This window comes from Schistocerca serialis, chromosome 9, assembly GCF_023864345.2.
Source record: "Schistocerca serialis cubense isolate TAMUIC-IGC-003099 chromosome 9, iqSchSeri2.2, whole genome shotgun sequence".
NCBI classification, from domain to species: Eukaryota; Metazoa; Arthropoda; class Insecta; order Orthoptera; family Acrididae; genus Schistocerca; species Schistocerca serialis.
In genome coordinates, this window is record NC_064646.1 from 299,256,440 (window position 1) to 299,317,387 (window position 60,948).

The 60,948-nt window shown below is 38.9% G+C and overlaps 2 protein-coding genes across 2 annotated transcripts; one reads left to right on the forward strand and one right to left on the reverse strand.

Annotated features, from left to right (window-relative positions):
- The first annotated feature begins 12,906 nt into the window (after positions 1–12,906).
- On the forward strand, positions 12,907–15,139 carry LOC126419867 (UTP--glucose-1-phosphate uridylyltransferase-like). Its single transcript, XM_050087123.1, has one exon. It carries the CDS (start codon positions 13,076–13,078, stop codon positions 14,615–14,617), a length of 1,542 nt encoding a protein of 513 aa, XP_049943080.1. The 5' UTR covers positions 12,907–13,075; the 3' UTR covers positions 14,618–15,139.
- Positions 15,140–33,955: 18,816 nt separating this feature from the next.
- On the reverse strand, positions 33,956–53,916 carry LOC126419868 (uncharacterized). Its single transcript, XM_050087124.1, has 2 exons — positions 53,736–53,916; positions 33,956–35,130 (listed from the first exon to the last, which is right to left on the reverse strand). Exons 1-2 carry the CDS (start codon positions 53,837–53,839, stop codon positions 34,836–34,838), a joined length of 399 nt encoding a protein of 132 aa, XP_049943081.1. The 5' UTR covers positions 53,840–53,916; the 3' UTR covers positions 33,956–34,835.
- Between the last annotated feature and the right edge of the window lie 7,032 nt (positions 53,917–60,948).

Genomic DNA, 60,948 nt, shown 5'->3' on the forward strand with positions numbered 1-60,948 from the left:
AGAAAAATGATCTAACATTGTCAATATGTATTTGTTTCCATCTTTAGACTTAGGCAACGGTCCTAAAACATCTAGTCCTACTCTTTCAAATGGTTCACTTGTCACTGGCAGTTCTTGCGATGGTTACCTACTCTTTCCTATATTCTTCTGTCTGTTACAGGAATCACATTGTGAAACAAACTCGAAAAGTCGGCCACCAAAACATTTGAGCTATTTTAATGTTTGTTGCTTTTTTACTGCAATGTCCTGATGGTAAAGAATCGTGTTGTTCTCTCATGATTTGCTCTTTCATGCTTTCTGGATCAACTAGGCGGTTTCCTTTACTAGTGATTTTGTACAATAATCCATCGATTTCGACAAAACGTTGATCATTTTTCCATAATTTGCATTGTGGATCTTCCTCTTCTTCCCGACTTATTGTAACACAAACATTGACCTTTTGACTCACTGCATCAGCATTCACATGTTTTTTTTACCAGGTCGGTGAATAACTTTAAATTGGTACTTATTCAGTCTTAATGCCCATCTTGTTAATCTGGAACTTGGATCCTTTAAGCTCAATAACCATTTAAGTGCAGCATGATCTGTAATAACTGTAAATTCTCTTCCTGTTAAGAAACATCTGTTTTGTGTTATACCAAAAACCAAAGCACAAAGCTCTTTCTCAGTAGTAGTATAATTACATTCTGCTTTGTTTAATTGTCTGGAGGCAAATGAGATTGGATGTTCATGACCATCAACTTCTTGAGACAAGATTGCACCTATGGTAAAATTGGATGCATCTGTTAAAAGAATAAAAGGTTTACTGAAATCTGGATAGTCTAACATTGGAGCTGTGGTTAGAGCAGTTTTAAATTCTTCCAGTGCCTTTATGCATTCTGTTGACCAATTAAATGTGGCTCCTTTCTTCAGTAACTGTGTCATTTGATGTGCTATATTCGCAGAACTGGCTATAAATCGTCGGTAGAAATTTGACAGTCCCAAGAATGACTGCAGTTCTTTCAAATCCTGTGGTTCAGAAAAATTCTTTACATCTGCAATTAATTTTGATCAGGTCGAACACCTTCACTGGCTATAGCATGACCAAGGTAGTTAACTTTAATTTGTGCAAAATGACATTTATCTATTGATAAAGACAGGTTGACACTTCTTATATGCTCATCTCTTAGTATGCTGCTTCACGTTTTCACCAAAAATTATTACATTATCAAGGTAAACAAGTGCTTGTGTTGGGGTGAGCCCTCGTAAAACTGAATCCATCAGGCGTTGAATTGTAGCTGGAGCATTACGAAGTCCAAACGTCATACGAAGATACTTGTATACTCCTGTTGCAGTTACAAATGAAGTTTTTGCTTGATCATCAGGATCCACTGTTAACTGGTGATAACCACTTGTTAAATCACATATTGAAAAAATTCGGCATCTATCCAAGTAATCCAAGGTTTCACTAAATTTGGTAAGAGATAATGTTCAGTGTGGTCACAGCATTAAAAGATCGGTAATCAACACAAAAACGGAGCTGTGGTTCTCCAGACATTGATTTCTTCTTTACAATTACAACAGACGAACACCATGGTGGGTCTGAAGGATCTCTTCGTTTTATAATTCCGGCTTCTAATTGTTCGCTAACCATGTCTTCTGCCATCTCTCTTTGACTGAATGGTATCCCATAACGTTTCTATGTGACTGGAGCTGCATTCTCTGTATGAATACGATGCTGAACTAAATGAATGACAGGTAAATTTGCACGTTCTCGGAATAAAGCTGCATACTCCAACAAAACAGGCGCTAAAATCTTCTGTTCATCAGCTGTCAAATGCTCTATCTTCTTTCAAATCTTGCGCTTCAGTTCATTACTAACTTTGTCTCCTCGTTGCAGTTTTGTGGTACTGTTACAAAAATCTGTGTTTATAACTGCAGCATTTGTTACCTCATCTGGAATCTGTATTACGTCACTTTTACTTACACTCGACACTTCAACAACTTTCGTTCCTTGTGACAAAACAACATCCTCATTGCTCATATTCGTTATTGTAACCAGGACTTTTGCAACGTTCTGTCTCACCATTGTAGCGACACCTACACTTCTAGCAACATAACAATGCATTGTATCCAGTAACTCACTTTTCCCAGATCGCTCAATTAATAACAAAGTTCCTCCCTTGCATTGGGGTTACTTAACTTCAACGTAGATTGTCTTGCCTGCTCCCTTGGGAATTTGCTGGGGCTGATCAATTTGAACATCGAATCGGACGGTTTGAACTGATGCATCGTTCGGGTGGTCCATTTCCGCGACATCAGTATTGCTGCTCCTTTGAGTACGATCTAAACGATTTCCTAGGTTGTAGTTGCTAGGGCCTAGTCTGATCTTTCTTTCTGCGACAAATATCTCTGCGTATTTAGTGGACAAGAAATCAAATCCGAGTACACCATCGTAACGCGTTTCGTTATTTGAAACTTATGTACCCTTGCTGTATATTTATCTTTATCTTTATTTTCACCTTTATCTTGGCCTTGGCCAAGAATTAATCCTACGTCAACTTCTCCATAGTTACGTAGTTTTCCTCCATTTAACCCTCGCACTTTTAATAGCGGCAGTTTCTATTTATCCCGTTTATCTATGCAACATCACATTAATGAGGTCTGTGCTACTGTGTCAATAATTAGTTTAATGTTTCTCCCACGATATACAGCACCTATCAGGAAGTCATTTTCGGTCTGATTTTCGCTGGAACTAACAGAAATCACTGTCTCTGGCAGGGGACGGACGAAGTGGTGGCCCGTACATCCCCATACTCGTTTAAAGATCTAGCAGATTGTCTGTTGTTCACATTACCTTTCTTCTTGTTGCGACAGTCTGTCGTAACATGACTCTGCATCCCGCAATGATAGCAGATTCTATTTTCTTTACAGTCCTTACGCTTGTTATCCAGCTTATTGCATCTGTAGTATTGTACTGTTGTGTTGAAAACTGTGTTCTTGTTTCTGCATCTCATTCGGTCGTCTTAGTACTTCAGCGAAACCAGCAGCTGATTCTACCGCTTCGTGAAACGTTTTACACCGCGCTAATCTAACGGCTTTGCTTACTTCCTCTCCACACAATCCATGAATAAATATGTCCAAGGCCCTCTGGTCGTCTTCGATCAATTGAATGCGATTTTCATTTTCATCTTCTGTTAACTCGTACATTTGAGCGTTAATGTTTCGTATTCTGTCGCCAAACTGCTCGATAGCTTCGTCTCGTCGCATTCGCAAACTGTAAAGCTGCTCTCTGTAAAATGTGATCGCGTTTTTACGTTTAAATCTCTTAAGGACAACCGTTCTAAACTCATTGTAATCTTTTGTTTTCAGGCAAGTAGGCTCTGTGCTAACGAAATCTTGTGCTGATCCATGAATTCTTACTTTGGCAACCACTAGCTTATCTGAATCTGTTCATGATCCTAACAGGGCGACAGCTTCAAGTTTAAGAAAAAAGCACTTTCACATCATCTTCGGGTTTCCCCCTAAACACTGATGCAGATGGCAATAATGAAAAATTCTTTATTGTAGTTGCATTGTACTGCATGAACTATAATTTGACAAGTCCTTTGGAATGTTACACTCGCTTCTTTCTGCTTTTAACTGCCGAATCTCTTTTTGCAGTTCATAATTAACAGTTTGTTGATCGACAAAGTTACTCTGACTGGATTGTGGCATTTCGTCTATTTAACGCCAATGAGTTACTCAAGAGTAAAACAAAAATCCATCACTGCCTTTCGTATTCTGGCCAAACTGGAGTGTACCAACCTGAATTCCAGCGTTGGATGTCCCCATGTAGTCGGAAGATGTTCATGCTGCTGCTTCTGAAAGTTCACGTTGTGCTGCACCTCTTCGGAACTGTAGGTTTTCCATAATTATTCCACTTCTGACTCCACTTCTATAAGGTGTTTGCTTGTGTTGTTGCCTCCGGATGATAATTACACGAAATATTTGTCAGGATTTGTAAGCAGTGGGTCCTTGAGGTACTGAACACCGAGAAGTAAGTTTTAACAGTTTATTAACAAAAGACTGATTATAAACACACATGCTACGCGCACCCATCATCACTCTGTCTGACATCCTAACACCAGCTAATTACGGTCGTATCGAAGTGATCCATGGTGAGCAAAGAAAAGAGACATATTCGTGACTGAGGCTGTGCTAGTTATATGGCGCTCTGTGGCGCAGTGCGGACAGACGCACGTCTTTTGACCAAGCAAATTGTCAGCATACCAAGATAGGTCGGCTGGTGAGTGCGTGTTACGGCTACGTGGAAACCTGTAGACATTCACAGTTATTAACATGGTCACTGAAATTTGTATCATTCAGAGCAATGCAATAAGTCGAACGCTGTCTCACTGAAGCATCATTTAAATCAATATTTTCACACTGAATATGGTTATATCCCTAAAGTGTACAAGGGAGAAATCACAGTTTGATTCAAAGTCAAGGACATTTGTCTTGTATCCATAAGTTACGTTATTTTTTAATAACAGAGCTTTGAGATCTGAATGAAATGGTGTTTGGATTATTATCCCACCCTCCATTAGCTCTAATACATGAAAATAATAGTTCCAGTCACTTTATATGTCAAGAAATATTGAATTCGGCCTCGCTCTCAGAAATGAAATTCTGTAGCTAACATTTTTACAGTTTTAACTGACAGAAAGAAACTCAGAGAAATAGGTTAAGTGAAGATGCCATAGAGTGGGAACACCTTCAATGGAGATGGATTTCAAAAAATGTGCCACCTTTTTAGTATAATTTTGACAGAAACTAATGTTAAATAAATCGAATGGTTGTTTAAAGCCTTAACCATAAATATTTCTACTCTTTAATGTATCAAAAAGTTTGGCTACTTTTCTAATGAACACACCAGTTGCAGCTGATACTTTAGAATCTCTGTGCTGTTGCAATTAGAGGAATTCAGTAGCATGTGCTACACTTGAACTCAGAGTATAAGCAGCGACAGAAACATTCATCTTCTTATTGTAGAATCGGATGTGCTGGTTGGTGACTGAGTTTGCAAACTTCAAGCCCTCACTCTCCTGCAAATCACTTAAATTAACTAAATAACTCCACTGTACAGCACCATCTACAGTCTGTAAAATATGTTTATCAGCCAAAGTATTTTGTGCCGAGTTAGGCATGTGGTAAGGGTCCAAAATGGCATAAACAATGCATTCAGGCGATGAGTGTTTAAAATGTGAAATAATATTCTGAGGTTCATAGTTTCAGGCCAAGTTTGTCAAAGTTACATGTTCACAAGTGGGCCATCACAAGTAACAGAGTGTACAAAACCACCAACTTCATGCAATTTCAGGAGGCATATATGAAGTAATTCAACTGAACGGTCAGATTGAATGCTATTTGTATGGTTATTTAGGAATGACCCAAGTTTTTCATGAATAAAAAAAACACACTGGTTAGAAGTCTACAGAAAAAGGCTTAACAACGATAATAACTTTCTGTTGCGGCAAACAATGCAAAACAATCCATGACTGTAAAATGTCTGTGTAGTTATTAAATAAAACTGTTCACAATGCGAAACTAACATTCTACCTTATTTATTTATTGTTTCACACACACTTATTTTTGCACAGCTGTCTTAGTCGGGCAGCAAATAATGGTTTTGTTAATAAATCTGCAAGTTGATTTTCTACATCTACTCTTGAAATGGTTAGTTCACCAGCTGTGACTAATTTTCAAACAAAGAAGTGTCTGAGACGAATATGCTTTGTCCACTGGTGAAATTCAGGATTCTGTGCAAGTCCAACAGCAGCTTCATTATCCACTTGTAGGCAAGGTCTCGAATACTTAAGCTGGAAAAGTTCAGTTAAAAGTCTCTTCATCCAGACCACTTCTCAGATTGCAACTGAAGTTTGCGGATGACTCATTCGACTGACAGGTGTACCAAAATACAGGCAGAGGACACCTGTGAGACAGATCATCCAATCCCTGCATCACCTCCATGATCAGCATCACTATAACATTCAAGAATGCGTTTGTCTTTACCGCTTTTGTAAGTAAGTCCATAGTTATATGTGACTCTGAAAGAGCGAAAAATTCTTTTTGCTCTTATTACATCAGACTTTGTTGGATTTTCAAGACATCTAGATACTACTCCAACAGTATATGCTATGTCTGGTCCTCTCCCACACATCAGCACATCAAGAATCCAACTGCTTGTCTATAAGGATATTCAGTGTGGATAGAGTTCTCTTCCATACCATTGTCCTTGATAATTGGAGTTGTTACAGCTCTACAACCACTCATGCCAAAGCGCTCCAAAATCTTCTACGTGTAGTGAGTCTGACTGACTTGAATGGACCCATCTTCTTTTCTATCAGTTCCCAAGACTAAGAAATATAATGATCGCTTTGATTTTATTTTGAATTCTCTTTCAATGTCTTCAATACGTTCTTTAAGTTCCCTGTCATTATTAGCTACAATCAAGCCATCACCAACATCGAGTATGAAGAAAATATTGTAAGAACCTTTCGGTCTCACAAAGAAGCAGGGATCAGGTTCACTTCTCTTAAATCTGAATTCCATCACATAATCTGTGAATCCCTCATTTCAGCAGTGGAGTGCCTGTTTCAGGTCGTATAAGCTTTTCATTAAGCGACATACTTTTCCAGAACCAGCGTTATAACCTTCAGGTTGTGTTATAAAAATCGTTTCCTTCAGGTCACCATTAAGAAACACAGCAGTCAATTCTATTTATGCAATGTTCATCTTCTCTTTGGATGCAACGCTGAGTAATGTTCGAATAGTCGACATCTTTGCCACAGGGCTGAAAGTTCGTTTATAATCGGTCCCTTTCTTATGAGAAAATCCCTTGATAACCAATTTTGCTCTGAATCTGTCTACCGATCTATCAGCATTCGTCTCCAGTTTGTAGATCCACTAACATGGAATTGCTCTCTTTCCAGGAGGCAAATCTTCCAAAGTCTAAGTTCCATTTTATTGGTGTGCCGCCATATCTTGATCCATTGCTGCTTTCCTGTTGTCTCATTGACTCGAATTTATGGCGTCACAATAAGATTCCGTTTTCTCAAACGCCATTAAATGTGAAACATGTTTCTAATTATTTTAAATGATGTACAGAAATATGCGTCTGACATTCCATCTCTGACCATGACAAAATTCTGACTGAGAACAAAAATAAACAGAAATTTGAACATAAAATTAATTACTCCTCCCACAAATAATAAGGAAATCAGTTATCAACCAGATGACTGTGAGTTTTAAAAACATACTCTAATGTCTCATACAAACTGTTCTGTAATGCTCCTTTGTGGAACAGACAACTTACCTCATCTGATCAGCAACATGCTAAAATATGTCAAAAAGCAATACTGCGATCCATGCAGAGTGCAATGCATCGAATAATTGCAACAATTACTGCCATACTTTTATACATAGAAATTGAATGATCAGAAGGGGTTTGGTTTGCTAATCTTAAACGATGTAAAGAAAAATGTTGTAAACCAATAAAAACTTTTAATTTACTATATTCAGAAAGTTGATGATTTAAATTCTGACAAACTTTCATTATTTCACAATGTCTATAATCAATAAACACCTTTCTGGGCACAACAAAGATTTGAATATTACTCTGAGTGTATCCATACACAAATCTGACAAAATCCCTCCAGTGTGCAAGCAACCAACAACTACGTTCAGCGTAAAGAAAAATTACCAAACAAATTCTCAATTAGTGCCAAAGTCTCTTCCAGCAATACCAGCACGATCATGGCATGCTGCGATCTCTCATGTTGCATGGTACTCTCCACTGCACCCTGCGTACAACCACCTCCAACTCCCCTCGACACAGTGAAGGATACAGAAAAACAAGTTTAAGAAAATTTTATTTACCCTGATTATACACATACACAAGGCAATGCCATCTTATGATATAAAAAAATTACAATTGTGGTTCTCTTCCTTAAATGATGAATTCTATGCACCTATTCTTCCTGGCAAATTGGTTAATTACATCGTCTCACTCTTCACTAATTTTCACACTTGCACTTGCTACAAGTAGGACTTTTTATTTATTCATTCTTCAGTCTTAATATTCTTGCTTCTGAATGTAAACTTGCTTCCTATTCCACGAATAGTCGTATTTATGACGCTACATGTCGAACGTTCTTTATACTAGAAAACAGTAGAATATTCGCCACTTTTCTCGAACAAATGCCAGACAGAATAACGTATCATGATCACTCGAATGGCCATGACTTTTCACGTAGGTATGTGTTAGTTATCTATGTGCCAGACAGAAACGCGGATGCACGTGCTACATAGCAAAGTACAACTACTCGATAATTCAATTCAGTCGAGTCGACTGATGAAAGAAACAAATGAATAGCGTGCGGGCTGACTGCAGGGGGTGGCAGAGGTGGCAATGCAGACGGTCTCGTAAGAGGGGGTCGCCCTCCCCCCCCCCCCCCCCCATATGTAACCGCCACTGCCTCGACAACTGCTCGCTCGCTGCTACTCGCGATAATAATATCCCAGACTTAGAGTTTGTGTGTGCACACAGCAAAATCATAGACGTCCAACTTTCAACTGCATTACGTAGTCTTGAAGCCTTTCCAGACGTTTTAGCGTTAAACGGTCATGCAATTGTGGCTTAATCCTTCCCTCATCAGATTCTTCTACTCTCTTCAGTTTCATTCTGTAAATCATCGTAATTATCGAAATCATTTTGTTCTAATTTCTATTCTGTTTCATCCTGTAAGTCATCATAATTATCGAACTCGTTTTCTCTTGGAAAAGTAAATTTTGCTCTTAATTTCGTCTGATGACTCTTGAGACTTCCGACGAGAAAGATCAAGGTCCACAGGAACTACTGAACTTCCCTTTTGCATAATTTACTCTTCAAAAATAACATCCTGCAATCTTATTAACTGACGATTTTCTTCACACTTGATCTGATTACCGTCGTTGTGGTCATAGCCAATCAGAATCCCTTTTATTGCTTTTCGATCCATATAACATTTAGAGCCTATTATTCGTAGGTGCTTCACGCCAGACTTCTTTCGATAGCACATTTCGTATGGAGACATCCCTAAAATGCTGGAAGGTCCCAGCCAATTCAGGATGTAAACTTGAAGGATTTTTCATTTCAGTCCAAAACAACTGAGGAATGTTTGCATGAACATGCATCATAGCAAGACAACGATTTACTCTTTCACTGCATCCCTTTTTGTGGAGCGTACAGCATAGTAAAAGACTGGATTATGTCCTCCTTCTGTAAACTCTCTCTTGTCTGCCTGTTGTTGAACTCTCCTCCATCACCGCTTAAGAGGCTTTTAATTGTATACCCAGCAGTCTTTGCTTCAATTATAAACTGCCTGAGTTTATTAGGAAGTTCTGATTTTTCCTTGGCAATGTAAACAGCTCGAAATTTACTGTAATCATCTTTGAATGACACAAAGTAGCGATACCCTAAATTGGACTTTTCTAAAGGAACATATACATCCTTACAAATCAGTTCTCCCGGTTCAGAAGCTCTCTTATGGCTGCCAAATGGAAGCCGATGTGGTTTACCATGAATACAGCCTTCACAGAGCTTAGAGTCCAATCCCACATTTAAGCCTAAGATCTTGGAGATTAATATCTTGACATGTCCCTCACGTCAGTGTCCATATCTTTCATGATACAATTGTAGCAAATTTTCTCGGCTGCTTTAATTTACTTCAGCAGGAATACTTCTTATCATTAATTATAATAGTCCTCCATAACGATCTTGATAGCAAACTGGGTTTTTGAGTTCACCGATTTTAAAATAATACCTTTCTGTTGTGGCTAAAAATTTACTTTTTGGATTTTTGTCTTGTGCTGCTAAGACTGAACATAGATTCTTTTTAATTTTTGGTAAGTACCACACATCACTCAAAGTGATTTTTGCCGCTTTTCATTCACTATTGCTTCTATTTCTATTATACCCTTGCCAACAGCCTCAACACTATCACTGTCAGCATTGGCGATATGACTTGTTGCACCTTTCTCTACATACCAGCTACCAGTATCACATTCAGATAACAAACAATATTTGTTTCAGTGAGGAGAACCATGTTGGTATTTGGAGTCTTAGCAGCTTCCAACAAATCACTTTCTGAGGCTCTTGTTGTTGAGCATCTGCAGTCCATTTTTAGCAGTTCTTGATCATTGATTTGGCTTCTTACAGTAATGAGAGACAACTTTCTGTTTCCACTGTTGTCGTTAAGAAGATTATTTCAATGAATTACTTATAAGAGCCTCTTGAGATGTGGAATCTCCTCCTTCACTCAACAAAGCTATCTCATATGCACAAAGTTGAGTTATCAAGTAATCAACTGTTCTATCACTTTTTGACATAATCATCAAAATTGATTTAAATGAGAAATACTCATCTGGTAGCGTGTCCAACATTTGGAAGTTCTGGATTATTTTCTACATCTTCGGCCAGGTCTTGCTTCAAATCATTCCACATGCCCCCTCCCCCCCCCCCCCAAAATAAATGTAAACAAAGTCATAAACGATCTTCAGAGACACCGTCAAATAATTTATACAATTCTGCTCATACTTCTCGAGGTGTATTAAGATGCATTATTTTCTGCAATGTTTCCTCTGTCATATTCATGTTCAATACAATTACAGCATTGCTGTCAGCCTTACAATAATTATTTAGTGCTTTCTTATATGTCTCTTTTACTTGAGCAGTAGCACTTTTGCTGGTCCTACAAGTTAGCTCTCCAGGAATACCATGTAGACAGGTGTTTGCTTTGTATGTCCATGTATTCCAATTTTATTGCCCTTCTAGTAAACTTTTGTCGAATCCATAGTCGAACTTCACACCCAAAGTTACACCACTGTACGAAAATCGCAATACGCGAATTTCAAAATTTACATTTCATTTACATACAAAACTTAAAACTTGTCTTTCTTCTATGCCTTTAAATGATTATACAGTAGCACATCTGGACTCATAGCCTGTTCGGTTATTTAGGAATAAAACAAGTTCCTCATAAATAAAAAAGACAAACTGGTTTATTAGAAGTCTACAGAATAACGCTTAACGACGATAATAAATTTCCATTGTCGCAAAGAATGCAAAACAACCCATCTCCTGTAAGAAAGAGATATTTAACTGCCAGTGAAGTTATTAAATAACATTCTTCGCAATGTAAAATTTTAAACATTATGTACAAAAAAATGCAAGTTAGCATTTAATTTTTTTTCTGTGCTATATGAATTGAAAGACTAATGCCTTTCTTGCTAGTTCATTAGAATCTACTGGCCTAGTGGCACCAATATTGACATAGCTGCTATTCATTTTTCTACTGCTGTTCCATAACAATAGCTTTCAAATCATCACACTGTCAAAAATTAATGTGCATTATTTTAAGCAGGGTTCTTTTTTACATTTTCTTTCAAGTAACTGAACATTTCACTTATGAACCCAGACTCACAGTGACAGAAGAAATCCAAGATCTGATGTAGTTTGGATGGGGCAAACAAAATAAGGATCTGAGATGTCTGTAAGTGAGCTTCAGGTGGATAAATATTTAATGCGAGAGCAAACTCTTTTATGATATCAGAGTACCGTCTAGCTTGATTTCCGCTCACAGTTTTTCAAGTGGTTAACAATGAAATGCAATGGAAAATCACTAAAATTAAATTTCAAATGATTCTCCACATCACTATTAAGGTGTCATTTTTTTAAAGGCCATCAGCCAGCTGGGTCATCATTGAGATCTTTTTGTTTCTTCAGATCACGACCATTTGCACCCTTGTCATCTTCTTCATGTAATTTATTTCTGTTGGCAAATGGAGATTTGTCTGTGTTGCTTTGTTTTCACCATGTGCTTCAGGAGACTTTGCCAAAAGTATATCTGCCTGGTTTACATCCTACAAGAAAGAAGATCATTGTAATTTTGCATACACAATAGTTCACAATTATAATAGCCTGTAAGCGCAATAACAAACAATACTTTGCTGGTAAGTAGCTATTATTTTGATGATACAATTATAATGTAAACGTTTTTAATATATTTAACTTATATGAGTCCTAACACGTTCTTTTCGAATAAATTATTTCCTTGCAACCATATTTTTCTGTAGATGTTTGGGAAAGCCACAGACAGACGGGACGATATCGTCTTTTAGCCAATTAATAATGCCCCTGGTCTCGTTTGGAAGCAATTTTCTTTGAAGTGTTGGATACTTATTAACTGTAGGCGGTAAGGGACCAGAGCTCCCAGCAATTTACTCGTACTCATAATTTTTGAATTCCCAACCGAAAAAATGGAAAGCTACTTTAAACAAGAGGCGACTATATGGCTGAATAAGAGAAGTAACGTCTACAGTACTGCAATTCATACATCAAATACAATGCAGTAAAAACACTAGTTCTGAATAAAAATATAATTTACCTATGAAGCTGAACTCCATTTCCTTTGCAGTTCTCTACAACCATAAGCTACACAGTACTTCACTATTATACGTTTATAAAGGTAACCAGTCGTTCACAACTTATTTACAAACGACATAAAGCGCAAAACAACACGACTAATACGTTCGGAGTTGCCAACCTAGCGATAATCGGCCGTCGTGATTTTCACAGATCCAGAGCACTACGGTCGTACATCCTGTTTATATTGAGATCACCGGACGTGACGGACGGACAGGGCTGCGAATATTAACTTTGATGTGACTGCGGGATTGTCATTCGTACGCTAGGTATTTCTTTGGTTTTGCGTTGTGCTTTGGAATGCTCTGAATCTTTGACACTTGCCACTGATATATATACAGTAATGTACCGGTGTTGTTTATATGACATGTTGATGTGATGACAACGAGTTGTTATTGCGTGTGTCATGTGGTGTTAAATAGTGTCGTTGTTGATTTAGTGATCAGCTGCGTTTTATTTCCTTTCTAGCTGTAGATCATAACAGAACTGATAAGAGAGACATTGAATTTTTAAACTGAAAGTTAATTGTTAATACATAAACTTAAATAACATAGACTCGATTGTTTCCTTATTTTTTACTGGAGCACGAAGATGGAAGTTAATGTCGTGGGCACATACGGTAAAAAAGAGAAATTTAGTCATCAAAGAGTTCCATCAGGATCTCATGAATTTAAAGAAATGACTAAACGCGACGCTGTTAACCAACTGCAGCATGAACTTGACAGCCTGTTGAGTACCGCCACTGAGAATCAAATTCCAAAGCTGAGAACACAACTTGAATGTTTTAGGCAGCTTTTTGAGCGCTTTCTCAGCGAAAAGGGTCCATCAATTATCTGGGAACGTATTGAAAAGCTTCCCGAAGATGCCGTTAAGGATTACTTTTCTCTTCCGGAACCGTCAACACAACTCGTGCGCGAGATGTTAAACAAACTTGTTGTAATCAAGTTGAATGGTGGTCTGGGAACTTCAATGGGTTGCCATGGCCCTAAGTCTATGATTCATGTGCGAAACGAATTAAATTTTCTTGATCTCACTGTGCAACAAATTGAACATCTCAATAAGACGTACGATGTCAATGTACCCCTTGTTTTAATGAACTCGTTCAACACCGACGATGATACCCAAAAATTTGTACGTAGATATAAAGGTCTTCAAGTCGAGATATATACTTTCAACCAGAGCTGTTTCCCAAGAATCAGCAGGGATACTTTACTACCGATTGCAAGAACATGTGATATTGAAGGTGACATGGAAGCATGGTATCCACCTGGCCACGGTGATTTTTATGACAGCTTCAGAAACTGTGGGCTCTTAAAAGAGTTTATTCAACAAGGTCGTGAATATTGTTTTATATCTAATATTGACAACCTTGGAGCAACTGTTGATCCAAAAATTCTGAATCTTCTCTTTCGCCCCGAAGACAGATCACCAGAATTTGTGATGGAGGTAACAGACAAGACAAGAGCTGACGTGAAAGGTGGTACCTTAATACAGTATGAACAAAAGTTACGATTGCTGGAAATTGCACAAGTTCCTAAAGAACATATCGATGATTTCAAGTCAGTAAAGACTTTCAAATTCTTCAATACAAATAATTTATGGGTAAAACTCAGTGCTATAGAACGAGTGCTGCAAGAAAAAACACTGAATATGGAAATTATTGTGAACAATAAAACATTAGCTAACGGACTGAATGTTATTCAACTAGAGACTGCTGTAGGTGCAGCAATGAAGACTTTTAATGGTGGCCTCGGTATAAATGTTCCTCGGATGCGTTTCTTGCCAGTCAAGAAGACATCAGATTTACTGTTAGTGAAAAGTAACTTATACAGCCTCAACCATGGCTCTCTTGTTATGAGCCCCTTGCGCATGTTCCCCACGACACCATTGGTCAAGCTCGGTGACAATCATTTCGCAAAAGTAAAGGAATTTCTATCAAGATTTGCAGATATTCCAGATCTTCTTGAACTTGATCATTTAACTGTTTCTGGTGATGTGACATTTGGGAGGGGTGTGTCTCTGAAAGGCACTGTAATTATTGTTGCTAATCATGGTGACAGAATTGATATACCATCTGGGGCAGTGTTGGAAAATAAAATAGTGTCAGGCAATTTGAGAATTTTGGATCACTAGTACTGTGTTAAAATTCTGCAATGATGATTCTGTGTTTATGTTTGCTACAAAAAGAAATGCAAACAAATTGTTATGTTTCATCCAAATGTTAGATTTTCTTGCATTCACTAGTCCTGATTTTTATGTTTGTTAATTACTATTAGTAATCTGGATTCACAGTTGTATCCATGAAAATTTTATTCAAATTTTTTCTTACTTCTGATATGAACCTGTAGTTATTGCCACCCCTTTGCATTTGGACTTAAATATTTGTTACTCTTACCATTTCAGGTATTCAAGTGAGCTTAATGTCAGTATATGTACAGGAGAGCTTGGTTGCTTCCTAATATAGTTTAAAATTCAAAATTGTAACTAATTCATTGTTAAGGTGTTGCTTAGAATTTTATGAGTTGTTGCCTGTGGTTCATAGTGTTGTTTCAAGGTTTCGATAATGGTAAATCATCAGATATGTCGTGATGATCTCTTCTCCAGGACCTATTATAAAATTATTGCCTGAGTAAGTGATTTTACATGAGTTCTATGATTTGATTTGATTTGATTTATTTCGTGTTCCATAGGTCAACTGTGTTGAATACACAAGGACGTGGAACGAGTCAGTTTTTTACAAATACAGTCTGATAATCTTATAGCATATACAGAAATTTGAGTACATAATTATATAAAAACTTATACAGTAAATTCTTTGGGCAGCAATATAGAAAAAGAAAATACATATTTTCTTAGAATTATTAAAACACTACAGAAAACAGATACGGAGCACACACAGATACAGATCTCAGGTTAAATAAAATTCGTAGTGGCATTATGTCAACTTGTATTATATAATATTAAAATATTACAATTTATTTAGTTAAAAATTCATCTAGACTGTAAAAAGCTTTTTCTAGCAGAAATATTTTTAGTGCTTTCTTAAACTCGCTATTGTTATGAATCTTTGTCTTTATTTCGGGAGGAAGAGCATTGAAGAGTTTTGCTCCAGTGTAATGGACACCCTTTTGTGCCAAGCTCAAATTTCTGAGTTCACTGTGTATGTCATTCTTCCTCCGTGTGTTATGCTCATGATAATTACTATTTGGTTGAAATATATCTATATTTTTACAAACAAAACACATGAGAGAAAAAATATATTGGCATGTAGTTGTGTATATTTTAAGATTACGAAAACTATTTCTACAAGAGTCTCTTGGGCGCAATCTACATATAATTCTTAAAGCTCGCTTCTGTGCATTGAACACTTTCCTTGCTAATGGCTGGTTGCCCCAAAAAATAATTCCGTACTCAATGAGACAATGAAAATAGCCATAATAGGCCACTTTTGCAGTGTTAGGTTCAACACATGTAGTGACAACCCGTAAAGCATAGGTAGCAGAGCTAAGCCTCTTACAGAGATCAATAATATGTGAAGACCAGTTCATTTTCTTGTCAATGTGCACTCCAAGAAATTTTGTTGTTTCCATTCTGACTATTGGTTGATTACCACATGTCACACTTATCTCTCTCTCTTTTTCTGTTTTTGTACAGAATTGAATAAAGCTGGTCTTACTGGAATTTAATGAGAGACCATTCACCTTGAACCAATTAACCATATCTGAGAGTATGTGATTACTGAGTTCCTCAAGATTGTTGACTGTTCTACTGCTCATAAAAATTGTGGTATCATCAGCAAATAATGTAAATTTACACGGCAGGCTTGTACATGATGGTAGATCATTTATAAAAATCAGGAATAATAGTGGCCCAAGAATTGAGCCCTGGGGCACTCCACATGTAATGGAACTCCATTCAGAATCTGAGGAAGTGTCACATACTCCACCCGAGCTATTCAACACAACTTTTTGTTTTCTGTCTTGGAGGTACGACTGTAGCCAATTGCCTGCAACACCACTTATTCCTACTAATTTTGCTTTTTGCAAGAGAATCTGGTGATCAACACAGTCAAACGCTTTGGATAAATCGCAGAAGACACCAAGTGCTAGCATTTTTTCATTAAGGGTTTCTAGAACTTCATTTGCAAGTGCGTAGACTGCGTCTTCTGTTGAACGGCCCTTTTGAAAGCCAAACTGGCTTTTGCTGAGAACTCCATTCTTCATGAGATGATCAGTAATTCTTACATGTATTAGCTTTTCTAGAATTTTGGAGAAAGCTGTCAGCAAAGAGATAGGTCGATAGTTAGTTAGTTCAGCTTTATCCTCCTTTTTGTACAGGGGCTTCACAATGGCATACTTAAGTCTACTGGGAACAACACCTTTCTGAAGGGAAGCATTGAAAATATGACAGAGAATGTCCCTTATCCACACACAAGAATATTTCAATAAGTTACTAGATATATTATCAACCCCTGCAGAATTCGTACTTTTTAGAGACATGATGATTTTTTGAATTTCTTCTACAGTGACAGGATTAAGGTGCATTTCTGAAATTGTGTTAGAATATACAGCTTGACAAAGAGTTACAGCTTCATCAACATCGGGCTTGCAACCAATCTGTTGAGATACTGATAGGAAGTGTTTATTAAAAATCTCAGCCACCCTTTTGGGGTTATCTATTAGGATACCTTCATATCTGATATTATTTATATCTTCTTTACTTGTTGCATCTCTTCCAGTTTCTTTTTTTACAATGCTCCAAATTGCTTTTATTTTATTATTAGAATTATCTATTTTCTTCTCATAATAAAGGGCTTTTGATTTCTGTATTAGTTTCTTCAAAATTTTACAGTATATTCTATAGTGTTCCCATTTTTCTACATCTTTACAGAATCTTATTGCAGCATAAGTTTCCCTTTTGGTTTTACATGACTGTTTTATACCTTTTGTAATCCAAGGCTTGCTTACAGAATTGGAAGCACTGTTTCTGACCCATTTCTTGGGAAATATTTCTTCAAAAAGAGCACAGAATTCATTTATAAAACAGTTAAATTTAGTATCAACATCATCATGGCTATATACTAAAGACCAATCCATTTGCTGCAACCTGTGGTTGAAAGTTCCTTTCGCCTTTTCATTAATTACTCTTATGACTTTCCATCGAGGAAATTCGTTTTTGAACAGATTAACGTCATAAATAGTGAGAATTTGTCCATCATGATCTGAAAGCCCACTTATAACCTGCCTGACAATATAGTTCTGATGTCTATTTACATCTAAAAAAACGTTATCTATCATAGTTTGGCACTCGGATGTAATTCTTGTTGGGAAATTTATTACTGAAGTCAGATTGAGTAAGTTCATCACAATCTCAAAGTCTATTTTATTCTTATTTTCTGTCAAAAAGTTTATATTAAAATCACCTAATACTACAATATCCTTCGCTTTTGAAAGTAACCATGACAGAAGGAGTTCCATTGAATGCAGAAAAGTTTTTATGTCACCTGAAGGAGCCCTGTAGACAGCCAACACTATTATTGGATAGAATTTAGTTGTTATTTCTGTGGCACATGCCTCAAATTGTTGATCCACACAATATTTCTTAATATCTATAGCTCTGTATGCTACACTATCCTTAACATAAATTGCTACTCCACCTTTATCTTTACTTTCCCTACAGTAGTATGTTACTAAAGTATAACTTGCTATAGATGGCAAGGCACATTTATCAGTAACATGGTGCTCAGTTAAGCACAAAATCTGGGCATTATTTATACTGTCCTTTTCACTAATGTTGATAAGGAGTTGATCTATTTTGTTTAAGAGGCCCCTTATATTTTGATGAAAGAAAGAGATGCCTTCCTCTTGCTTTTTCATTCTATTAGTGCTGTTACCTGACTGACTGTTATGCAGTTTGTGAGCACTAATAAACTATAAAAAAGAACACATCTATTAATAGAAATATATATTCTTTTAATGACGATCAATTGTAAATGATGTCTGCATCTCATATATTTCCACTGCTTTCAGGAGTTTAGCATAGATAAGTTATACAGATTTCTTAGTCACAATACAACTTACTACTAATTTTATAGTATTTTTTGGTCACACTTGATTCTTTCCTGATGTAAAAATTGCTTAAATGCTTCTCTAGTGTAACAACAGCACACCATCTTTAGGTTCAGATGGTACTGTAGGGTGCTGTAATGCCAATCCAATGTACATGGCAGCTTGCAAGGAAAACATAGACAGCCAGAGGAAGGGAGGGACTAAATCACTGCAGGGGAATTTGACATGAAGAATTTCTTTTCAGAGAAAATACTATGGATCCCACACTGTGTTGAAATCCTGGCTGCAGACCAAGACCTAGGAATTGTGACAAATTGTTACTGTCTAGCTTGTGTGCCCTGGTTTCAAGCCCCTGTTAGTGTGTTTGATTCATTGTTTTAATCCCCTTCCCCTCTTCTGGGCACTTGAACTTTTGCTATGGGCATCCATGTAAACTTGTCACTACAGCTCCCTATAACAGCATAAGTTCATGAAAATGGTGAGCAGCTGTTGTATAGAAATATATGCAGGTAGTGTTACGACAGCATGCAACATTATGCTAAAGGACCGTTTATACAGTTGCTTACGTATAATTTTTTTCCAAAGCACTTACAGTGCACAATTCAGATAACCGATGATTCATTAAATAAATCGGATGCTATATTGTCTATTTCCTGATTTAATAACTCTTGTTCATGGTACTGTGCAGCATTAATACTGCTTTGCCATTGCCTGTTTCACACTTACTTCTTCTGTTAAGCTGTGTGAATAGCTGTATAATTTATTTTGCATAAGAGGAGTAAATTTATGTAGGCCTATACAATTTAGTTATGGATAGGTTAAATTCAATCGTTTGTGTTTCATATTTGGATCCTGTGTGTATCGCTTATTTGTGGAAAATGTCACACTTAATGGACATTCACCCTGAATGTTGAAAAGTTTCCTTAAAAACAATTACACACTGAACAGTAAATCAGAAAGTACTCTGTGCAGTGAAATTACTGTTAGTGTAGATTGCATGCAAAAAGTAGTAGTGTGTTAGATATAAATCCATTGTTTTGGAGTAAATTACTACTGAACGTGATAAAGTCTTGTGAAATGTTTTAAAATAAAAATGATTGTTGTATAGTTCATAGTTTTAGCACACACAGTGTGAGAGTTAAATCAGAAATGTTGTTTGTAATGGAATACTATGCAAAGTATATTTGTAGACGAGGTATAAAATATAATAGTATGTGTTATGAATTTCTGTGAGCTACTGTGGTGATATTACAAATAATTGATTGTAAAAACCACACTGTTAAAATTTGTGCATTAGAAACACTGAAAAGTTTTAGCTATTAAACTCAGTTCAGTTGTATAATACCTTATTTACAGTAAGGAAATGACAGGATTGCTTCTGTGGGTGATTAACAGTTTAGCAAATGATGAGAATATAGGAAGAGTTTATGAAAATATGACGTCTGTAACTAGCCTAACTGCAACAAGATCAGAAGATCAGATTGCATTCTCTATCCCTAAGTGCAATGGATTGTGTTTATGTAGTATGTAATGTGCACTGTGAAGGAAATTCTTGAAGTTAAAACTTTAGGAAACAATGTAAGATGGAATAGACATATATGTATTTTTAAATCATTTGCTTCATCAGTAATCTCATTTATAAAGCTGTTCTTTTTCAATTTTGGTGAGGTCCTTTTTGTATATTACTGCTATTTACGTGAAAAGTAAGTGTAGGGTACTAAATTGTGAATAAACTGAGTAGACTGTTGTTGTTCTTCTTAGTTCAACCTCAATTTAAAACAAATTGTTTTATGGTGTTTCTAAATTGGCTGTTTGGAATATTTCACCACTAGAATGAATATAATATTTTAGAAAAAAAAGCTTTATTTTCTGTCTGTTTTACTTTTCATTTTCATCCTTATGAGTGAAATACCAGTACATAGCTCCTCCCCCCCCCCCCCCCCCTCCATAAACTAAATGAAATAGAACAGCTTCTAGATTTACAGTTGATTTTTAACAGGAGATTAAAGTTGCAGCTATATGTTGAAGCTTCTATATTATAACCGTATTCTTGACCCAAGGTACGAAGAGAAATGTATACTGGAATCTATAAGTTATCTTGTACATAACAATCATATACTTGTGTAACAATTGTGTGTGTTAACATGTTTCATAGTTTAAATATATGAAACATGTACCATATCAAATATGTGGATCTACATATTTTAATACACTAGACTCTCGCTGAGCCGGTCATTCTTGCGACATATGGCTGCCGGATTATTGAGTGCCTGAAATTTATTTTGAAAACCTAGGGGATATAGTGTACCGTACTTTATTAAACCAAAGGATACAATTTTAAAACACAGGATATAGTTTATTGAGTTCAAAAATGCATTAATTTCCACAGAAAACTTAGTCCTTGGATGTATACTGTACGTAATTATACAGTCATATCACTGACTATGAAACATGTCCCTAATTTTTAACTGTTGCAATGATGATACGCAACGGTAGCATGCTTTATCATGCAACTGCTGTACAAGCATTACATTGGTACTGCACATATATGGTTGTTGCATAATATACTCCAGGAAGACCCCAGCACCAGCAGTGTGAGAAATCATCATGCTCTCTCCTCCTGTGTCCTGTTCATCATCACTTTCATCACTACTTTCTTGCACGCTTTTGATTATTTCTTCATCTGTTAAAGTTTGGTCCTTATCACAGTTTTCCTCATTCAGCCACTCAGTAACATCTTGATCATCAATTTCTTCTCCTCCTGGAAGGTTGTGGAACATGTCAGTGTACAAAGTAATTGATAATTCCAAATAGACTGGCTCATCACTGTCACCTACTACTGGATCCAACTCGTTATGAATGGGTGGCCACAATTGTCTCCAGCTCTCAATTATGGTAGTGCACTTTATCCCATGCTTTGGCTGCTTGGAAAACAGCATCATGTATGTTAATTGATTTCCACACCTTCAGCATAGCCTCCATAGAGTCGTTTTCACTTTCATATAGTAAGGAGAGAAGTAGTAAATGTCGATAACAATGTTTAATTCATTCCAAAATTCGTTGGTCCATGGGCTGAAAGGGCTGTCACATTGGGTGGGAGAAAGAGTGCTTGTACATGTACACCATCTGACTTTAGAGAAACATCTGAAGCACGACTGAGAGCATTGTCAATTGTAAGGATACCTTTCAGTGGAAGCTTTTTCATCTTTAGCTCTTTTCTCATTGCTGGTACAAGTGTTTCATGGAACCATCAAGAGAATATTTGTCTGTCCATCCACGCTTTCTTCTGAGTGCAATACTGTGCTGATTGAGTATTTATGTCAGTGTGTTGAAAACAATGTGGGTGTTTGGATTTTCGAGTTATCATAAGCGGTAGTTTATGACTCCCATTGGCATCTCAACTTGCCATTAATGTTACATGCTGTTTCTGTTGCTTGTAACCACGAGCTTCATTCTCGTTCTTGGCAGCTAATATTTTTGAAGGAAGCATCTTGTAAAAGAGTCCTGTATCATCAGCATTATACAAGGCATCAGCTGTTAAATCTTCTTCTTCTATTATCTTCTGTATCTTGCTTAAAAACTCATCAGTGTCCTTTCCCTGGTGACTGTCAGCTGCCGAATGCCATGTTGTTCTTTCCAGTTTGATAGCCAGACTTCACTTGCTGCAAACAAGTTACTACTGCCAAGTTGTTTGTTAAATGGAGCTGCTTTTTCCTTTATAATCAGACCACTGACTGGAATTCCTTTACTGCGCTTCTGTATGAACCATCTATAAACAGCTACATCCAATTCTTCATTCTCACTCTTTCGCATAACCTTCCGTTTTTCCAACTCACTATCCATTTGTGTTGAGTACTGTTGAATAATGTCATTTTTTTTTTTTTTTTTTTTTTTTTTTTTTTTTTTTTTTTTTTTTTTTTTTTTTATGTCGTAAATACTTGCTCGTCCAACATTGAACTCAGCAGCAATGGCTTACAGCGAAGAACCTCGGTTTAACTTATCTAAAATTTCGAGTTTCTGCTTGAGGTCTAGCGTAACGTGTTTCCTTTTAGAAGATATGATTCCGAAATTTAAAGAAAGCTACCATTTCATTTACAGTATATAAAGCATTGTTTAACTAAGCATTGTCGCGCACAATTATTCATTGTGCACCTGTTTTTGGGTGTGTGTCAGACTACTGTTGGCCTGATTAGCGAGAGTCTCGTGTAATGGTAGAAAAGTATTAATTTGTAAGTATTTCATTATTGTTTCATCTAATTTTTGTACTGTTCTGAGAATTTTTATTTTCATGTGCAGGTGAATCTCCATTTATTGGATGTACAGCATAATATAAGATTATGCTTGAAATACTAGTATGATAAGGTTGAGGCATTAATGTGACTGTAGTTCTCACCTCGTGAATTCATATTTTGATTAGATAAAAAATGTGTGTGTGATCTTATTCAGATTTCAGAGTGTAACAGGTATTTGTGTGCTTTTTGTTTTGTGTACTTTATGTAGAATTTGTATTATTTGTTCTTATAATTGGAAGCAGTTGAATTTTATGTTACATATAAGAACATCCCTCTGATAAAAAATGTTATATTTTGTTATGTGCCTTTGTTTTTAATCATGTGTTGTCATGAATGGAATAAAGATTTGTAATAATAGATTGTACCCTCCTCTAGGGCTATAATGGGTCATAATGCTTGATTATAATAGATCATTTGTTTTTATGTAATGGGAAGTTGCCTTACTATGACAGATCATCAAATGCATATACTGAAGTGTAATGTACCATATTCGGTTTTATGTTTTTGCATTATTGTTGTGAGGAGTGATTTGATATATATCACACTGTTGATAACAGAAATTTTATATCTGTAAACATTATTGTAACATATTGTATGCATGATTTTTATTTTGTTTTTTTATGTGAATCTCTATCTGTAAGTAATTTGGCAAGAGTGTAAGCCAGCAGTCACTAAAATTGATGTGCCACAGAAGTGTGATTTTTATTGTAGTGTAACCTGTGGTATAGCATTTATATTTCAATGATGTGTATTTTCAGCTGCAAGATCTGTTGCTTAACTTATTGGCAACATCTTCATTTTGTCATCAGCATTTGAGAGCTGTAGCAAAGCATTGAAGTAACGGGTCTGAAAACAAGTGATGTTTGCTGTTGAACTATTCAGTATTAATGAATATGCTAGCTGTTGTTTGTTAACATAGCACAGTTATCTTTTATTTTCTAGATCTGTATGGTTACAAACCAACAATTGTCAATTAATGTCATATATAAATAATACAATTATTTTTTGTAAAGTACTTGGTGTGTAGAAGTGACCAAATAAAGCTCTAACATTTGTGCATCTGAAACATCTGGATATTTTGTAGTTTGTAGCTGAGAAGGGTAACTCAGTTTTACTAGGTGTTGCAATGTGCGCTATTTCTTTGAAGAATAACGAGCAAACAGCTGTTCCCTTCAGCTGAATCGAGGCAGGGGATGAAGATTTATGCTATTCAAGCTTAAACACAGTGATATTGCCTCAAGCTGAAGTTAAATAAATATGTTTTAAAACTGATCAGGATAAAGAAAACTGATCAGGATAAAGCTTTTTCTACTTGCAACCAAATCCTGAAATTTGTATTCCACTATGTTTTAGACAAATGCTTATACTTAGACTGTTTCAAAGGACAGCTGCTGATTGCTCTTCTGCCAGTGGTTCACCACTTTTCAAAATAGAAAGCTGAGCATGTACTGCAACATTGCTTTATCACCCATTGTTAAAACTGTCAGTGGAGTTAAATATGAAGCAAGAAAAATTTTTGATCATTTACCCAATAACATAAAATGTCTGGCAAGTAACAAAGCAAGTTTTAAATGTAATTTAAAATTGTTGCTCATGGACAACTCCTAACCCTTTGATGAATTTCTACTTAAAAACTGGTGACCAGTATAAAAAAAAGGCCTGTTGTTAAGTGTAGTTACATAAGTAGGACTAAAATAATGTGTTCATGAGTGTTAACAACCTTTTATAAAGTTGCTGGAAACTGACTTTTTCCCCATAGCTGGCAGACTTGCCTGTGTGTTACTGAAACTAAGGAATGAGGGAGCCTATGGTATCATCATGAGAGAAAGTTTTGAGAATGCATGTTGATAGAGGTGGTAGAATAGTTCCACAATATGAGATTTTGTGCAGAAACTTGTTTCTGTGAGAACTGAGACTAACTTAAACATGAACTATAGACAGAGCTTGAGCTGTTTGAATAAATTCTACCATAGGTCTTTCTTTGTTGCCAAGCCACACCACAAAGAATGGTGAACAGGTCTGCAGTACAAAATTGCTTGTTGACTAACTTGAATCACAGGTTTGAGAAGACATTCCTAATTTTTTGACAAGGCTGCCCATGTTCTATATCTACATTTATACTCCGCAAGCCACCCAACGGTGTGTGGCGGAGGGCACTTTACATGCCACTGTCATTGCCTCCCTTTTCTGTTCCAGTCGCGTATGGTTCGCGGGAAGAACGACTGACTGAAAGCCTCCGTGCGCACTCGAATCTCTCTAATTTTACATTCATGATCTCATCGAGAGGTATAAGTAGGGGGAAGCAATATATTCAATACCTCATCCAGAAACGCACCCTCTCGAAACCTGGTGAGCAAGCTACACCGTGATGCAGAGCGCGTCTCTTGCAGAGTCTGGCACTTGAGTTTGCTAAACATCTCCGTAACGCTATCGCGCTTATCAAATAACCCTGTGACGAAACGTGCCGCTCTTCTTTGGATCTACTCTATTTCCTCCGTCAACCCGATCTGGTATGGGTCCCACACTGATGAGCAATACTAAAGTATAGGTCGAACGAGTGTTTTGTAAGCCACCTCCTTTGTTGATGGACTACATTTTCTAAGGACTCTCCCAATGAATCTCAGCCTGGTACCTGCCTTACCAACAATTAATTTTATGTGATCATTCCACTTCAAATTGTTCCGTACGCATACTCCCAGATATTTTACAGAAGTAACTGCTACCAGTGTTTGTTCCGCTATCATATAATCATACAATAAAGGATCCTTCTTTCTATGTATTCGCAATACATTACATTTTCTATATTAAGGGTCAGTTGCCACTCCTTGCACCAAGTGCCTATCCGCTGCAGATCTTCCTGCATTTCGCTACAATTTTCTAATGCTGCAGCTTCTCTGTATACTACAGCATCATCCGTGAAAAGCCGCATGGAAGTTCCGACACTATCTACTAGGTCATTTATATATATTGTGGAAAGCAATGGTCCCATAACACTCCCCTGTGGCACACCAGAGGTTACTTTAACGTCTATAGACGTCTCTCCATTGATAACAACATGGTGTGTTCTGTTTGCTAAAAACTCTTCAATCCAGCCACACAGCTGGTCTGATATTCTGTAGGCTCTTACTTTGTTTATCAGGCGACAGTGTAGAACTGTATCAAATGCCTTCTGGAAGTCAAGGAAAATAGCATCTACCTGGGAGTCTGTATCTAATATTTTCTGGGTCTCATGAACAAATAAAGCGAGTTGGGTCTCACACGCTGGCTGTTTCCGGAATCCATGTTGATTCCTACAGAGTAGATTCTGGGTTTCCAAAAACGACATGATACGCGAGCAAAAAACATGTTCTAAAATTCTCTCTGTAGAATCTTTCGAGTGTTATAGATGTATCACTCCAACTCTAAGGATATTTTCTGCTGTAGCTGCTTCATCTGTCATAGTGGATGGAAGGCTATTTTCTGCAGTAGCATAGAATTATTCATTAGCTTATCTGTATCTCTAGTTCACACCACCATGTAAGACAATATTAAAGTGATTAAACTTTAGTGGATATTCCTGGTTAGAACAACATGTAAAATAAGGGGAAGGCACCCATTCACCTATATTGGACTGGTATGCGGCACATTGACACTACTTTTTTCTGTTGTGTGTATGTATGCACCTCACATCAGTGTGCTATAGGTATTCTGGGACACTATTAAAAGGTAGTTGCTACACATTGGTAATGGAACATTATGTGTCCTAGAGACTTAAAATCTATGTTAAAGAGCAGAACTTGAAAGTTGCTCCTTTTATCATGATAAATATTTTAACTGCAATCAGTTTTAAGGTTATAGCACTCTCTTATCATCCAAATGACTGCAATGTTTACAGAAACTGACTGTGCTAAGAGGATGGCAAATTTTTGCAGGGAAACGTGTAGAATCATGGTTATACACAGATGCTTCAAGCTACTTGTCTAAAGGATGCTAGCAAATATTAAATATTTTGAGTGGAGAACATTCAAAGGGGAAGACTGTAGTGCAATGTCTTACTAGTAGTGTACCTTTTTTTAAATTGCAAAAATGTGCACATAAGATGTTTCTGCTAAAAGCACAAACATTTTATCTAATGTCATGTATCCACCTTCCAGGTGGGCAGTATGAATGTTCTTATATTTGACTGGCAAGACTGTGTTCATGTAAGTGTTGAAAAATCTTAATTTGCATACGCTAGAAAACTAAGTGTCATACATCCCATATGAATTACTTTGAAAATATCAAGAACTGTCTTTCGCAATAGAAAGTACCAGTATTTCGCAGCCCACTACATAGCTAACTTAGAGAAATCATAAAGATAAAATCAGGCAAATAATAGCTTGCACAGAGATACAAGCAGTCATTTAATGCCATTCAGTGTGTGGATGGAATGGGAAGAACACTTAATATATGATCAGTAGACTGTACTCTTTACATCATACGTCACAGCAATTCACAAATACAAATGTCTGTGCACGTCATTACCTGGGTTTTTTCATATCTGTTGGACTCCAACCACGAGAATTTCATTGGTCCATCTATTATCCATTTGCTCGGCTGTTTGTCCTTCCCTCCTCTAGCTTTTTTTGTCTCCTTCTGCTCTCATAATAGTGATAATTATGTTTTCACCCCAATCTGATCAACTCTCAGTGTTTGAGTATTTTTTGTGTTAAATATATATGCTTCACTCCCATTGGCTAAAACTGGCTATGTTTATTTCCTGTACTGTCCTACCGGCTGCTGTCTTCAGCTGTCCTAAATACGAATACACAAACTGTTTAAAATACAATTTGTTTATATGGTTGAGTTATTAATGTGTACAATTTTCTTTGTAGTGTGCTGATTACACGTTTTATTAGTTACACTGTAATCAGCTTTAAGGCCTATTTTGGGAGAAGGCTAGATTGCTACCCACCATAAAGATGACATGTTGAGTTGCAAACAGGCACAAATCTGTAGATATAGGTTTTGGCCAAAGTGTTCTTCAGAACAGAAAGGAATGCAGCCATCATTCGCACAAGCAGGCACACCTCACACACACGACTGTTTTCTTGGGCAGCTCGGACCAGAATTCAACTGTCATGTTGCATTGAAGCAGTCTTGGGGGAGGGGGGGGGGGGGAGAACGCTCTCTGGCACAAAGACTGTCAGGCACAGTGTTGAGTGTTGGGAGCTGTGCTGTGGGGGAAGGATGTTTTTTTTTGGGGGGGATGGGGGGGAGGGAAGCAGGGAAGGGGGGAAAGACGGGTTGGTACGTGGTAGAGGACACACACAGTGAGCATGAGGCGATGTGAATATGGAGGTGACAGGACAGAAGAGGTGATAACTGTTGGGTGGAGGGTGTGGGGGCAGCACATTACCGTAAGTTGAGACCAAGATAATAGGGTATTTGACTGTTTTCTGGAAATTCTTTTAAATGATATTATATGCTCCGAACATACTTTTTTTTCTTAAATTTCAGTATTCTTTTATAAAAATGGAACTGAAATTCAAACAATTTGAACGCTGGCTAAAATGTTCCATTTGATTTTCGTGATGCCTGTGACGTTGCTAGCTAATTCGCTTTTGCTACTGTCATAATGCTGATTCACAGTGATGTCTTGTTTTGGAGTTCATGTTTCAGAAAATGGGTTACAAATAGTGTGTAGTGCCATGCTGTACAAATACATCTACAAAGACTCCTGAAAAATAGTTTTTGAGTGTTCCAGAGAATGAGAAGTTGCATGAATGTGGTTGCACTGTATCAGCAAATTGCCATCACAATGATCCACAAGTTCACTAACTGAATTAAAACTGTGTTGCATTGTGAAGTTAACATTAACTTATCTTCAAGATATGCTCTTCTTGTGAAAATTATTGTTTTACATGACTACACCTCAATTATTCAGTAACTCAGTTTTTAGAGTGCTGAAGTGTCGAATTTTATAAGGTGATGTCCGTAGACTGCTGGCCCAAACCTAACTCAAAAGAACACTTTAACTTATTTGTAGAGTGACTTGACAGTCCTCTCATATGTACAAAAAATCATAATTACAAAACTTCATCACGCCGACCAGAAACAGGATATTATTGTGTTTTCCTTGCTGTTTACATGCCCTTACATTTGCAATTGCTGTTCGCATACATCATGTTCAAAAATATATTTTCTTGTTAATGTGACCACACACTTTTTAAAGTATTAGAAACTATGTTTTTATCTTCATACTGTCTAGCTAGGATATTTATTGTTTAAACTGTTGCAGTTTCATCATCTTACATTAAGATGAAGTAAGTCTGCTTCAGATGCTGACATTAGTTTACACTCACAAAAACTTCAGCCCTTACATTTGTGTCACCTGAATGTGGTACATACTCTATATCTCTCTGTATAACCTTATTGTCCTGTACCTTGTTGAACTGTGGGCATATGGTTATATCTTCTCTACTAGCAATGCCTTCTAAAAAAAGTGAATTGTTTGGTCGCAAAATAAATGAGTGTATCCTCTGTTGTCCATTTCTCAGATTAAGACCAATGTCAGGCTGTATATAAAACATCCCCACAACTGAAACAAGTGCTACAATCAGTTCTTGCTAATGCTATTTTCATATTTTGTGTGAAACTTTAAAAAATATATGACCCTTCCAGGATTTGAACATGTGACCTCTTACACTGCAGTCGAATGTACTACCTGTTGCATTACGGAACACCTGACAAGAGTATCTTCTTCATAGGAAATCAGCACTAAGTTTTACCAAGAATTTGTGCTTTGGATCGTAGTTCACGACTAATAATCGACAGTCTAGTTATAATACATGAACACTTTTGCAAAAGCTCTACAATTCCTTAGTTTTGAGCAAGTTTAACAATGGTGCAGGCAACTGGGAAAAGTAGCACATATCGCTGCTCTAATTGGGCGAAGCATAAACGCATCAATTTTTGCAAGGCTTCCACTATTAACGTTCACAATCCTTTCTGTTGTTACTTACAAGTTGTAATTGAATTTTCCATTGCTAAATAGCTAAACTGTTTGCAGTAAAAAGTACATAAAAACCTCGTAACTTTGGATAACATTACTTTTAACACAAGTACAGGTTTGTCTTACTCCTAGTCTGTGACATCACCAGAGCAGCAGCCAATAACAGTGTGTTTTTGATCATATGACCAGATCTTGATATTTAATGGTTTGTAAGCTTTAATTACATAAAAATAACAAATATTTTGTGAGAATGTTGGCTTTAAATGCTCATTGAATGTTGTAATCAATCAGAATAACAGTAATCCGAACCATTTTTTAACATAGGAAAATAACGTATTTTGGGAGTGGAGGATGTGTAGTAAGAAGAAGGGAAGAATTCAGGTAGCTCAGGTTGTCAAGCAGCTACTGAACTTGAGCATGTTATGTTCAGCTGCATGTTGTGCCACAGGGTGGTCTACTTTGCTTTTGATCAGTTTGTCCATGCCCTTTCATCTTGGTGGACAGGTAGTTGGTAGTCATACCCAGGTCCATATCTAGAGGGGAGGCGGACAAGCTGGGGTATCTGCCCCAGGTGGCAATTTCAGGGAGCACCAAATTCATATTCTTGAAGAAAAAAAACTTGTTTCACAAAGCACCTAGCATGCAGCGCATGTTGGTCTATTGATTGTTCATATGATTTTGAAATGCATCCCTGTTGGTTTACGAACACATTTTAAGTTGATTTCTGAATGAAGCATACATTGACTTTTGAATGTGTGCATAGTGTACATGATGTCTTTGTCAGGGAGATCCCCACCACATCTAGAAATAAAAAACTTTCCCAATGACAAAAGGGAGTGGGACTATACGAGCTGAGCCAAATTAACCCAAACAGGTGAATGCCAATAGCTGTTTGTTTATTTGGTTGACTGTGCGTGTGAACAATAAGCATTGTCATTATTATTATAAAATCTGTAGATTCAGACTACCAGAGCGGAAATAAATGACTAACAGGAATAACAGGCAAGAAAGATTACATAGTATCTTCTCGGTGTGTCCAAAAAAATGAAATTTTGACAAAAAAATTTTGCCAGATCGTTACACTACTGAGGGCCAGTTGTACATTCCCTGGTTAGCAGCTACTTCATTCTATTCTTGGAATGCACGGAAAATGTATTGTATGAACACGTAGTAATGTCTAACTGGAGAATAAATGTGGGAAAACTAAATCGGTTATTTTGACAGGGTTAGTGAAGTTAACCAGAGAATAAGTTTTGACAATGGCAGGCATAGTTCCAGAATTAGTGACAGCAAGATTATTTGTTAGAATGAGGAAGGAGAAGAAACGGGAAATCACACAAATTCTATGGAAGACAGTGATGATTCTAGATTTATATAAAAATTTTGTACTACTACTACTTTTCAATCTCATTTTTGAGAAACTGAAGCATATGAAGGAAATGTGAAACTATTTCCTAACATAAAACTTTTTGCTTGTAGTAAGCCTAATAGGCATTTGATATTGGTATTTCGTGAATGATATTCTCTCGTTTTATTGATGTAAATGTTGTAGATAAAAATGACCATTTGTGCCAAAACAGTCTTGTGTATATGGCATGTGTTACAATAGCTGCAATATTAGAAAGGTCTCTTTTGTTTTTTTTATAGCAGATAAGTACAAAACAGACATAATCAAATCGAGAAACCATGCCAGTCTTGGATACTATTTGTATTAAAAGCTTTTTCAGTATTAGACAGTGACATTTTGATTTTTCATGTAGCACAATGGTTGACGAACTTTGATGAGGCACTAGATTATTTTGCAGAAAGGAAAGCAGGCTGTGTAAAGCTGCAGCAAGATTTGAGGGAAAAAATGCTGAGACCCAAGGATTGAAGAAATGTGTACTGTCTTGCTTGACTCTTGTCTTTACTGTCTTTATGTTTCCTATATTAATTTTATGTCAAAAGAGAGAGTTATCAGTTAATAGGCAACGAAGAGCACAATTTTTCTGAAGAGTTCTTATTCTCCTGGTCACAAATAACCCCACCCAGTATTAATTGTGATAATTTCCACTGTCCTAAATATAGGTTTGATGGCTTCCACTACAAAATATACACGTTAGAATTCCACAGAGCGAAATACAGTGACGTGTGAAACAAGAATGCTGTGTGAAAAGGTGTGGCCTTGCACTATGGTACACTTAAGGCCAAATACCATGTCTTACATTTCCTTGGAGATATATGGTTTTTATATCAAACTTTTCAGAAAGTTGTACACTACAAAATGAACACATTTTTGAAAAATTGATTTTTTTTAAATTTTAGATTTTGATGTCTTATCTCAAATGTTTGAGGGGGGGGGCACTATCAAGTTTTTGCCCCTGTTCATAAATATTATAGTTCTGGGGCTGGTCATACCAATATAAATAGCTGTGCAGGTGTGCAATGATTGCAGCAGAGCAAGTATATGACATGGCTGCTTTCACAGGTGACCTGGACTCTGATGGGAGAGGATAAGCCTGTGACAGGACTGGAATAAGAAGGGCTGGGTGGATGGACTGGGCAGCTCACAGGTGTGCATGACCATTTGGCACATGGGAGATCAGATAGGTTTGCCTGAACTTGCGATGATGACAGATGCCTTGCCCAATAACTCACTGCCAAGGCTCTGTAGACGTTCTGCAAGTGCCTATAATATCTGTGCTGCTCTGGTTTTCTGCTAAAAGAAACTTGATGACAGCTATCTGCTTGGAATGCACCACTCTTTCAGATGCCATTCTGAAGACTATGTATAGCACCACCATGTATAGGAACTTCATGAAACTGAAGGGACTGAAGTGAGATTATTCCACCATGTGCCACAACAAATTCCGCATTTTTTCAACTGAAATTGGCAGAGAAAAAAGTGTATTGCATCATTTAGAATGCGGAGGTGTTGGGTGTCATAGAGGAGAGAAGGGAAATGGATTCAGGGTAGAGGTTCTGCAAAGGATCAAATGCTTTAAGCAGGCACTAGAGGTTATGTGGACTTCTGGGATGGAATCATTCTGACTGGATTTATAGATGGAGTAGTGAAATAATTGGCAAAGGCCTCCTGTCAGGTAGTCACTGCAGTTCGTAATGACAGTGGTGAAACCTTTGTGTGCAGCTAGGATGATTAGGTCAGGATTTGTTTTGAGGCTGTGTATGGCAGTCTTTTCTTCTTCTGCAATGTTGGTGTTCTTGGGAAGGGGCACGGGGAAGAATGGTGAGGCTGAGATGGAGGTAATGAATTCCTGTAAGGTGACCAGGGATGGTTAGATGGGGCAGAGAGTCACAGATGGATGGTGGGGTGAACTAAGAAAGACAAGGTTCAATGTTCGGATTAGGTTGGCTTTGGTTGGGGGGTGTATGGCATGGGTAGTCATGGAAAATGAAATGCGAAAGTATATGAGAATGAGGAAGGAGATGTGTTCAATAGGGATAATTATAATTATTGGTGGGAAGAATTAGGAGCATGATATGCTGCACCAACAACCACGTGGCCACATAGCCATCTGTTGTGTGTGGCTCAGAAGTCAGAGCATGTGCAGTTTGGGAAGTGATGAAAAAATGCTTTAGGGTACAGTGATAATGGAAAACATTACAGGGTTGTGGGTGTGGAAGAAAATCTGTTAGCAAAATAAAATCATAGAAGGTGCCATACACAGAAAATCTTGCAAGCCACTCTTCAGAAAACTGCAAATCCTCTTACTTCCATGCCTTCATATACGTATGAAACCATAGCATTCATACAGCAGTATGCGACTGAAAATCCAGCACTCTTCCTCAAAAATGAAGATGTTCACACCTACATCACAAGGCAAAAATTGGATTCCCATATGCATCATACAAAACCTAAGCTCTGCCAAAATGGAGTTCTACACCTTGGAAAAAAGATATTCAGGGAACTACTATGGAACATACAATCAATAAATAACACAGTGGGGTTCAAAGCTTCAGTAAAGGAGTATCTAATTGATCCCTACTTCTACAGTCTGAAAGAGTATTTTGATAAATAATAATGTGCCAATATGAATAATAATGTACCAGTCTTATCCACTGAAACCATAGTAACATTGTGTAACCACTGAACAAATACAAATAATGTACCAATAGTAAGTAGTGTAACCATAAGAGATTAATGATGTTAAAATGATAGAAACAATACTGTGGTAAATGATGTCCAACATCTTATGTACATTGTGTGTACCAACCATCTCTCATGGACAAATAAATAAATACCTCTTCCTGTACTTTTTTTCTCTATTCTTATCTCTTGTTCTACATATATAATAAATATGCAAGTACTAAATAACGTTCAGATCACATTCTAGTATTAACTGCATCAAGAAATTTTTTGTGAATGTTCGCTGTTCTTTTATTATGTGAAACTTAGCAAGTAACTTAACAATTTTTAGTTCCATATTTAACTGTTAACCATGTGGAGAAATCTTTATGTGTCAACTGCATTGTTTTACTATGTATGTTCTTTTACAGTGTGTACTTTAGTTATGCATGGTACTATAGTTATATTTCTTAACATGTCAACCATAGTTTATAAAAACTGTTGTACATTACTCATCATGACATCAATTGCATGCAAATGCTTAAATATGGACAAATAAATAAATAAAAATGAATAAATACAGCCATTTTGTCCTTTAAGAAATAATTTCTACAAAATCAACAAAAACCTGTATTTCTGTGTACTACTCTTCCCTACTGAGTTGCACAATGTAAGTGAATGTTACTGTCAGGTGGCTAGCGAAGAATAATAAAAGTTTTGTTTTCTATACACTTCTGCTGTTTTCCACTCTCTATAGTGAGACTTTGATTTACATACATGTCACCTGATATTTACCACCTAGACTTATGTTACACACACACACCAATCTTTTTTCTCGTATTTCCTCCAACCATATCATCTACACACAATGTTTGGAGGATTTGCCACCAACTCCCTTTTCTTTGATTAACTGTATTTTTTTTACTGTTTTATTTTCTCGTATGGAATGACATCACTTTTCATTTTTTGTGTCTCTCAGCTCCTGGTTCTGTTGCAGCATGGCATGCTTCCTCTTGCGATGTATGATGTTCCCTTTTGGATGCAGTGAATGTCCTCTTCGCTGTAGTCGTGGTGTATGCCTTCTTCGCTGTAGTCGTGGTGTATGCCTTCTTGGTTGAAGCTGATGTTGCCTGTTTGCTTTTGTTCTGCCTCCAAATGGTTGTGATGTATGCTGTTGAAGTGGCCTGTCTGCTTTGTCTTCCTGTCGTGCTCTCTTGTGGGCAGGATGTGCCCCTACTGCAGACACCCTTGGAAATGTGCAAATGGCTATTAAAAAACACCTCATTGTTTATTTTGGTCCATATAACTATGAGAACACAAAAGGGAAGATCAGAGGATATTTAAAACAGCTCTCTCTCTCTTTCTTCTAATAAATTATTAGTTCTGTACTTTCTATTAGATATGTAGCTGTGTCCCTAGCTTTGTGCAATTTTTCACCACGCAAACTCATGCTTTTCAAAGTTCCATTGCTTGAAAGTGATAGATCATTTATGCTTACATACTGGTCTCCTGAAGGCCACAAGTTTTTGTAAAAAAATGGCAACATACCAAACACACGGAGTTCAAAGAAGCTTAGAGTTTACCACTTCTACTCAGCTTGCAAACTGTCACACACATTACATTTCATCAAAGAATGTAGCACGAGCTATCCGTATGTTCTGGTGTAATTTCTGAAGGGAATTTTGACACATGTCCATTCCAGTACTGAGAACTTGTCATATCTTTTTGGTGGCTACCTGAAAGTGTGAGATCATTACACCTCACTCCTCAGGAGGTGAAATCATAGAATTACTGTATTTACAGCACAATATGTGGTGCTTCAAGCCTCTTGTGGTAACTTTCAAGTGGTATGATTCATAATCATGTGAACTCTTACTGGTGTTGCATTCCACTTATTCTTACTGGCAGCTTCTAACAATTAAGAAATATGTGAATTTATTTACTTTGCTATAGAGAAACACTGCAGACAATTTGGTAATGTTTCTGCTCTTTAACAATGGTATTCAAAGTAAAGTCAAATTTATCAGTGGTTCTCCTGATTTGAAAGTACTAATTTTTTTACTGAAACTCTGCAATATACTCCCTGACCTCAGATGTACACTAGTCTCTATGTAAACATACCATCCTTAATATTTGGAAAAATTGTTGAGAAAGTAGGCCTTTACCTATACAACAAATTTATGGAGAATTAGGAGAAACTATAGTAAAAACTTCTGCCAACATACTGATTCACAGAAAGTTGAATAAGGGAGCTATACTTAAATTTTAAGTAGTTTTGTGTAATAAGTTTTATCCTTTCACATGAAAAGTTTAGTATATTAAGTATAGAATACTGGTTTCTAGTGTCTAAAGCATTAGTTCAGCATACAGCCACAGTTGTGTGCAAGAGGAGCCTCTTGACCCCCCCCCCCCCCCCCCCCTCACAGCGCCACACACACACACCTGGAATATCAATACTGAGTTTTTATTCTTTACAGAATTCTCATACACTTCTGGAACTGATTTCTTGCAGTTCCACTAAACCTTTTATTTGTCCCATTGTAGCGTGACATGGCTGACTGCTGTGAAACAATGTTATGTCTTTAACAATTACTGCATTTATGTGGATGCCCATATGCACAGCCTTAGACAAAAAATTGATTGCTGGCTAGCCGCCACGGAGGTTAGGTCTGATTTCTTGACTTAAGGTAGCCAATAAAGTCCATCACTTCTCAGAATTTTAAGTTTGGTGATATGTACAATGTGGCAGCACTATAGAATGCAGGAGTGTCTGGAGGGAGTGTAGTCATTTCCTTAAGTGACTGCAAGGCTGTAACAGCTTGTAGTCTAGCGGTAGACATCACACAAGTTGCAAGATTGAATCCACTCCATTCCATTTTTTTTTAAATGCATTTCAGTTGTCTGCAAAAGTAGTCAACCTAATGGAGTTCAAAAATAGTTCCCTTTATTTTCCAACCCTCTTGTAATACCAGCAATCTCCACAACAATTCCATCACACAGGTTGTAGCTGTGTCAAAACCAAGTTTACTCTCAGTAGTTTCCTCACCCTACAACAGCCCCAGGCAGCCGGCTACTGGCCACACATTACTCACCAACTTTGTCAGGCATCCTACGACCAGGTGAACATGATGCTATGATTGTGTTTATCAACTGTCATTTTCTAATTTGAAGTACTTTTTTTTACAGTCGGATATTGGATTTTGCATGATTGAAACTTATGAATGTTATTCAAGAGTTGTAAAATGGTGTCACAAGTGGAGAAAAGTCTAACATTTGCAACATATTGTTTGCTCTGGATTCAACAGATGTGTGAAGGCAGAAAAGGAGCTCAGAACACTTGAACTGTTCTGAGTGACTGCTTGCAAAACATGTCAGCAACAGATTTTACTTTTTCAAGAAATGTCGTTTGTTCTGTCATGACTGAGTTTCAATATTCAGGCAGTTTCAATATCTGCCATATGTGATGAACTGTGACCATTTAACAGTAGTATGCAACTTGCATTCAATCGACAAGATTCAGAAGTTGGGTGTAGGAGTACAACAAGCTATAACTGAAAGCAACAATAATCAAAGAGGTGACTATTACTGCATTTTATCTTGAATATGACTATTTTGCTTATTGGAAATTCCTATGCAGTATTGTTACTGGTGCCTAGTTATGACATCTTTTTGTTAACATCTTAAGAGGAAATTGGTGGTTGAGCTGTAAGAAAACACATCTTCTTGGGCAAAGGGCATTGTAGATATAACATTTTGCAGCTGGTGGCTCAATAAAGACGTTGTATACTTCGGAACCCTCTCCAGGCTTGTGTCCATTGCAGCTGGTATTTGTTACCAACTTCTAAGAACTGTAATTCAGCTTCTGACAGTATGTTTCAATAAAACAGAAAGTACTTTAATGTGATCATGCCTATAACTGCACAACTGAATAAGATATTATTCAGTTTGTGTTGATTTGTTTCCTACATCAAACTGCAACAGTGTGCAAGTTTGGCATATGATAGTTATAATTAATTTATTGACTTTGGATCTGACTGACTGCAGCTCTGTCATGAAATGGCTAAAGAATCTGGTCTTCAGTGAGACTGGAACTGTGACACACATCAGCCCTCGCTTCAGAAGCAAAGATGTCACCTCAGTGGCACTGAAGATCTGCTTTGATTGTATCTTTCTTATTGACCCAGTGGTGGCTAGAACTGATAAACTGCAACATTATGACCACCAACCTGCTATAGATATAAACCCCTCCAGGTAATAGCAGCATCAGCTGGTGAGGAATGTGTGCTAGTCAGCCACATGCATGGTGCGTGTAGTATCAGTGAGCATGCTGTCCATGTGTAGAATGGAGAAGGTGTGTGATCTATTTGAGTATGAACTAGGGCAGGATGTGATAATCTGGAGGCTTGGCACTGGTATTTAGGAAACTGCACAACTTGTCGAGTGTTTGAGGAGTACTGTGGTGAGTGTTTTCAACATGTGGTGAAGTCAAGGTGAAAGCACTTTCAGACATTGTGGGGTTGGGAGGCCACACCTTATTACAGATGTCAGATGTTGTAGGCTGAACAGACTGGTAAAACAGGACAGGCGGCAAACTGTGGTGGAACTAACATCAGACTTTACTGCTGGGCAGAGTACACGTGTGTCTGAAAACAATGCACTGAACACTCCTAAAAATGAGCCTCTGCAGCTGATAACCCATGCATGTGCCAATCTCAACACCTCAACATTGGTGACTATGACTGAAATAGGGACATGACCATTGGAGAATTGGCAGAGAGTTGCACGTTCTGATGAATCCCAGTACCTTCTTCATCATGCAAATGGCATGGCGCAAATCCGTCATCTGCCAGGGCAACAGCTCCTTGACACTTGTACTGCAGCATGGAGAGAAACTGGTAGCGATTTCATTATGCTGTGGGGAACATTCATATGGGTCCAGTGGAGCTCTTGCAAAGTGCCATAATGGCCAAGGAGCATCGTAGACCAGTCGCAAGTGACATACACTCCTTCATGACGATCATTTTTGCTGATGACAGCAGCATTTTTCAGAAAGCTTATGTTCCATGTCAGAAGGCCAGCACTGATGGACTGGTCTGAGGAACAAAGTAGCGAGTTTCACATCTGGGGGGTGATTGAACATCACATCAGAGCTCATGGCCCCCCTCTCCGGAATTTACGGGAATTAGGTGACTTTTGTGTGACTCCCTCCAGCAACCTGTTGAGTGTTTGAGGAGTACTGTGGTGAGTGTTTTCAACATGTGGTGAAGTCAAGGTGAAAGCACTTTCAGACATTGTGGGGTTGGGAGGCCACACCTTATTACAGATGTCAGATGTTGTAGGCTGAACAGACTGGTAAAACAGGACAGGCGGCAAACTGTGGTGCTTTGATGCCACAACACATTGAAGCTGTTGTCCATGCCAAAGATGGACATATGAATTATTAGGTAGGCAGTCATAATGTTCTGGTTGATCAGTGTATATGTCAATTGATTTTATTCACATTTCTGAACTACAGTGTAGTTATTGATCACACTCATATGCTCCAACTGCAGATATAAACCATAATATCAAAAATCTGTAACTGTCACAATTGTTTCCATTTTTCTGTTGTAAGCACATTGAAAACTGAAAAGCTAATTCATGCAGTAATAACAATTTTTGGAATTTAAATGAACTATGTTTCCCAGTATCACTTCTGGAAAATCCATGTGCATGGAAGGCAGTAGCTTTCATTAAATGTGCATGGTACTCTACAAATTTTGTGTTCCAGTTGCCTCTATGATAAATAGCTGTACCCAATGTGTTTGCGTTGACTGACTGACAGACACTCCAGCACATGCTAAGAATATAAACAGGAAGACATTCTTTGCTCTGGACGCAGTGTGCTGATATCACTATCTGCACATTCGTTGTGTAGCCAGAGTGAAACTCTGTTCCCAGATCCAATGGAGCATGTGGAACCAGTATTACATCATTAGTCATCAGAATATTAACCAGTGACTGACGACTCTCTTATTACTCCAGTAGGAAGAGAAACTATTTGCAAAGGAAGATGAGATGACATCAAAATTTATGCAACACACACAAAAAGAACTAAGGAGCTTTTCTGCACTTGATAGTTGCACACAAGTAAATAGCTTTACTGGGAGCATACGCATCCTTTCCTTCTCTTGCATCAAAGCTCTTGTTTCAGTATGAAGTGAGAAAATAAACATGGTACCAGATTCTACTTGCAGCCCCTATCAGAAACATTATAAAATCCAAGAGTCTCTTTTCTTTCATGCATAACTACAGCTCACAAATTCTTATTTATGGATTTGCAGACATCAAGTTTTCTTGTGAATGAACCTTGTGTTACTTTACTCATTTTGATACGGGGACATTTAAGAATGGAGAGTAACCCCTCTTCCCCTTTCCCCTTACTGCAGTGAACATCTCTGCACATGTGTGCATTCAGCACTGACTCACAGTTGCTACAACACTTCGTGGTGTCCACACCATGAGACAACACAGTTGTCAGATCATTCAGACAGCATTCAGTAAGTCAACAGGAAAGGAACTGAAAATCAAATTAACATCACTTTCTAAGTCATATTCATTCCAGAAGGGAATATCACTCAAAGCAGTCATGTGTTCCAGCAATTACCCTTAGGTAATATCCATACAAATAATTTGATAGCTGTGTGGTGCCGATGAGGTCGACACTAGCATCGATATACGTTTGTCTCTAGACTCCGAGCATCGCCTTTGGACGCTGAGCATTGTCTTTGGGCTGTTTCACCATGTCAGTTCTTTGTGAGCCTTTGATGTGTTTAGGTGAATAAATGAACTACTGTTAAATTGGTGTTGTTTGGTGTAACCAACCCAAATAACTACCTCACTGGTGACCCTGAGTTGTAACGTCTTCAATTTTCGCCGTTTTACTGTGTCTGCGACCTCCGTGTTGGTTATTTTTGTGTGTATTACATTGACACAGCATTCAGACAATCACTTCAGCCCAGTGCCTAATGACGGATTTTGTGATCGACATGCATCGTGTTGCGGGCAATGTACACCCACCAGGACTGCAACACGATGCCTCTCACTTGACGATTACGCCGATTTTGCCGGACGTTTTCGAGGCTGCAACAATAAGTGAGGTTAGGAGTGTGCATGACACCGGCTATCATACGCCTTTGTTTCCACCACATGTGCCCTCCCTCATCGATGGTGCAGTTACCTCATACGGATCTCCGTGCAGTGTGGGACCGATGCCGATTTTTGCAAATGCTTTGTTGAACAACCTACCACTGCCAAAACAATGATTTGCCACACCACAGTCCGTGCAGTACCACGCAGATTCCTGCCATGTGGCTGGAATTGCTTCGTTCACAGGTCAGCCTCCTCAGCACCCGACCACGCCCGCACCTGCCTCAGTTCAGCATCAGCACATTCCTTCCTGCTTCGATACCTCGGCCTGCAACAGGAACAATAACTTGTTATCTTTGCCTGACCTCCATCTCCGTCCCAATGTCACACCTCAGTGTTTTCTGCCATGACATTCACCTTATCCGCACACCGTTTTGAGTGGAGTGACTATGAACAGTGAACATTCACACATTCTGTCCCACGTTCGACATCATTTCCCACACTGTGCTTCTGGACAGCCCGTACCTCTGTAGCCTCCCTGTAATACAGGTGGCCCTGGCTCTGATCATACATCGAGCTTTCCATCGACTAACACGCATTCTCAAACTTAGAACTTTTTCTCACCTGTCACCCCCACGCCGGCTCCATTCGAGCTTCTGCTACCGTTCTTGGCACATCTTGGTACCTCATCCTCATCGGTCTTCCACGACACATCAATCTGAACACACCTGCCAAATGCTGAGCTTCCGCAACCACAAACGACACATTACGGTGTCTCACCCGCACCGGCCTTCCGCATCACGATGGATCGCGCTCAACCACAACGAGTCACCTTCACACTGCCACCCAAGCAGCCATCATCACCACATCCCCTGGAGGCACACTCTCCTGGAATACTACAACAACAACAGCTCGTTTCAGGCAGTGCCCCAACGAACTCAAATCAACCTGTTCTTCTGAACATTCTACAATGCTTACCAATGATGCCGCCATTTAATCCCGACAGAGCAACAACCTGGTTCAGAATTGTGGTCGAAGTGTTCGACCATTACAAACTCGATGAGTCAACCAGGTTTCTGTGCCTCATCACCCACCTGTACGACCAGGAGGACTTGATTGCTGACCTGGTCGATGCCCCAAACTCAGCTACCCGGTACACTCTAGCCAAAAAGACAGTTCTACGTCGGCTTGCACGCTCAACTGAGGCAGCAATATGGCAAGTTCTCCACATCAAGCAACTAGGCAACGACAAACCTTCCCAGCTCTGGAGACGGCTATGTGCCCTGGTCAGCGACAATCTACTTTCTGACCCAGCTCTCCTCGCCATCTGGCCATATAAGCTATCTCCTCAAATCCGCTTTGCTCTGGCTCAGAGGTCTCCCGAACCTGTCGAGCAAAGAATGACAATTGCTGACAAGCTACATGATGCATCACTGCTCTATTTCGCCAGTCACTGCCTACCTGACAAGTCTCAGGTTCAGGCTCATTGTCCTGCGGCCGGACGTGGTCAGGGTCACACTGTACCGACTGTTCCGCTCGCTCCAGGAAGCAGTAAACAAGCAACTGGGATGTCACCATCTCCACCCATGGTCACGCCCCTCCTACAACCAAAACTGCTGCAGCCACCAAACCTCAGCCACCACCTCTGGCAACAAACTTTTCGCAGGAAATGCAACCGCACTACCCATACTGTTACTTCCACACATGGTTTGGTGAGGCGGCATGGAACTGCAGACCACCCTGCTACTTCCCAAACGCCAATCGCAGGTAGGTCCAGGTGCCACCTCCTACGCACAACATCACAGGCACCCACCAGTGCTCCATTCTGTCTGGGAACAACCGAATAATTGCGGACGACTTTATATTAAAGACATTTCGTTGGGATACTTTTTCCTAGTGGACACAGGCGCTGATGTTTTGCTTCTGCCTACATCCTCAGTGTCGTTGAACATCCGCCCTCATCATACTTCACTGCATGCTGTGAATTCAACTAAACTACAATGCTCGGGTTCAACTTCCCACGTCGTCTCATTCTCTGCAAACTGCAAACTTGAGTGGACTTTTTTAGTGTGCGAAATTGACGAACCTATACTAGGCATTGACTTCTTGCGACACCACAAACTTTCACCGGACCTAGTGCAAAACACCGTGTTTTATGACCCGTCCAAGACTCACTTCCCCTGTGCTTCGTCGAGCAAACCCCCCGTGACACATCGGTCCGGGCTCCTCTCATCCGTACATGCTCATCTCTGTCGGCGACATTACAAGAAACAACTCACAAGTGCCTTGTCGAGCTTGAATACGTCACTTGCCTATGCAGGGAAAACTTCGAGCTCTCCCTCTGGCTCCATGGAACTCAGCTCCAGCTCTCCGATGCAGCAAAGGAATTACAGACACTACAGCAAGGACAAAGCAAGGTCATTAAGTGCGCCGAATCTGCTTGCAGTCCCAGCAATCGAGCCTCCATGTGCTTACCCCCCGCTACCCCTCGCAAATGAGCTATCAAGTCTGTCATAACATGTACCGACAGTTCCACAGGGCCACACCTCACTAACATGGCAGCGTTTGACACTCAGCCAGACACAAGTGCGCATGTACGATGAGCGTCACGTGTTCCCGAACTGACGGCTCCTACAGCGCCCCTTGCGGACAGCACCTCATACTAGGCAACTGCGGCTCCTGCATGCCGCTGTGCGACTGCCACTGACAACACAAACAGTGCACTCGCGCCAAGCGCTTCGCCCGCGACTGTGCTGCCACAGGCCGTGCCCCTGGACAATGGACTCACTAACAGCTCACAAGCTCTACTGGGCTCACCTGACCATGGTGCCACTGCTTCGGGCTGGCAGCCATCTTGTCGTGTTGACTCCTGGCACACTTTGCCACCTCGGCTCTTGTTGGATCCGCCGAGTGGCTCCGAACACCATGACCACGCCTCGCCTGCCCCGCCCGCCACACATTGTAAACAAACCGCCTCCCGCGCTGCCGGCAACATTTCTGTCGTCACCAATGGCATGGTTCACAAGCTTCTCCTCACGCCAGGTTTCCTGATCTCCAGTAAACCACGTCGACTTTGTCCCGAGCATCTTTTTGACCTTAAAAATCAGATTTCTGAACTACTAAGCTCCGGTGTCATTGAACCCTCTGGCAGTAGCTGGTCTACGTCCATACATATGACACCCAAGAAAGACGGGTCCTGGCACATGTGTGGAGACTACCATCGTCTAAATGCACGAACAATTATGGACACGTACCCCATACCCAACATTGCTGACTTTACCAGATCCCTCGCAGGTGCGACCACGTTCTCTGTCACTGACTGCAAACGGGCCTACCACCAGATCCCCATGGGACCTGAAGACGTCAAGGAGACAGCATTCACCAACCTGATCAGTTTCGATTCATGCCCTTTGGTCTGAAAAACACAACCCAGACCTGGCTACGCTTCATCAACGAAGTGCTATTTGACCTAAAATTCTGCTTTGCATATCTTGATGACATTCTTGTGTTCAGCTCCTCCGTTGAGAACAACGTTTGACATGTGCAAACTGTTATGAACACTCTCGCAGCAGCAGGCATCGAGACCAATCAGGACAAATTGCAGCTACATCAACCCGCTGTCACTTTTCTTGGGTTTCAGGTTTCTGCTGATGGCATTTCGCCGCCCCCTGAGAAAGTGCAAACAATACTAAACCTACCCAGACCATCATTCAAAGAACTCCGCCACTTTCTGGGGATGGTCAATTATTGTCATCGACATCTACCTTGGGCTGCAGAGATTCAGGCTCCACTGACAGATGCCTTGGCAGGCACCAACACGTCTGGATCTCGGCCCGTTCCATGGACCCCTGCTATGGCTGACTCTTTCACTGCCCTCAAAAATCTTCTTGCCGAGGCATGCACCATTGCGCATGATCATCCCAATGCGCAGCTTTTCATCAGCACAGACACGAGCGATACTGCCATCAGTGCGGTCCTTAGCCAGACAATTGATGGCCAAACTTCGCCTCTGCAGTTCTTCTCACGCAAGCTCACCAATGCACAACGGAAATATTCCACATTTGACAGAGAGTTGCTTGCGGTCTACCAAGCGATTAAGCATTTTAAGACATATGTTGAGGCACGCCATTTCTATGTTTTAACGGACCACAAACCCCTGTCTGTAGCCATTACAAACCTGCCAGCTGACTCGCCTCCTCGCCGCTTCAGATACATGGACTTCATATCTCATTTCACCACCGATGTCAGACACATAAACGGGTGCTGACAATGTAGTTGTTGATTTCCTTTCATGAGTCAACGCTGTCCATTCTCTGTTAGACCTCTCTGAACTGCCTAACCTCCAACCCGCCAACAAGGAAACACAAAACATGATTTCAGACTCTACTTCTTCACTACACTTTGTCCGCACCACCTTCCCTGGCATCTCTGGTAAGATCTGGTGTGACGACAGTACGGGTACGTTACGCCCCCTCATTCCAACCACGCTCCGTCGAGCTGTCTTGAACACATTTCATAATTTAGCCCACCCCGGTGTTCGTGCATCCACCTGCCTCATAGCGGAGTGCTTTGTGTGAAGAAATGTCAACAAGGACTGCCAGCAATGGGCACACTCCTGCGTCACATGCCAACGCTGCAAAGTACACAAGCACACTTCACCCCCCCCCCCCCCCCCTCCCACGGCTCCTGTTCGATCCCTCCTGGGCGTTTCCAGCATATTCATATTGACACTGTCGGCCCTCTCTCCCCCTCTGACAGCTCTTGTCCGTGCTCCCCTCCAACCTCCATATACCGGCCCGTACTGAGTTCAACGGCAGTTAGCCAACACCTCTGACATCCAGATGAAAGATTCAGCTATCACAGTCTCTCTCAACAGACTTAAGCCTACTCGTGTTGAGCCTTCTTCTACCGCCCTTCAGGCCACAACCACGCGACTCACTATCGTGGCTCACAATGCTCTGTCCACTCCCTCCATGTCGGACTTAAACACTCAATCGAGTGACTTCCAGCTCCAATCGTTGAGCCCTCCTCCAACTTCACCCGCTATGCCGGTCTCACACACTCTGTCGAGTGACTTCCAGTTGCAATCGTTGAGGTCTCCTCCGACCTCGCCCCTTACTCCGGTCTCACGCACTCCGTCAAGTTACCACATGTTCCACATGTCGAGCTTACCTATGATCATGCCCTTGCCACCGATCCCTTCGACCTCTCCACCGTCGCCTGCCTCGCCCTGTTGAGGTTTCTCATGCCCCCCCATCTAGAACATGCCCTTGCTCGAGATGTTTGTGCCTGTCCCCCTGGACATAATCCACAACATCTCAATAATACTATGCAATTATACACTGTTCATCATGTGTTTCCCTTTATCCAGAGCTCATGATGACACAACCTCTGCCATTCCCTGCCACCTGGTGAAATGTGTTCCCCTCTCACCCGATGTCGACCTGGACAAGCTTCGTGTTTTCGCCACGCCCACTGGAGACATCGTCGTCGTTGCTCCGTTCCACCCGCAAACCACCGGCCTACCTGTCGCCGCATGCCCAGTACGATGCCCGGTGCGCTTCAATGACTTCCAGGTTCATGACATCTACCCACGCAGCTCCCCGACGACGCTGTTGAGCTGACCATGGTCCGGCTCCCGCGGACCACCCATGCCAATGCCTTAGTCACCCCCCCCCCCCTCCCCCGGCCTCTCAAGAGTACTCCGTACTGTGGCAGGGGGGGGGGGGGAGCTATGTGGTGCTGATGAGGTCGACACCAGCATCAATATACGTTTGTCTCTAGACTCTGAGCATCGTCTTTGGATGCTGAGCATTGTCTTTGGGCTGTTCCACCATGTCAGTTCTTTGTGAGCCTTTGCTGTGTTTAGGTGAATAAACGAACTACTGTTAAATTGGTGTTGTTTGGTGTAACCACCTCAGCTAAAAGGGCTCATTAGCATGAAACTTTCAGGAATTTACTAAGATGAAACACAAGAATTGAGGCAAATTGAAAATATAAATTCTCATCTATAAGGTGCTTTTCACATTTATTGACAAAGCATCAGCAGCAGTTATATTGTAACCCTAATTAATAGATGGCAGTGACAACTGTATAATCAGAATAGTACATGTGTTCAGAGAATGGTGTGGCATCATACTGTCCACTGGTTTTGCATGACATTAGTGTTGGTACACTTACTCTAGCCCTGACTCCTTAAAGATAGTGTGCTGTTGCCTTCTCTCCTTATGACTAGCAGCTCTAATAAGTCTCTGCCTCTTTCATCCCACTCCATAAGCTAAGCACTTTTGTGTGACTATGAACAACTTCTTTACAATATTTTCTCATGTCTCCATGAAGAACAAGCAGAGAATGAAACAAAAACCCTTAACATTGGAAGAGAAACACCCATCAATCTGTTCAATCCAATATGCAAAGCACCTATTTCATTTGTACTAAGCAGAGACAGAATTAATTCTTATGATAAGTTCAGGCGAATGCAGGATTCTAAATACAAAGTCAAATAGGAGTAATGCAGGAGTAGGCTTAATAGTGAATAAAAAAATAGGAATGCGGGTAAGCTACTACAAACAGCATAGTGAACGCATTATGGTGGCCAAGATATACACGAAGCCCACGCCTACTATAGTAGTACAAGTTTATATGCCAACTAGCTCTGCAGATGAAGAAGAAATTGAAGAAATGTATGATGAAATAAAAGAAATTATTCAGATAGTGAAGGGAGACGAAAATTTAATAGTCATGGGTGACTGGAATTCGGTAGTAGGAAAAGGGAAAGAAGGAAACGTAGTGGGTGAATATGGATTGGGGGTAAGAAATGAAGAGGTAGCCGCCTGGTAGAATTTTGTGCAGAGCATAACTTAATCATAGCCAACACTTGGTTCAAGAATCATGAAAGAAGGTTGTATACATGGAAGAACCCTGGAGATACTAAAAGGTTTCAGATAGATTATATAATGGTAAGACAGAGATTTAGGAACCAGGTTTTAAATGGTAAGACATTTCCAGGGGCAGATGTGGACTCTGACCACAATCTATTGGTTATGACCTGTAGATTAAAACTGAAGAAACTGCAAAAAGGTGGGAATTTAAGGAGATGGGACCTGGATAAACTGAAAGAACCAGAGGTTGTACAGAGTTTCAGGGAGAGCATAAGGGAACAATTGACAGGAATGGGGGGAAAGAAATACAGTAGAAGAAGAATGGGTAGCTTTGAGGGATGAAGTAGTGAAGGCAGCAGAGGATCAAGTAGGTAAAAAGACGGGGGCTAGTAGAAATCCTTGGGTAACAGAAAAAATATTGAATTTAATTGATGAAAGGAGAAAATATAAAAATGCAGTAAATGAAGCAGGCAAAAAGGAATACAAACGTCTCAACAATGAGATCGACAGGAAGTGCAAAATGGCTAAGCAGGGATGACTAGAGGATAAATGTAAGGATGTAGAGGCTTATCTCACTAAGGGTAAGATAGATACTGCCTCCTTTGGAGAAAGGAGAACCACTTGTATGAATATCAAGAGCTCAGATGGAAACCCAGTTCTAAGCAAAGAAGGGAAAGCAGAAAGATGGAAGGAGTATATAGAGGGTCTATACAAGGGCGATGTACTTGAGGACAATATTATGGAAATGGAAGAGGATGTAGATGAAAATGAAATGAGAGATGTGATACTGCATGAAGAGTTCGACAGAGCACTGAAAGACCTGAGTCAAAACAAGGCCCCGGGAGTAGACAACATTCCATTAGAACTACTGACGGCCTTGGGAGAGCCAGTCCTGACAAAACTCTACCATCTGGTGAGCAAGATGTATGAGACAGGCGAAATGCCCTCAGACTTCAAGAAGAATATAATAATTCCAATGCCAAAGAAAGCAGGTGTTGACAGATATGAAAATCACCAAACTATCAGTTTAATAAGTCACGGCTGCAAAATACTAACGCGAATTCTTTGCAGAGTAATGGAAAAACTAGTAGAAGATGACCTTGGGGAAGATCAGTTTGGATTCCGTAGAAATATTGGAACACGTGAGGCAACACTGACCCTACGACTTATCGTAGAAGCTAGAGTAAGGAAAGGCAAACCTACGTTTCTAGCATTTGTAGACTTAGAGAAAGCTTTTGACAATGTTGACTGGAATACTTTCTTTCAAATTCTGAAGGTGGCAGGGGTAAAATACAGAGAGCGAAAGGCTATTTACAATTTGTATAGAAACCTAATGGTAGTTATAAGAGTTGAGGGGCATGAAAGGGAAGCAGTGGTTGGGAAGGGAGTGAGACAGGGTTGTAGCCTCTCCCCCGATATTATTCAATTTGTATATTGAGCAAGCAGTGAAGGAAACAAAAGAAAAATTCGGAGTAGGTATTAAAATCCATGGAGAAGAAATAAAAACTTTGAGGTTTGCCGATGACATTGTAATTCTGTCAGAGACAGCAAAGGACTTGGAAGAACAGTTGAACGGAATGGATGGTGTCTTGAAGGGAGGATATAAGATGAACATCAACAAAAGCAAAACGAGGATAATGGAATGTAGTCGAATTAAGTCCGATGATGTTGAGGGTATTAGATTAGGAAATGAGACACTTAAAGTAGTAAAGGAGTTTTGCTATTTGGGGATCAAAATAACTGATGACGGTTGAAGTAGAGAGGATATAAAACTTAGACTGGCAATGGCAAGGAAAGCGGTTCTGAAGAAGAAAAATTTGTTAACATCGAGTATAGATTTAAGTGTCAGGAAGTCATTTCTGAAAGTATTTGTATGGAGTTTAGCCATGTAAGGAAGTGAAATGTGGACGATAAATAGTTCAGACAAGAAGAGAATATACGCTTTCGAAATGTAATGCTACAGAAGAATGCTAAAGATTAGATGGGTAGATCACATAACTAATGAGGAGGTGTTGAATAGGATTGGGGAGAAGAGAAGTTTGTGGCACAACTAGACTAGAAGAAGGGATCGGTTGGTAGGACATGTTCTGAGGCTTCAAGGGATCACCAATTTAGTATTGGAGGGCAGCGTGGAGGGTAAAAATCGTAGAGGGAGACCAAGAGATGAATACACCAAGCAGATTCAGAAGGATGTAGGTTGCAGTAGGTACTGGGAGATGAAGAAGCTTGCACAGGATAGAGTAGCATGGAGAGCTGCATCAAACCAAACCACAACAACAACAAGTACAGTAATTCTGCAGATAACTGCTTAGGCAAATTACCATCTGCTAAGCAACTAAAATGGCAGTAATTGCGCCAGTTCTGTATTTTACCCTTAGTTAAGTAATCAGTTTGTTCCAGAATTCCTTCCACTGTTATGAAATATACTACCCATTAGTTGTCTGAATCAATAGACATTTCACTTTGAGTCACAAGTATTTGACATGTTTTAGCAGCATCACAGGACAATGACTAATGAAAGGATGCCATTAAAGTCCCTTTACATATATTGTCTGAAAAAGTTTCTATATAAAATGTCATCTGAAAAGTGTTTGACAAAACAGTGATAGTCGACTGACTTTCAGGACTGGAGCTGAATTACTGTAGCTCACTAGATATTCGTTTGGAATTTTAATGCCTGAAAATTCATGCATAATTAGCAATAGAGCATTGGAAAATTAACATTTTGGCCTAGGCTACAAGGTGGTTATTTTATGAGTAAATTATAATATCTATCATAATTTATTTAATGGAAAATCTCATTTTTCTTAATTCATTACCATGCTCGTCAAATTTAAGGATCATGACTGTGTGGAATAATTACATCAAAATCAGTGTCAGATTAAGCAGTGCAGTAGAGTAATGTCATAAATCACTCATCCAGTGTGCCATGGATGCAGATGAATCATGGGATGCCAAAAATGTAAGTGAACATGTGATTTATGAAAAGTGTATCACACAATATCACACCAAAACAACTGGATAAACATTATCTGCAACCTGCACAAGCCATGATTTCAGTCATGACAAACGATGAGACACAGCTCCATGCCATCAGAAGGCACCACTGGCACTCAATTTCTGGCCATTCACTGACACTGCTTCCCCAAAATACTCCACTCCACGAGCCACTCCAGGCAAACAGCTCTAAACTAAGACAATTTATCTTCAATGATAAATGATGATCAAAACACACTTGAAATGGATTGCAATATGTTAAACATAAATAATTATAACAGCTATTTTCTATCTCAGTCTGTACTAAAGCAATGAGAGAAAGTTCACATTGTCAACGTTATATCACTAACTGTATACTGGTGCAACAGTAGTCGTACTTTCAGATCCCACTACAAAAATATATTTAAATCCAGATGTTTTCCTCTTCCTCTATTTTAACTGATAATGACCACAATGAAATCAACTAAGGAAATCCTATGAAACACTTGAGATTGTAATTGTCAGATGACTGATCGAGTTTGCCGCACTTTGCTGGTTACTACTATGATACAGGGAAAATAAAAAGAATCATCCAATTTAGAGAAATCATAACTATTACATTATTTGAGATATGTACATGAACAACATACTGTTTGAATGAGTAAACTCTCGAGTTTAACGTGGTTACTGCTAGGTAATAGCAGTGTGTGCCTACTTCAGTTCTAGTAAAAATGGTGGTGGGACAACAGAGAGCATTTTGTGTTGTATGCTTTGTACAGTGCGGCTCAGTAATAACTATTCAGCATGCCTTTTGTACTAGGTATGGTGTGATCCTCCTACAGCACAGAGCATTAGATGATGACATGAACAATTTTGAGAAACAGGTTGTTTGTGTAAAGGGAAAATGCCACCCCATCCATGAGTGTCTGACACAGACATCAATTGCATCTGCCATAGTTTCACAAGGAGTCCGAAGAAATTCATTCGCTATGCAGCTCGACAGCTCAACATGCCCCCGATGTCAAACTGGCATGTGTTGTGTTGATGTTTACACATTAAACCATACAAAATTCAGCTATGACATCGGAAGTTCACTGAGGCTTTTTGCGGATGATGCTGTGGTATATCGAGACATTGTAACAATGGAAAATTGTACTGAAATGCAGGAGGACCTGCAGCGAATTGATGCATGGTGCAGGGAATGGCAATTGAATCTCAATGTAGACAAGTGTAATGTGCTGTGAATACATAGAAAGAAAGATCCCTTATCATTTAGCTACAATATAGCAGGTCAGCAACTGGAAGCAGTTAATTCCATAAATTATCTGGGAGTACGTGTTAGGAGTGATTTAAAATGGAAGGATCATATAAAGCTGATCATCGGTAAAGCAGATGCCAGACTGAGATTCATTGGAAGAATCCTAAGGAAATGCAATTCGAAAACAAAGGAAGTAGGTTACAGTACGCTTGTTCGCCCACTGCTTGAATACTGCTCAGCAGCGTGGGATCCGTACCAGATAGGGTTGATAGAAGAGATAGAGAAGATCCAATGGAGAGCAGCACGCTTTGTTACAGGATCATTTAGTAATCACAAAAGTGTTACGGAGATGATAGATAAACTCCAGTGGAAGACTCTGCAGGAGAGACGCTCAGTAGCTTGGTACAGGCTCTTGTTGAAGTTTCGAGAACATACCTTCACCAAGGAGTCAAGCAGTATATTGCTCCGTCCTACGTATACCTTGCAAAGAGACCATGAGGATAAAATCAGAGAGATTAGAGCCCACACAGAGGCATACCGACAATCCTTCTTTCCACGAACAATGCGAGACTAGAATAGAAGGGAGAACCGATAGAGGTACTCAAGGTAGTCTCTGCAACACACTGTCAGGTGGCTTGCAGAGTATGGATGTAGATGTAGATGTACTGCAAACTCTTCATGAAGATGACAAACAACATGAGTGGAGTTCTGTAATTTTGTTCTTGGAAAGATGAAGGACAACAGTTTTCTTCCATGCATAGTGTTTAGTGATGGGGCAACATTCCGGTTAAATGGAAAGGTGATCCCTCATAGTGTGAGAATATGGGGTATGGAGAGCAACCACATGAAGTTGTTCAACAGGAGAGGGACTCTTCAAAATGTAATGTGTTTTGCACAGTTTCACAGGAAAAGGTATATAATCCATTTTTCTCTGCTGAGAACACTGTTACAGGAAGCACATATCTCGATATGCTTGAAAACTTTCTTTTTCCACAGCTGCAGACTGATTCAAACAACTTCATTTACTAACAGGATGGGGCACCACCACACTGGCACCTGGAAGTGTAGGAATTTTTAAATCAAAGGATTACTGAATGATCAGTTGCACTGGGCCAAATGATTCAGCCTTACATTACTCTCCTCCATGGTCACTGGACCTGACTGTATGTGATTACTTCTTGTGGGAATTTACAAAAGACTCTAGTTATGTGCCTCAATTACCAACAACAATGAATGAACTGAGACATTGCATAACAGCAGCTGTGGTAGCTGTAACTCAAGATATGCTCGTTGCACTGTGGGAACAATTTGAATACCACATAGACCACACCATGGACCTCAAGGGGGGCATATTGAACACCTATGAAAAGCTATGAAAAAAAAAAAACTTTTTGAGTTTCCTGTTAATAAAAAAAAACAAAATTCATTGTAAATATTTATTAGTTTCAGAAATATATACATGCCCAATTGGATGATTCTTTTTCATACACCCTGTATTGTTTATCAGTCATAAGCACATAGATGTCACTCATTTTCACTGCATTTTGAATGGTAGAGCTTGAAGAATGGAAACATTAGATGTTCACCACAATACAATATTAGTATTTACCTTTCGTATTCATCTTCAGAGTAACAATGGAACAACCACTCAAAAAAGCTGACAACAAGAAGGTAGCTATAAAACTGCGTCCAGTGCCATATTTTAAGAAACATCGCTGGTTATTGTTGTCGTTGGCCAAGGAGGGAGTGGGTGTGAATTATGGTGTGGTAGACTGTAACAATTGTTAATCACTTCCAAAATGAGGTGATGATTTACTGTAAAAGAAGAAAAAACAAAAAGAAGAAAAAATAAATGCTGCCAGAAAGGCATTTCACTGTGATTAATTGGTATATTATGGGTCTGTCTTATGTGTGAGGTAATAGGGTGTGGAGGCTATTTGCCTACTACTGAGCAACTCTTCCACGAGCATAAAATAAATCTGAGCTATGATCTGACACAGTGTCAGTTTAGTGTCATGATTCAACAGTGTTTAGATAGCCTCAGTGAGTACTAGAACTGTCTACCCATCTATGCCATCATATTACATCCTGATAATTTTCATCTGAGTATTATAGCAGGATAGAGACATCATTTATAAATGATACTGTCAGGGACTCAGTTAATGACACTGTGCACTCACTGTGAAGCACTGCATAGAAAATTAGCACAACACTCAGCATGGTGAATGCATTGTTACCTCAGATCTCTCTGTCTTAAACATAATGCAAGTTGAAAAGCTCTTCAACATGGACACTCTTTGCTTTTACTGACAAAACATCAACAGTGGTTATACTGTAATCATTATGAGTAGATACTTGTCATTCTTTCAAAATATGTATATATACTGTCTACACTTCTTGTTCCTTATTCCTTGTCCTGGTGACAATTGCTTCTCCTTTCATTTTAGCAGCAGCTCAAATTGAACCAACACCGCGCATATTCACTGATGTCGATTGTTACACAGCTTTTTGAGCCTACTTTCGAGCTAATTCTTGGTTTGGAACATAACACAATTTATAGCTTACGAAGTCTCTCCTTGGATCTGAACATTCCTGTCATTTGTGCCCCTCTGTTTTTCAGATGATGCCAACAACAGCACTCTTAAGAGAAACATTTTCAAAGTCTGCAATGATCAAAAGATGTGTTACTTTGTCATAATGTGTCCAGAATAATCACTTGAGACACTCCAGACATGTGGATGGCATTCAGTGAATTAGTTTTTCAGCTTTCAATGTGCTTATGACAGAAAAACAGAAGTAATTGTGACATTTACTGATTATGATGTTTAATTTGCAGTTGGAGCATCTGAGTATTATTAGTAACTATGCTGTAGTTCAGAAATGTGAACAAAATCCATTGACATATACTTTTGGTATTCCGGCCCTCATTCGTCATGTCTTTTAGACACAGAAGGTGCTCACTTCTGCGCCAGGCTTCACATTGTCTGGTGGAATGAATAACTGAAACTTGGCAACAACGTAGAATATATTTGGCAATGGTGTGACTGCTGGATGACATTTCAATATACTGACAAATTCACTTGATACACCCTTGTCAATTTGAATAATCTCAGTTTTTTTCTTTATAAGGTGTGACATTGACACATCACTTTATGCTTTTGAGTCTGGGGAGATCATTCCATGCAGAAATTGCAGCTAATCTTGTCTTCTACATTGCTGTTTGTTGGTTGTAGCCACCACTGGGGCAATAAGGAAGACACAATCACTGCAGCACTTCAGTGCCACTGAGGTGATGTGCTTGCTTCTGAAGCGGTGGCTGCTGTGCATCACGGTTTCAGTCTGTCTGAAGGCCAGATTCTTAGCTGTTTCATGACAGAGCTACAGTCAGTCAGATCCAAAGTCAATAACTAAATTATAACTATCATATGCCAAGCTTGCACACTGTTTCAGTTTGACACAGGACAGCAAATAAATGCAGACAAGTTTGAAGTCCAGATCAATAATATCATATTCATTCATGTTGTTATAGGCATGCTCATGTTAAAGTACTTTCTGTTTTATTAAAGCAGACTTACATAAGCTGAATTATTGTTCTTAGTTGTTGGCAACAAATACCAGCTGCAACAGACATAACCCTGGGGAGGGTTTTGAAGTGTACAACATCCTTATTGAGCCACGAGCTGAAAATTATTTTATTCAGACTGCACTTTGCTCAAGGAGATGTCTTTTCTTACGGCTGAACCTCTTAAGAAGTTAACATAAAGGTATCATAACTAGACTCCAGTAACAATACTGCATAGGAATTCTCAGTGGGAAAAATGATGACATTCAAGCTAAAATGCACTAATAGTCACTCCTTCAATTTTTGTTGATTTGAGTTAGAGCCTGTTGTACTATTACACCAAACTTCTGAACCTTGTCTATTGAATGTAAGTTGTGCATTATGGTTAAATGTTCATGGGTCATCACATATTTCAGTTATTGAGACTTCCGGAATGTAGAAAATGAATCATGACAGAATGAACGACATTTCTTGAAGCAGCAAAACCCTTTGCTGATGTGTTTTGCAAGCACTCGCTCCACACAGTGCAAGTGTTCTGAGCTCCCTTGCTGCTCTGTCAAACCCAGAGCAAACAATATGTTGCAAATGTTAGACTTTTTTCCACTTGTAAATCTATTATACAACTTTTGAACAATGTTCATTAGTTTTGATCAAGCAAAATCCAATATCTAACTGCAACATAAAAAAAAATTCAAATCAGAAAATGACAGTTGGTAAACAAAATCATAGTGCCATGTTCACCTGGTCATATAACACCTGACAAAGTTGGTGAGTTGTTTGTGGCCAGTAGCCAGCTGCTGGGGGGGGGGGGGGGGGGCGGGGGGGTTTGCTGCTGCTGCTGTAGGGTGAGAAAACTACTGAGCATAAACTTGGTTTTGATACAGTCGCAACCTGTGTGATGGAACTGTTGTAGAGATTTCTGGTGTATCAGGTGGGTTAGAAAGTGAAGGGTGGGCAAGCTAGATTTGCCATCAATGCTACCTGTTGAGTTATTAATGTATGATATGATTAGTAATGGTTCCATCACATATCCAAGGGCACATCAGCTGGCTAAATACCCTGTACAGCACATTGATATCTCCGAAATCCACATCTACATCTATACTCTGAAAACCACTGAGAAGTGTATGGCAGAGGGTATGTCCCATTGTACCAGTTATAATAGTTGTTTTCACATTACATGTACTGAGTGTGGAGAGAATTACTGTGTGCAGTAATTAATATAATCTTGGCAACACAATTCCTACAGAAACCATGGCTAGAGGTTTGTAGTATCTTCTTAGAGTCATCATTTAAAGGTGGTTCTTGAAACTTTGTAAGTAGGCTTTCTCAGGATAGTTTATGTCTGTCTTCAGGTGTTGATCAGTTCAGTTTCTTCAGCATCTTTTTGACACTCTTTCAAGGATGAAACAAACCTCTGGGCATTGGTGCTGCCCTTCTCTCTATACATTCAGTAATCCCTGTTAGTCCTATTTAGTTAGGGTCCACCACTCTTGAGTAGCATTTTAAGATGGGTTGCCTTTGTTGGCTGACTGCATTTCCACAGTTTTTTGCCAATAAGCCAAAGTCTGGGTTACCCACAACTGAGCAGATGTGCTCATTCCATCTCATATCCCTACAAAGAGTTGCACCCAGACGTTTCTATGAGTTAACAAATTCCAACTGTGACTCAGTGACATTATAGTCATAAGATAATATGGTTTTTCATTTTGTGAATGTTTAAAACCTCACTAATTTGAAATTTTACCAAGATCTGACTGAATAATTACACAGTTTCATTCAGACTGTACTCCATTACAGAGAACTGCATCATCTGCAAAAAGTGTAAAGTTATTATTAATATTGTCTGCAAGGTCATTACTATACAAAATGAACAGCAGATGTTCCCACTTCCCTGGGGCACACCCTATGTTGCTTCTACATCTGTTGATGACTCTTCACCAAAGATAAGTTGTTGTGTCCTCCCTACCAAAAGAATCCTCAATTCAGTCACAAATTTTATTTGATACCACATATGATTTATTTATTTATTTATTCTTTGCCCATGGACTCCAGCTGAAAATCCAGCTGAGAGTATTGGGTGTGTCATACAATAGCCTATTAACATCAAACTTGATTTCAATATATAAATGAAACAAATGATTAAACAGAAATAGTCCATAATCATACAAAGGTTTTACATGTTTCACATTATACGTACACACAAATCAAAAAAACACACAAAAATGATAATTTTTACAGGTACATTTCAGTAATGATATATTTAAACACCATCTTAGTATTCACTCAAACTGTATATACATTTCTCTGTGAGATATAGTTTCAAATGATTTTTAAAACATTTTAGATCTGTTTCTTTTTTAATGATTTTGGGGAGTTTATTAAAAAACCTTTTGCCTGCTTCTTCTGGGGCAGTCATAGACAGTTTTAGATTTCTGTTTATCATGTAGTAATTTTCATTTCCTCTTGTACCGTGTTTGTGTACATCTTTATTTAGGAGGTGTTTATCACTTGACCTTACCACCATTATGCTTTGGTATATATACAGTGAATATACTGTCATAATATTATAGTGTACAAAAGCTTGCCTACAGGTCTGTCTTGGTGGTATTTTTGCAATGCATCTCACTGCCCTTTTCTGAATTGTGAATATTCTTTTTAGGTAGCCAGCTTGTGCATTTCCCCATATATGAACTGAATAAGACAAGTGTGGGAAGACAAGTCCATAATACATTGATCTGAGGACTTTATCATCCAGTCTTAGCTGTTTTATGCATTATGAAGATCTGTTTGTTTATCTTTTTACACAGTGCATCTATGTGCTCCCCCCATGCCAAATGTTTGTCTATTATAGTTCCTAGAAAATTTGTGCTGGTTACTTCTTTAATAGTCTTTCCATTTATATTAACATTTATATTATAATTTTCACTATGCTTGGTCTGAAATACTACATTCATTGTTTTAGACTGATTCATAAACAGGTTGTTTTGTGTTAAATATTTATTTGCATTTTCAATAGTCAGGAGTGCTTCCTTCTCAAGCTCCTCCTTTGTGTCAGCTGTGCAAATGATTGTTGTGTCATCAGCATACATTATAAGTTTCTGATTTATATAGCTAGGGAAGTCATTTACGTAGAGTATAAATAGTATTGGCCCAAGCACAGATCCTTGCGGCACACCATGTTTAACTGTTTGTAATTCTGATATGTAGTTTGTTATATTTCCCCCACTAGTATGTCTGATTTCTGTGCATTGTTTCCTATTTGTAATGTATGATTTAAGTATGTCATAGCATTTTCCTCTAATTCCATACTGATATAATTTCATCATTAATTTTGAGTGGTTCACACAATCAAATGCCTTAGATAGGTCCATAAAAATCCCACAAGTCTTTTGCTGCCTGTCAAGTAAATTAAGAATGTGCTCAATTATATCTGTTGATGCTGTTTTTGTTGACTTCCCTTCTCTGAAACCATGTTGTGATGAATGCAGTATACTGTACTTTGTTATAAAACTTACACTTCTATTCTTTATTATCATTTTATATAAAAACAAAGATGAGGTGACTTACCGAACGAAAGCACTGGCAGGTCGATAGACACACAAACAAACACAAACATACACACAAAATTCAAGCTTTCGCAACAAACTGTTGCCTCATCAGGAAAGAGGGAAGGAGAGGGGAAGACGAAAGGAAGTGGGTTTTAAGGGAGAGGGTAAGGAGTCATTCCAATCCCGGGAGCGGAAAGACTTACCTTAGGGGGAAAAAAGGACAGGTATACACTCGCACTCACGCACATATCCATCCACACATACAGACACAAGCAGACATATTTCACTTTATTATCATTTCATAGATTTTAGCAAATGTTGAGATCAATGATATTGGCCTGTAATTTCCTAATTCATCCCTGTTCCCTTTCTTAAATATTGGCTTCACTTTACTTACTTTCAGTGAATCTGGAAATATACCTTCTTCTATCGCAGCATTCAGCATGTGTGTCAATGGTTTTAATATACATTCTCTGCATTCCTTTATGAGATGTGATGTAACACCATCCAAGCCAGAAGAGTGTTTAATTTTAAGTTGTTTTATTAGGTCTGACACTTCTGCATCTGTTGTAGGTATGAAAACCATAGCATGATTTGTATGTGGGGGGTTTAACAATTTACTTACTGCATTTGTTTTATTTTGACTTATTAATTCGTCTGCTACAGTAATATAATATCTGTTAAAAGTATTGGCTACTTCTAGAGGGTTTGCGTTGCTTTTCCCACTCATCAGTGGGCAGATGTCCTCTGCCCGATTTGTTACTTTTCCTCTCTCTCCATTAATGAACGACCATAAACCTTTTGAGTAGTTCTTTCCCTTATCTATAGACATCCTGATGAATGATGCTTTAGTTTCTCTGATAAAACTACAGTACTCTTTCTTTTTTATTTTATACAGTGTGTTGTAGGCCTCATTATTTTTTTGTTTGGAGAGGTCATAATACACTCTCAGATTATTTCTGGCATGGATTACTTCTCCAGTCACCCAGCTTTTCTTTTTTTGTTGCTGTTTGACAAGCCTTTTACTAACAGGATATGTAACATCATAATAATAATTGAATAAAGAATAAAACTGGTTCCATTTGGTGTTTGCATCTTTAGCTGCATATATTGTTTCCCAGTTTTCTGCCTCTAACATCTTTTTTAGCAGATTTATGTTATGTGGGTAGTTCTGTCTTCTCATCTCCCATATCTTCTGCACTGAATCACTAGTCTTTATATTTATGTCTATCATGATTGCAAAATGGTCTGCTAATGTGGAGTTTATTACCTGTGTGTCACAATAGCATGTAGGAATATTTGTTATTACATGATCAATAATAGTTTCATTATGCTTTGTTACTCTGGTTGGTTTATCTATTTTTATTTTTAGATTGTATATGCACAATAAGTCAGGTAGGGTCTTAGTATTGTCTGTATTTTTACTCGTGTCTATGTTCAGATCTCCTATAATAATCAAATAAGCATATGTTTTTGAGAGGTGTTGGATTATATCTTCCAGCTGTTCAAAGAAGGTTTTAATTATACCATTTGGTGATCGATACAAACCTAATACACAACATAAATTCCCAGCAATTTTAGTTTCCAGTGCTGTAGCTTCAAAGCTCAATTCTATAGCATATTTTGTTATATTTATGGCTTTAGTTGATTTATAGTTAGAAAAAATGGCAACCCCACCACCTTTATAGGAAGTTCTGCAAAAACTGGCT

Bases quoted from the DNA above. Each gene is read 5' to 3' on its own strand.
- LOC126419867 (XM_050087123.1), top strand. From the start codon at position 13,076: ATGGAAGTTAATGTCGTGGGCACATACGGTAAAAAAGAGAAATTTAGT.
- LOC126419868 (XM_050087124.1), bottom strand. From the start codon at position 53,839: ATGTTTCTTAAAATATGGCACTGGACGCAGTTTTATAGCTACCTTCTT. The intron at 35,131-53,735 runs GTAAATACTAAT...CACATTTCCAAG, and splicing joins TCTGAAGATGAATACGAAAG to GGTGTCTGCAGTAGGGGCAC.